The sequence below is a fragment of the Peromyscus californicus genome, unplaced genomic scaffold (genome assembly GCF_007827085.1).
Source record: "Peromyscus californicus insignis strain IS unplaced genomic scaffold, ASM782708v3 Scaffold_3__1_contigs__length_106647218, whole genome shotgun sequence".
Lineage (NCBI taxonomy): Eukaryota > Metazoa > Chordata > Mammalia > Rodentia > Cricetidae > Peromyscus > Peromyscus californicus.
This window is the reverse complement of record NW_026294551.1, coordinates 79,303,487-79,374,943: the sequence shown is the minus strand read 5'-3', so window position 1 is coordinate 79,374,943 and position 71,457 is coordinate 79,303,487. Positions and strand designations below refer to the sequence as shown.

The 71,457-nt window shown below is 43.4% G+C and overlaps 1 protein-coding gene and 1 pseudogene across 6 annotated transcripts; one reads left to right on the top strand and one right to left on the bottom strand.

Moving 5' to 3' along the window:
* Positions 1-20,958: 20,958 nt before the first annotated feature.
* LOC128121779 (putative monooxygenase p33MONOX) lies at positions 20,959-24,057 on the bottom strand (annotated as a pseudogene).
* A 239-nt stretch (positions 24,058-24,296) lies between these two features.
* Pwwp2a (PWWP domain containing 2A) lies at positions 24,297-68,340 on the top strand. Of its 6 annotated transcripts, none has more exons than XM_052758431.1 (4): positions 24,310-26,938; positions 50,096-51,039; positions 62,505-62,624; positions 66,090-68,340. In XM_052758431.1, exons 1-4 carry the CDS (start codon positions 26,418-26,420, stop codon positions 66,101-66,103), a joined length of 1,599 nt encoding a protein of 532 aa, XP_052614391.1. In that variant the 5' UTR covers positions 24,310-26,417; the 3' UTR covers positions 66,104-68,340. The 6 variants fall into 6 exon arrangements, with proteins under 6 accessions (XP_052614390.1, XP_052614391.1, XP_052614397.1 ...); XM_052758436.1 differs by lacking the exons at positions 24,310-26,938; positions 62,505-62,624; positions 66,090-68,340 and adding exons at positions 27,829-27,936; positions 28,482-28,586; positions 31,204-31,272 and having other exon boundaries at positions 50,096-57,685; XM_052758437.1 differs by lacking the exon at positions 62,505-62,624 and having other exon boundaries at positions 24,311-26,938.
* Positions 68,341-71,457: the final 3,117 nt, after the last annotated feature.

Sequence of the window (71,457 nt, the reverse complement as noted above, 5' to 3'; positions counted from 1 at the left end):
GCGGTCTTAATGTGTGATCTGGTGGATACTGTCTCGGTTCTGTTTCTGCAAGAAGATTGAAGAAGTCCTTATTGTTGAAAGGGACCAGTCCATTCCCACAGCTAGATCCTTCCTGCTTAGGAGGCAGAACTTGTGGGAAACTCTGGGGATGCTAGAATCCAAGCTGACTGCTGGCTTAGGATAATGCCTGGAAACCTTCAGGATCCTTTTAGGGGTCTGGACCGGGCATTGTAGACCCTGACAGGAAGATGCCTTGGTGGAGTTACTCTTACTGGTGCACGCTCAGTCTTGAAGAGGATGAGGTAGTTGGGTGTTTCCGGTGTTTAGACACCCTTACAATAATTATCATGTCCGCGTGCAACTAAGTGGGTGATAGATCCAAAAGTAAGAGAGATGGATGTACGAGGAGGCAGGCTTTACCCCTGCTTTTTGTTACCTCTTGTGCCCAGGTGAGAAGTTAGAGCTTTGGAGCGGAAGCAGCTTCTAGGTGCCTGTGTGCCCAAATGCACACAGATCAGCTTCAGTGAAGGATCAGTGTCCGGGTGGCGTGGACAGGTGATCTGAGGAACCGCCAGCCCAAGTTCCTGTTGAATCTTCAGGGCTAGGCTCCTTGTAAGGGACAGTGACATCCTGTAGCAAAAACAAACAAACCAGAACCTCATGGGCCCTCATTCACCAGAAGTTCCCTAAGAGGGACCTTATTTTTGCTGGGGGATGGAGGCTTCCCAGGTTAAGTAACCTACCCCAGTCACAGGACTGGCGCTCAGCCAGTTATGCGTTAGCTTTGTTGTGAAACGAACAGGTTGGGCTAAGGGACTCGTAAAGGTCATTCTTGTAAAATCAGACATGTTCAGAATGTACAGAGGTGATATGCAACATAGACGCCTCTGAGCTCAGGGGCTGGGGCTCTTTTGTCACAGGAAGAAAACACTAATTAAGGCCTGAGCCCTGGCTCACTGATTTTTTTTTCTTCTTCTTCTTTCTGTCTGCCCAGCAGAGTTCAAACAAAGCACAGCCGTGGTTTAGCAGCTGCGGAATAGGTCAATAGTAAGATACCAACAGCAAATACCTCGGCCATCTCCCCGCCCCCACCCTGTGTTAAACAAAGGGCAGGTCCTCAGGCCTGCTGCTAGGGCTCAGCCAGGTGGGTGGATGGAGTACACAAGCTGGGTAGATGTTTCTAGGCAGATGGTTTCTGGCTCCCAGGAGCTCCCCATGCTGCCTCCACAGTGGAGCAGCCCCTTAACTAGACCACATGCAACCCCCGCTTGCTTCTGCTGCTCCATCAGTTCTTGATTTTTCCTGACTAGACACTCCTAGAGTGTCCTCCCACTGAGCACAGCCCCAGGAAAATTGATAATGATGATCATTTGACTCTGTGCTAAGAAGCTTTGTCAACTAATCTCTTTTCATCTTATTTGTACCGTGGCAAAGTGGATGGGATATAAAATTTACCATTGTAACCTTTTCTTTTTTGCGTGGTGTGGTAAGTGTGAATGTAAATTGGCCTCATAATCTCATAGGGAGTGGCACTATTCGGAGGTGTGGCTTTGTTGGAGCAGGCTTGGTCTTGTTGGAAGAAGTGTGTCACTGTGGGGGCAGGCTTTGAGGTTTCCTAGGCTCAGGATACCACCCAGTGTCTCGGTCCATTTCCTGTTGCCTGCAGGATGTAGGATTCTCAGTTCCAGTTCCAGCACCACATCTGCCTTCATGTCGATATGCTCCTTGCCATGATGATAATGGACTGAACATCTGAACTGTAAGCGAGCCACCCCAATGACATGTTTTCCTTCAGAAGAGTTGCCGTGGGGCTGGAGAGATGCCTCAGCAGTTAAGAGCACTGCCTGCTCTTTCAGAGGACCCGGGTTTAATTCCCAGCACTGACACAGCAGCTCACAACTGTCTGTAACTCCAGTTCCAGGAGATCTGACACCTTCACACCAGTGCACATAAAATAAAAATAAAAATAAAATAAGAGTTGCTGTGGTCATGGTAGCTCTTCCCAGCAATAGAACCCCTAAGACACGTGGTACCAGGGACTGAACCCAGGGCCTTGTGAATGCTAGTCCTGTGCTCTATCATAAGTGTTAGGATCCTGCCCTCACTCCTGCTATATGCGCAGCTCAGGGTCTTGCATCTTACATCATCAGGGGATGCGGGTGACCATGTATGCACGGCGTGGTCTCGCAATGTGCACCTTAAAAAAGCCGGACTCGGACCCCACCCTCTCTCTCTGCTCTCTGCTCTGCTTCCGCCATCTCTCTCTCTGGGCTCTCCTCTCTCCTCTCCCCTCCCTCCTTACTAGAGTAAAGCTCTCTGTAACTCTGGTAGTCATGGCCGTGGCTCATGACTTTTCCGCACCGGTAACCAGGGCTGCCACCTGTGCTGTTCATCCTTTCAATAAGTACTCTCCAACCTTCTTTTCGCTTCATTTCTGTGTGTGTGTGTGAGAGAGAGAGAGAGAGGACTTTTGAGAATCATTTCCTGTGTTCTACCTTGTTGAGGTAGAGTGTCACTTGTTTATGGTGCTGGGCTGTGTTTGCTACACCAGCTAGTTCTAGACCACAGCTTCTATGCTCCTCCATCTGCTTCCCATCTCCCCTTCGCCTGGTTTCACTTGAGTTCTGGGAATTCCAACTCAAATTTTCTTTCTTTCTTTTTTTTTTTTTTTTTGGTTTTTTGAGACAGGGTTTCTCTGTGTAGCTTTGCGCCTTTCCTGGAACTCGCTTTGGAGACCAGGCTGGCCTCAAACTCACAGAGATCCGCCTGGCTCTGCCTCCCAAGTGCAGGGATTAAAGGTGTGCGCCACCACCCACCCAGCTTCTAACTCAAATTCTAACTCAGGTCCTCACGCTTGAAGAGCAGCTGCCTGCTCACCGAGCCATCTCTCCAATCCCTAGCTTTTTATTTTGAGACGGGATCTCACCAAGTTGCCCAGGTTAGCTTTGGACTCATGCTGTATTCCAGGCAGGCCTTGAACTTTATGTCCTTCTGAATCAGTCCCTAGTAATTGGGATCCACCGGCCTGTCTCATTTTGACCGTTTTGAAGTGTACAATTCAGTGGTATTAGGTACATTCATGTTACTGTACGATCAGCTACTGGTGGCTACCACTCTTTCTGTCTTACGAAGTTGCCTCTTGCAGGTACCTGGTTTTTTTGTTTTTGTTTTTGTTTTTGTTTTTGTTTTTGTTTTGCTACTTGTTTTGAAACAAGGTCTCCTACATCCCAGGCTAGCCTAAAACTTAAACCCCTCCTGCCTCAGCCTTCCAAGTGGATTGCTAGAATCACAAGCATGCACCAACCTGATAACCTTGAGCTCCAGACCCTCTATCTTCCTCCTCTCGTGCTGGGTTTCTAGGCACTCACCACAGTGCCTGACTCTCCTCTCTGGTTTGCATATCAGTGCAAAATCGAAGCGCACCATCCCAAAGCCCAAGCCATTCTAACACTGCAAAGTGTTGTGGGTTTAGGCACTGAATGAAGCCAAATGCAGGGCTGTGAAGCAGGGCAGCTGTCTGTCCTTTCAGAATTTACAGTCTAGGTGAGGGGAAGAAAGACATTAAGCAGCTAACTCCACACAGGCATTCAGTCATAGCTGTGGCGAGTGCTTCCTTAGATCTTCCCTGGGTTCCCCCACAGCTGACCACCAAGCCCTAGAGCTGCCCCACAACTCTCAAATCCCAAGGCTGCATCCACCAGGAGCCTCTCCAAATGCATCTCAGATCTAGTAGTATCTTTCCAGCCTATTCTTCCCACCCAGCCACCCTGCTGCTGATTTGATTGAGAATTCTCAGTGTCTGCCTGAAGGCCTCGAGGAAACGTGTAAATGGTTCACATGTTCCTGCTGCCTTTCATCTCTCCATGGTGGTCAGACTGAAGCCTGGGACTTGCAGATCCCCATTACAGGCTCTACCCAGGGGTTCTTTGCCCTGACTCTATGGACATTGGGGTAGCATCTGAAGCACAGCGCTGCTCTGTGTACTGTGAGGTGTCCTGCTGGACACGGGGTATCATGCCTGTGACTGTACACTGATCATGAGTTTGAGGCCAGCCTGGACTACGTATCAAGTGTCTCTCTGCAGGATTTGTTCTTAACTGGACAGAGTTGACATGCCGGTGCATGAGAGAGAGGCTCTTCAATTGGGGAAAAGTCAGCACAGGCTCCCCAGGGACTTTTCTTACAACTACAGAGAAATTCAACTTTTCCCTCTCTGCTCAGTCCTGTTTCCTCTCCTCCCTAGAGCTGGTTTGTTTGAATTTGGTTTTTTTTTTTTTTCAAAGATTTATTTATTATGTATACAGTGTTCTGCCTGCACATATCCCTGCAGGCCAGAAGAGGGCACCAGATCTCATTTCAGATGGTTGTGAGTCACCATGTGGTTGCTGGGAATTGAACTCAGGACCTTTGGAAGAACAAGCAGTGCTCTTAACCTCTGAGCCATCTCTCCAGCCCCTGAATTTGGTTTTGTGTTGGCATAGGGTCTCCTGTAGCTCAGGCTGGCCAAGGATGACCTTGACTCCTGATTCTCCTTCCTCCACCTGCCACACGCTGGGATTTCAAGCCGGATGTGACAACAAGGGGCACTCCTGGGGTTCAAACCCTTCCTTCTTTGCTTCCTCCTTCCCTTTGTCTTGTTCCATTGGAAGCTCTGCCCCAGTCCCCCTCCTCCTTGAGTGCTAGGAATCAAACTCTGGTCTTCTGCAAGAGCAGTACTCTCTCTTTAACTGGTTGTCAGGTCCAAAGGGAACTCCAATTCCCCAAACTCCAAAAAACAGTCCATATAACCAGAAATGAACTCAACCTGGATTATAAGAGGATTTCTGGTGGTTACATACAAGCCAGCCTTCCTCAGGAACTTGTGAAACCTGTTCTCATCTGTCAAGGAGTCATTTCCCTTCCCTGTGGCAGAAGGAAGGTATGGTAACCTGTGGCACCTATCGGAACATCAAAGCTCTTGCTGGCCTCCAAGCTCCCTCAGTATCACAAATACCTGTTATACATTTTAAAGTCCACACTAGCATCCCAGCCCTTCTCACCTCACCAGATAGCAATTTGTTTTCATTATAACGGCAAGATTCCCCTCTCACCCCCTCACCCCCTCACCCCACCCCTGCTCTGGCTATTCTCACTATGCTTCTCTGTTCTCTATCTATGGCTACTCTCTTTTCCCTTACAGATAGCCCTGGCCATGTCCAGGCTGTTTCTCTTTCTCTCTCTGCTCTGGACTCTTCCAGATGCCTCTGGCCATTCTCTGTCTCTCTCTCATGTCTACAATAAAAACCTTGCTGGTAGTTTTTTTATTGTGCCCCCCTCATACTCTGGTGAGCTATCTCTCTAGCTCTTGACTTTTTTCCTCTTATTTTGGGGCATTTGTGGGTTTTTGTTGTTGTTGTTGTTGTTGTTGTTGTTTTGAGACAAGAACTTATGTTAGCCCAGGCTAACCTCAAACTTGCTATGTAGACAAAGGCTGGCTGTGAACTCTTGTTCCTCCTATCTCTATTTTGGATTATGAGCATGCGATTACAGGCATGTGCCTTCACACCTGGCTCTCTTTCTGTGTGTGTGTGTGTGTGTGTGTGTGTGTGTGTGTGTGTGTGTGTGCACATACACATGGGGTGGGGGTGGGGTTGTATAACTAGAGACTGAATTTAGAGCTTTCACATGCTAGGCAAATCTTCTCCCACTGAGCCGTATCCCCAGTGCTCTCTCTCTCTCTCTCTCTCTCTCTCTCTCTCTCTCTCTCTCTCTCTCTCTCTCTCTCTCCTGTGTGGGCATATGCACATGTGTGGAGGCCAGAGGACAAACTCAGGTATCTTTGTCATTCCTCAAGAACCCTTTACCTACTTATTTATTTTTGAGAGAGTCCCTCAGTGACCTATAAATCAACAAATAGTCTAGAGTGGGTGGCGAGCAAAGTTGTAGGATCCGTCTTTCTCTGCCTTCCTCATGCTGGGTTTACAAACCCCTGTCACTATACCTGACTCTTTTTTTTTCTTTTGTAACTTGGGTTCTGAGGTATGAGTCTTTCTCTGACCCGCCAGCCAGCTTCCAAATAAAGACATGGAGACTTCTTATTATGAAAGCTCGGCCTTAGCTTAGGCTTGTTTCTGACTAGCTCTTATAGTTTAAATTAACCCATTTCTGTTAATTTACTTTCTGCCTTGTGGCTTTATTCCTTCATTCATCTCTATACTGCTCACCCTGCTTGCTCTGAGTCTCCTGCATCTCTGCCATCTTCTTCCCAGCATCCTCTCTGCCAAGAAATCCTGTCTAGCTATTGGCCATTCAGCTTTTTATTAAACCAATCAGATTGACACATCTTCACAGTGTACAAAAAGATTACTCCACAACACTGAGGATTGAAATCAGGAAACTGTTCTTATGGGGCAAGGACTACTCATGTAGTCCAGGTTGGTTTTGAAGTCATGTAGCCTGGACAGGATTTGAACTATGATTTTTGGCTTTAGGCTCCCTAATAGCTGGCATTACAGGTTGGTGCCACCAGGTCTGGTTAGTGCTCATGTTTTTTATTTATTTATTTATTTATTTATTTATTTATTTATTTATTTATGTATATGAGTGCTCTATTTGCATGTATGCCTGCATGACAGAAGAGAGCATCAAATCCCGTTATAGATGATTGTGAGATCCCATTATAGATGGTTGTGAGCCACCATGTGGTTGCTAGGAATTGAACTTTGGACCTCTGGAAGAACAGCCAGTGCCCTTAACCACTGAGCCATCTCTCCAGCCCCCATGTCCATGTTCTTATAGCTCCCATTTCTATTCTGATTACAAGCCTAGAGGTTCAGAAGTAACCCAGAACAGAGTTGGGTAGGCCTTAGAAACAAACCAATTCAGACACATGGCTAGAAGATGCTATTTTGTAAGTACTACTTTGGATCTCTTGGTGGTAGACTATGAGAACTATGAGTTCAAAGGGACACTGAGGCTGGCTACAGCATCAATAAGTGATACCCACTGTGGTAGGGATATGGGTGTTAGAATGCTTCAGGCATCTCAGAACATCCATATGCCTCTCTTCACAGATAGAAAAACCAAAGCCCAAAAAAAAAAAAAAAAAAAAAGATGGGTCCCAAGTAAGATACAGAGTTGGCTGGTAGCGCCGAACCAGGACCAGTGCAGTGATCCTCTTTTTGTCCACCTCAATCTGACTCAGATCCTGGTGCCAGGGCAGCTAGCTGACTTAAGCTCAGCCATACTGAGCGGTTAGGGGTTAGACTGATTCCCCAATAGGCAGGCAGATATGGAGAGGGCCACGACTAGGTATGTAATGAAGACGGTGAACTTCCAAGATTGCTGCCTCTTCCCACCTTCCTGATCTGAGGCCAAAGCCTGGAAGTTTAAAACACAGGCCTTGTGGGCTTTTTCTCCTACAAGTAGGGTCCCCTGCCAATGAACGAACGGGCTTAGCAAGTTCAAAGCCAGACCAGGGCATATTCACACTACAGGTGCAGGCCAATCAGCCATCCTGTCTTTCCGCAAACCCAAAATTAGGGAGGAAGACCCTTCAAAGACTTTAAAACACCCAGACCTCAAGGAGAGGCACGATTTCAGCTTCTGGAGTGCTCCCTCTACTTTGTGGACAGTCTTTCTCTTCATGTGTTCGCTGTATATGTGTGTTTCCTCACCCCCAGTAAAAAGTCTTTTTAATTTTTTTCTCTTTGTTTTTATTTATTTATTTATTTATTTATTTATTGAAAATAGATTCTGCCCATGGGTGGTGGTAGTGCATGTCTTTAAGGCCAGCACTTGGGAGGCGGAGGCAGGCAGATCTCTGTGAATTTGAAGCCAGCTTGGTCTACACAGCTAGTTCCAGAACGGCCAAGGCTACACAAAGAAACCTTGTCTTGAGCCCCACCCCACCCCAACAAAAGAAAGAAAATAGATTCTTCTCTCATACAATACATCCCAACCACAGATTCCCCTCCTTCTCCTCCCAGCCCCTGCCCCATCCACCCCCTTCCCCAGATCCATTCCCCCTCGGTTTCCCTTCAGAAAAGAGCAGACTTCCAAGAGACGACCAAACTCAACAACACAAGGTACAACACCAGCTGATTCTATGTGCTGCTGTCTACTGTGTTTGAGATGCCTCACCCCCACCCTTGCTGTTACCTGTCACGCTTGAGATTTGTCCTGCCTTTGAGTTCTTCAACTGGCAGAGAAAACAAACCTGATCAAGACCCCTCGACGGTAACAATCCCCTCCTCTGGTGGCCTTCAGATTGGTAGTGAGCTCTTGGGAGGTGGGCGTCCCCAAGCCCCCTGTGTCGCCTTGATTGCTGGCTCCACTGCTGAGGAGTTCCTCAGAGGGAAAGCCATGAACCTATGAAGAGACTCAAGGGACCTTCTACATGCAGCGTGACTTCCCTCCAGCCCCATCAATGAGCAATCTCATTTCTCATCTATCAATCAGGTAGATATAGAATGTTGTATGGGAAATTCCCAGGGATTTGGGCCAAAACTATCTATTTAGTTCACGGCTCTATGAGGAAATAGAGATGTCTATTGAAACTGATGAATTGAGTGTTTCATTGCCGTGAGGGGAAACGGTATTTACTCTCCATCCCATCAGAAAGATAAAGGGGAGAGAGCAAGAAGAAGTTTCACAAATCGCCCACATGGGCAAGGAATAACGTGATGATGTAGGCAATATCTACTCTGAAAGTTGGGGCTGGGGGACCACAAGTTCAAGGCCTGCCTAGATAACGTAGTGAGACCCTGTCTCAAAATAGAAAGTAAGAAGTAAGAAGGTGGCTGGCGTTGTAGCTAGGAGCTGACTGGCTCCAAAGAGACTGCTCTTCACTGTCTCCAAGTCTCTCCCAGTCTTAGGCCCCACCCAACTGCTTTCCGTCTCAGTGGATTTACATAGAACATTCATTTGAATGGTGCAGTCAACCCATCCATTGTGTCTTTTTTTTTTTTTGCTGTTGTTCTACAGCCATCCAGTAGGTATACTGTCTCCTTGTAATTTTCATTTGTATTCTCCTGGCACTAGTGTTAACTTCTGCTTATGGCAGATCAGCCCCCGTCCTGAGTCTTTTAAATTAAAAAAAAAAAATAAAATCCACCTCTAAAAAGGAATCTTTGAACTTCTTTTTCCTTGAGATGTGTCTGTCACTCCCTCAGTTGTTCTATTTGTCCCTGGCTGGGCTGTCCTGACATAAAGGAAGACCTTGGGGTGGGTTTGGTCTGACAGTAGGCTGAGTAGGATGCAGAGCAGTCACCCCCCCCTCCCCTGCAGTTACAGGAAGAAACCACTTTCAACTCTTCCAATAATAGAAACCACTTTAAATCCACTTCCCAATGCTGATTTACACACACATCTTTATGTGATCTCCCCAGTCGCCTTAGGAAGTTCGTTCTGCTGGTCTCAGGAAAGTTAAATAACTTGTGTAACGTCATACAGCAAGGAAATAACCACATTAGCCTAGAGAATCCAAAGTCACTGCTTGGATGAACGAGCTACCGAGACCCTCCTCATCATTAGTGAAGAATGGTGCTGCAGCCCATTGTGATCATGCACGTGAGAGTCTGAGGACGGAGTACCAGGGGTTTAAGGCCAGCCTGGGTTACAGGCGAGACCTCTCTCAAAAACCAAGTGAACAAACAAACAAACAAAAAACAACAACAACAACAAAAATAGCCTTAGGCTAGGCCTAATGGCCTGTAATCCTACCACCCAGGAGGCAGAAGCAAGACAAGAGGATTTCAAGTTTGAGGCCAGCCTGGGCTACATAAGAAGACTGTCAAGAAGAAAAAAACATATTGTGAAAAAGCCTTATAATACTTCTTTTTCATCCCCCAAAGTGTGTGTGTGTGTGTGTGTGTGTGTGTGTATTGCTGAAGATTTGTGATTCCCATTTGTTCCTGACTCCAAATCTCGAGTTTTGTTTTGTGTCTTTTGTCTGTTTTTGTTTTTTTGTGGCTATGTCTCAGAGTATTCTTTTACATGTGGACACATGTGCAGATATGTGTGAGCATGTGCCTATGGAGGCCCAAGGTTGATCTCTGGAGTCTTCATTGATTGCTTTCTATCTTATTCATCAAGACAGGGTCTCTCAGTTGAACCCAGAGCTCACAGATACTTTAGCTAGCCAGCTTGCTCTGGGGAATCCTTGTCTCTACCTCCTGAGCCCTTAAGTGGGCATTTAAGTGGGTTCTGGAGATCCAAACTCTCACAGGGAAAATGCTTTGACTGCTGAGTCATTGCTTCAGTTTATACATTTTCTTTTCATTTAAAATTTTAAGATTTCTTTTTTAAGTGTGTGTGTGTGTGTGTGTGTGTGTGTGTGTGTGTGTGTGTGTGTGTATGCTCATGAAGGCTAGAAGCATCTGGGCCTCCTGGAGCTTGAGTCACAGGCAGTTGTAAGCCACCTGATAATGGGTGCTGGGAATCAAACACAAGTCCTCTAGAGGAGCAGCACCATGCTCTTAAATACTGAGCCATCTCTCCAGCCCTCACACCCACCTCCTTCTGAGACAGGGTCTCATGTATCCGAAGGTGCCTCCACCTCAGTAGCTGAGGATGACCTTGAATTTTTATATTTTTGGTTGTGAGCCTAGCCGTTAACAGCTGAGCCGTCTCTCCAGCGCAACCTTGAATTTTAATCCTCCTAAACCTCCCAAATGTTGAGATTACAGGCTTGACCTGCATCTTGACCTACGGTGACATACAGTTAGTTTTCTCATTTTAAAAGAACATTATCATTTTTAGAATTAAATGAGCTAATTCACTTGCAAATTTGTGTCAGATGTGTGGGTCCTTGGCTACAGAAGTTCTAGTTTAGGCCATGAATGAAAGGCTTATGATCTGATTGCCACCAACTTCAGTGATAATCCTGGTAAGTATGAGCCCAGCTTGGCACAGAAGGCCAAGAGCCAGGCAATCTGCAGGGTCCTGTGCATCCATGGTGACCAAACGCAATGAGAAGTAGGCCAGGACTCAGGGCTTCTGCTTCAAACCTGGCTGTGCCAGAGCTGAAAGCCTTGTAACAGCCCACTTTTCCTCTAAACGGAGGGGCTGGGGGACCCAGAGGCAGGTGAATTCCCTCCCAGCTCTGACCTTTTCCCCTCTGCCCAGTAGAGGACCGCCTTATCCTCCTGGACCCACACTGCTTAAAGGCCCCACTGCATTAGTCTCCTGTCTTCCAGCGCCTCTGGTACTCGCTTCCCCAGTGGGCGGAGAACTCAGGGGTGGTCTTATTATGAATGAATATGAAGCAATAGCAGCAGGGTTGCGGCTTCAGAATGAAGTCACTATGGTGACCAAAGCTGAACGAAAGAGTCCAGCTCCAACAGCTCTCCAAGGTCTCGTCTTTTTCATTCCAGAACTCTGCAAGGCTCCCCATGATAGCTCTGCTGAGTTAACTGCCTCAAGGTCAAGGAAACATTTAAATCTGATTGTCTGTTCCTGGCTTCCTCGGCATCCACGGATTGGAGTGGGCTAGTCCCCGTCTGGAAAGAATAATGCATTTTGATACAAGAATGCAAGGGCCAGTTTCTCGGGAAAGGGGTTTGCATCTGAAGGATCCAGGGGGTAGGAGAGAGGCAGTCTCCACAGCAGCCTGAAAGAGACAGTCAAGACCCAAGCCTTGCCTCTGCAGGAAGGGAATTGCTCTTTATGAATCATTTAGAGTCCTTGCGAAGCTATTCTGGGACATGCTTCTCTCCTTCCTCCAGCAAACATACCACGGCAGGGAATGTATTGTGAACCCCAGAAATGCAAGGACAGGCTGCTGGAGCCCTGGGCTTCTCAGATAGGGTCTCATGTTTCTCAGCCATCAGATCAAGGAGGTTCTGGGAATCCAGTCACCCTACCCGGAGCTCTGTACTTCTTATTCAGGGACCAGGTTTGATATCCTCCGCTATAGTTGACCTCAACGCCTCCCCCGCACCCCTCACCTTTGTTTTTGAGACAGGGTCTCTTGTAGCCAGGGCTGGCCTTGATTCTCCTACTTGTAACTCCCAAGTGCTGGGGTTTCAGGCAAACCTAGCCCAGACCCAATTTTCTCCACTTACTTTACTTTTTCCTCCCATCCTCCCAATCTTCCCTCCCCTCTCTTTGTTTCTCCATCTCTCCCTTCTTTCCTGCCTTGCTTCCTATGGGAACCAGGGTCAGAAGCACACCGGGTAAATTCTCCACCACAGAGCCACGCCCCAAGCTTTCTCTGTATTTCCTCCCTAAGAGATCCATGTTCACTGTCGAAGAGTTAGAAAATTAGGATAACTGGGACATGGATCTGGACAGAAAGAAAGCCCACAGTGATATACTACCTAGAAATAATTATTCATTTATTCAGTCAATTGTTAATGCTATAAATGTGGTTTTTTTTTCTTCAAAAGCTTCCTGTTTGCCAGCCAGGCTCTCTACTGCCTGCAAGGGGTGCAGTGGTGACCAAGACAGATTTCACAGGACTTTTTTCCTTTAAATACAATTTACAGTTTATGCTTAAAATTCCAGGGAACTCTTTTTTTTTTAAATTTCATTCTATTTAGTTTGTGTGTGTGTCCACGCACATGCATGCATGAGCATGTACATGTTGTAAATCAGATGATAACTTTCAGTGTGTGTGTGTGTATATGAACATGCATGCTTGAGCATATACATGTTGTAAGTCAGATGATAACTTTCAGAGTGTGTGTGTGTGTGTGTGTGTGTGTGTGTGTGTGAACATGCATGCATGAGCATATACATGTTATAAGTCAGATAATAACTTTCAGAGTGTGTGTGTACGTGTGTGTGTGTGTGTGTGTGTGTGTGTGTGTGTGTGTGTGTGTGAACATGCATGCATGAGCATATACATGTCGTAAGTCAGATGATAACCTTCAGTTATCATCTCTCCTTCTGCCATGGCTTCTGGGGATGGAACACAGGTCCTTAGGCTTGTGAAGCAAGTACTGTCACCCAGTAATCCACCCTACTGGCTACACAGGGATCTTTGTAGAACTGTTTGCATATAGGCTTTTTTGTTGTTGTTTTCTTTGTTGTTGTTTTGTTTTTCAAGACTGGGTTTCTCCTTGTAGCTTTGGAGCCTGTCCTGGAACTCACTTTGTAGCCCAGGCTGGCCTCGAACTCACAGAGATCCGCCTGCCTCTGCCTCCCGAGTGCTGGGATTAAAGGCGTGCGCCACCACCGCCCGACGCATATAGCTTTTTATTTATTTAATTTCTTTCCTTTTCTGAGATGGGATCTCATTTAATCCATGATGGCCTCACACTAAGTAGCCGAGGTTAGTCTTAAAACTCCTGCCTCCATCTACTTCCTGAGTGCTGGGATCACACACATGGGCCACCAACAATTCCATTTATCTGTCTGACTGTCTGTCTAATCTTGGTAGTACTAGAGAATAAACCTAAGGCCTCATGTGTGCTGGGTACCTTCTACCACTGAGCTACAGCCCCAGTCAACAGTATCTCAGGCAAACCAAGTGGGCCAGTGGAGACACCAGCCCCCCAGAGTAGGACCTTTGTTGTCATACAAGAATAAAACACAACTGTCACTTCAAAGAGGGTAAGAAATAGTTTATTATGAAGCCAAGCATGCGTGGCTATGGTGTGGGAACATAGATTATGGTCACCCTAGATTCATGTTCCAACATAGTAATAGTTTGATGAAGTTTTTATAGTAGCTGAAGGGAAAGTCATGCATCTGGGCACTTTACAAATCCATCGGTGGTAGTTTCTCTGGCGGTCTAGTGGTTAGGGTGCAGCACGGTCATAAATACGTTGGTAGAAACATTGAGTAGGTGGGTTATAACAAAGCAGGGACATCTCAGCCATCGGTGTCTGTTGTTGGTTGTTTTATCTCTTTTGGGGGCCCAACACCCAGCTCCCAAGTAAATTACACACGGAGGCTATTCTTAATTATAAATGCCCGGCCTTAGCTTGGCTCATTTCTTGCCAGTTTTTCTTAACTTAAATTATCCTCTCTATCTTTGGCCTGGGGCTTTTATCTTTCTTTATTCCTGTATACCTTTTCTTTCCTTCTTACTCTGTGTCTGGCTGTGTAGCTGGGTGGCTGGCCCCCCGCACCCTCCTCTCCTTGTTCTCTTGCTCTTTCTTCTTTCTTCCAGATTTCTCCTTCTATTTCTTCTCTCTGCCTGCCAGCCCCGCCTATTCTTTCTTCTGCCTCACCATTGGCCATTCAGCTCCTTATTAGACCATCGGGTGTTTTAGACAGTCAAAGTAACACAACTTCACAGAGTTAAACAAATGTAACATAACAAAAGTAACACACCTTAAAATAATATTCCCCAACAGGTTTCAGATGCTGTCCTATGGCATTCTTAGCTTTTTGGCTGATGGAAACTAGGGTTAAGTTAATACATTCTAAAAGGTTTTATCTGTTAGTCATATGGATTTTAGGTCAGATACAGAGGTAGGCAAGGGAAGTCTATTTAGGGGACCAAAAACAGCTCAAGATAAATTGTAATTAGTCTCTAGACTTGCAACATTCCAACCTCTCCACAATCATTTAAGTTTGTCATTTAAAAAATATTTGTTTACTTCTGTTTATGTGAATGAGTGTTTTGTCTGTATGTATGTATGTGTACCACCTGTGTGTCTGTTTCCCAAAGAGGCCAGAAGACAGTGTGAGATCCCCTAGAACTAGAGTTATAGATGATAACTATAGAGAGTTACCATGTGGGTTGTGGGAACTGAACCCAGGTCCTTTCCAAGAGTAGCCAGTGCTCTTAACTGCTGAGCCATCTCCTCAATGCCATCCTTGAAGTTTTAATCAGTTAATCAGCCTTTTAGAAGGTTCACTGGAAGGTACAGCTTCTTTCCAAAACTTCTGTTCAAAAAGTCAAGTTTAAAACATCTGCAGGTGAGGGCTGGAGAGATGGCTCAGCGGTTGAGAGCATTGATTGCTCTTCCAGAAGATTTGGGTTCAATTCCCAGCACCCGCATGGCATCTCACAACTGTCTGTAACTCCAGTTCCAGGGATCTGAGACCCTCACACAGATAAACACGCGGGCAAGACACCAATGCACTTTAACAACAAACAAACAGACCAAAAATTAAACAAACAAAAAACCCCAATAAACTATTATTTGCTGGGTGTGGTGGAGTATGCCTTTAATCTCAACACTGGGGAGGCAGAGATAGGCAGATCTCTGTGAGTTCGAGGACAGCCTGGTCTACAGGGCAACACAGAGAAACCCTGTCCGAAAACCAAAAACCAACCAACCAACCAACCAAAAACCAAACAAACAACAACAAAAAGTATCTGTCGGCGAAAACACTCATATACACAAAATTAGGTAAATCTAAAAGCAAGCAAACAAAAACTGCATGAGAGGATGTAAAGGTGCCTGTTGACAAGCCTCAGCCCAAGCTAAATCCCCATGCAACACAGGATGGAATGAAAGAACCTACTCCTGCAGGCTGTCCTATGACCTCTGTACAGGCAGCATGGCATGCATCGGCTCCCCCTTCACACACGCACACACACAAAAAAATAATGTGATGTTTAAAACAAAAAGTTATGTTGACACAGCAGTCACAGTGGGCGTGGTGGCGCATGCCTACAGAGTTAGTTGAACCCAGAAGTTTGAGATGAGCCCGGGTCACACAGGAGATTACAAAAGTACATGTGTGTGGGTGTGTGTGTGCATGCATGTGCGCACTCAGGCAAAGCAGGGGGAGGGAAGAGCAGGAGGAAAGAACACCTATGAAGGAAGATGTCTCAGGAGAGTGCCTACAGTTTAAGGTGCTTGAGTCCCCAAGCTCACCTGGTTACTGCCTCTGCCTGGCACCCCACAGTAGGTGTTCACCAAAAGGTTGGACTAATTGTGGCTTTCGTTATGGAGAGTGTTGTCAGTTTCTTATGGGGTTAGTCTTTGCATTGTGTTGGCCCTTTTCCAGCCGCTGGTCTGAGTGGGGCTGTTACTGTAAGCAGAGGTTTGGGAAGAGGGCACTCAGAGGAGCAGTAGCTCCTAACGGTCTGCAGAGGTTTGTGTGGGGGAAGGGAACTGGACATAGCCTTCCTGTTGTTTAGACCTTAAGCCAGGCAGCATTTGCTTCTGAAGGGATCTTGGTGAGCTCTGCCCTGTGCTCTCACATGGTCCCTTGTGAGATCCTCTCCCCTCTCCTGGGACTCTGGGACTAAAGTGACAGGCTTGTGAGATAAGAGTACGAAAACGTGGCTTCTCTGTTACTCACATCTCTTTGTTAGCCCTCTCAGCTGGGTCTTATGAAGCAAGCTCGCACTTTAAACTGTCCTGTGGGGCAGACTTCTGTGGTCATTAGCTGAGAGCTGCCTCTGGGCATCACCAGGGAAAAGGATGCAGTTGGTATTCATGTTAGCTTGCAAGTGTCTGCGTTAGTCAGCATTCTCAGGGGGAATGGGGCTGATTTTGGCTTGATGGTTCATGTCTATATCCCCAGCACTGACACTGAGGTAGGAGGATCACCAAGAGGTGGAGGACAGCCTGGGCTACACAGTGACCCTAGGCTACAGAGTGAGACTGTTTCAAAAAGATAAAACAGGGGGGCTGGTGATATGGCTCATCAGGTAAAGCTCTCGCTTAGCAAGATTGACAGCCTAAGTTCAATTCCCAGAACCCACATAATATTTGGAGGGCACCAACTCCATGAAATTGTCCTCAGACCTCTACATCCACATGATGGTACCCAGGCACACATACAAACAGTAATAATAATGACGATAATGACAAAGACAGTACAGACTGGGCATGGTGGTGAACTTCTGCAATCCCAGTTTGGGAAGGAGAGGTAGTAGGACTAAGGGGTTTGGAGTCATTCTATGCTCTATAAGGAATTTGAGGCCAGTCTGGGCTACATGAAATCTTTTAAAGAATAAGATAGCTTGTTTGATTTTGAGGTGAAAAAGTCACCCTTGCCGGATAGTAGTGACAGCTCATCCTTTTAATCCCAGCTCTCGGGAGGCAGAGGTAGGTAGATCTCTGGGAATTGCAGGCCAGCCTGGTCTACAGAGCGGGTTCCAGGACAGCCAGGGTTACACAATGAAACACTGTCTCAAAAAACAAAAGCAAAACAAAACCAAAAAAGTCACCCTGACCTGCTGTCTGCAAGCTGGAGACTTAGAAAAGCCAGTACTGTTTGTACAGTAAAGGCCTGTACACCAAGGAGGGAGCTGCCAGTGTAAATGCCGCCAGCCCAAGGGCTGAAGAAGACTGGCATCTCAGTTCCAGCAGGCAGGCAAGCAGCAGAAGGGTGGGTTCTTCCTCTCTTTGCCCATGGAGCCTTTGAAGGACGAGGTGATACCCAGCCACACCAGGGAAGGCTGTCTTCTGATGCTAATCCCTTCTGGAAACATACTCACTGACACATCAGAAATGATGTGCGGTCTGGGCTCCCTGTGGCTCAGTGACATGTAAATTAACCACCACATGGCTTCTTCCCTAGCCGAGCTTTCAGAAAGGACCACAGTCCCTGCTGATGCCTCGCTAGCAGCCCTGTGCAAGAGGATCCAGTTAAGTCATGTCTGGGTCCTGACTTAAGTCATAAAATACATGACTGTTGCTTAAGAAGTGATGGCACTGGCAGTTATAGGCAATACAATTTACCTACAGAAACGTACACAGGGAAGCAAAGCCGGCATTAAAAAAAGCCGAACATACCTGTGTAACCAGTATCCAGGCCAAGGTACAGAGACCAGGCTTGGGAATGGCCACCACTCACATTTCCTGTTAGTGCCTTGGCCTCCCAAACTCTGGGATTACAAGTGTGAAGCACTATGCCTGGTTTTGCTGTTTCTGTCTTATCTTAGATGGGTTCATACCATGTGTGCAAAACAGCTTTTGCAGACTCTCCGATTCCAAAGTGCACTGAGAATCACCGAGACACAAAGAGAACCAGTGCCTGACAAATTCGCCAGGAGTTAACCTTTACTGACTCCATCTGGGAGCAGGCAGACTAATTCTAGAACAGAAATCCTGCCTCCTAGACAGAAATTGTCCCAGAACAGGAGGAACACCTCATTTGGCTCTTATGTCCCACGAGTCTTTAAAGCCATCCCCTTACCCTAGTCTCTTCTCTCTCCTTGTCTTTTGCTTTTTACTCAATTTTCAAAGTAAGCATGCCCAGAGAAAATAAAATAAACACTTCACCATATTTAAGCACTTTCCCCTCTGACACCCTAGGGTTTGGGCTTTTGTTTTCAGAAGTCTTTCGAAGGTTTCATTATTAGGGGTCAGTAGCAACCAAGTATGATTAATCCAAGACACAGCAATCAGATTGAGTTTCTGGACCTAGTTGCTATAACTTAGTACTCTTGAAAACAACTCTTACTATGATTGGAGGTCTATGTTATACATGTAATACAAGTTATGTAGTCAGGTGTGGTAGGATAGTTCTGGGATCCCAGCTCTTGGGAGGCAGAGGCAGAAGGATCACCAAAAGTTTCAGTTTGGCCTGGATTACATGGTACATTCCAGAGTACTTTGCCTCAAAAAGTCAAAAGAAAATATATTTGTTATGTCATTTAAAAAACAAAACAAATAATCATAACCAAAATCAACTCCTATAGGGCTGGAAAAATGAGTTGGTGCTCAAGAGCACTTGCTCTTGAAGAGGATCTAGGATCAGTTAGTTCCTCAGTTCCCAGCATCCCTATGGTAGCTCACACTCAAAACCACCTATAACTACAGCATGGGGGATCCGATGCCCTCCTCTGACCTCTGCAGGCTCCAATACTTCCATTCTCTCCTGATCTCTGCATGCTTGTGGTGCACAAATAGACAGACAGACAGACAGACACACACACACACACACACACACACACACACACACACACACTAAGTAAATAAATAAACTTAAAAAGAGTCCCCAAGCCAAATTCTCTTGGTAGGTAGTTACTATATGAGATTAAACAAAACATACAGGGGCTGGAGAGATGGCTCAGTGGTTAAGAGCACTTGCTGCTCTTCCAGAGGTCCTGAATTACATTCCCAGCACTTGTGTCAGGACCGTTTCTAATTCCAGCTCCAGAGGATCCAATGCCTCTGGCTTGCAAGGGCACCTGCACTCATGTGTACATACACATATGTAAACACACATGCCAAAACATAATTTAAAATAAGTCTTTAAAACAAAACAGTATTTAGTAGGGTGTGGTGGTGTATGCCTTTATTTGTTTTATTTTTGGTTTTTCAAGACAAGGTTTCTCTGTGTAACAGCCCTGGCTAATCCCAGCACAGAGGCAGGTAGATCTCTGTTGAGTTTGAGGCCAGCCTAGGCTACAAATTGAGTTCTAGGACAGTGAAGGCTGTTACACAGAGAAAACTTGTCTCAAAAACAAAACAAAACAAAACAAAACAGTAACAAAACAAAAAACCCAGTATTTATAACTGAAGAAACAGAAGTTAAATGATTTCGCTGACATCATGGAAGTTTTGTACAGCTGGAGAGAGAGGCTGACTGGAAGCGGACACACATTTAGTCTTGAGGTTTAAACATTCTTGAGGCTTGTCCATTATTGTAGCACCCTGAAGAGCTTGGAACTAAAGTTTGTGACAGTCAGGACCACGTGGGGTGCCAGGCAGAGGTTTTTCCTCTCTCTTACATGGGGTCTCACCCTGGACCCTAGCTTAGCCTGGATTTCAAACTTGTTGAAATCCTCATGTCTTTGTCTCCTGAGAGCTGGTATTACAGATGGGAGCTATGAGGCCCTGTTCCATCTCTCTGGGCCTTCTTTTTGCTTTTTATCCTAGACAGGGCCTTATATATTACAGGCTGGCCTTGAACTCTGACCTTCTGATCCTCCTGCTTCTACCTCCTGAGTGTTGTGTGTGTCACCGGGCCAAGCTGGTTTCTCTTTCTTTTTCTTTTCTTTTTTGAGACAGGGTCTCATTCTTGACATGCTGGCCTTGAACCTAACATGAAGTGAAAGAAGACCTTGAATTCCTGATTGTACTGCTTCTAGCTCTGGTATGATAGGCATGAGCCACCATGCTCAGCTCCAGCTCTCTCTGTCTGTTTCTCTGTCTGTCTCTCTGTCTCTGTCTCTCTGTCTCTGTCTCTGTCTCTCTGTCTCTGTCTGTCTCTCTCTCTCTGCAATCGCAAGGATCCTTATTGTGAATACAGGAGATAACACAGCTAGATAAATTTTTATGACAACTGTGGACTCCAGCACTTCTCTGTGAGAAAGGTCAGCCCATTATGTAAACAAAGTACTGCCCAAAACAGAATCCAGCATTCAGGACAGTGTTCAAGATGGTGGACTGTGCATGGTGAGGAAAAAGAAAAAACGCATTTCCTTGCTCCCTCTCCTCAGTATGATGTGTACAGCATGCAGCTCATCCGGTGGAAAATGTTTTCATTACAGAGAAGATGTGAATTTTTCCTCTTCCTCTCAGACACCAAAATCCCAGGCCTTGACCTGAACAAGGAAATCCAAATAAGGTGATTTCAAGTGAACTTCAAGTCTACCTACTTACCTGCCATGTTTACTCTTGAAAACATATCCAGTAACCAGACATGGAGCTTTGTGAGCCCATACCTAGCATGAATGAGGCCCTGGTTTGAGCTCTAGTAACGGCAAAGATAAACTGCAACAAGCCCATTTAGGATGCATTTACCAATATGAATTTAGTAGGCTCGGTTGTCTCCTGGAGGATGTTTTTGACCATATTGGAGTTAAGCTAATTTCACTTGCAAGAGAGGCCCTGCGAGACTAGTATTTGCTCTGTGACATTTAGTAGCGAGGTGGCCCTCCAACTGCAGAGGCTCATTAGGCTAATAAAAAACACATAGTCTCTAGCTTCAGTGTGGAGAGCCAGAGTCCTCCCAAGTCTGGCTGTTAGCTGTACCCAGCCCTCAGATAGGTTCAGCCCTGCTGACAAGGCTAGAAAATGTCAGGAGGTCACAGTTTTCCAGGTTAGTGGGTGCACATCTCTATTTGTCAGTGCTTATGTTGGTCACGGGGAAAGAAGCAAGGAGCCGAGGTTTGGGAATTGCTTAAGCGTTATTTACTCAGGAAGCGAGGATCAAAGTCCTTCTCTAGGACAAAGGATACAAAATTAGGTCACGAGGTCCCCCAATCAGCACAGCTAACGTTTTTTAGCTAACATCCAACTTTAAAGCGGTGCTTTAAAGCAGAAGTTTCTTCCACAGAAAGATAATCGCTGAACTAAATGTCACTCAAGCCTCCACTTAAAAATACCACGTCCTTATTTCAGAGCCAGGATTAAAGAACAGGGTCCCTGGGGCTCCTCGAAGCATTCTAGAAGGCAATGGGCATGAACGTTTTCAAGTCATGGGGTCTGAGCTTATGGGTTCATGGTGTTTGCTTTTTCCCTTCTAACTGGGACATCCATCTTGGGCAACTTGAAGGTGGCTGGATCTTCACCTACTTGGGTGGCCGGGACAAGTCTTAGCCCCTGAGAGAGGGCTCTGGGCTCTTTTGTAGGGCTAGATGGCAACACCTCCAAAATAGACCTACGGATCAGTCTTGGTCCAAAGGGGCTCCACTTATCTGCTGAGTTCTTTTCAGTCCCACTTCCACGGCCCATGGTGTTAGGATTTGGGCCAGGTAAGGCTGTGAACGAAAGAGATGTGAAGCAGCCTGTGGGTATCTGCTTATTGGATAAGTGAGGGGGTGTTCTCTGTGCTGGGGTGAACATTCTGCAGCTTTAACTTCTGGACTGCTTCAGCCACTCAGAGGTACCTGGTCTCTTCAGAGGGAAGGCCCTTGTGGCATGTGTAGGCAGCATCTCTCAGTCTTGCCTGTTCCTCAAAATGCCAGATGCTCTCCTAGGTCCATGTGGTGGTGAGGGAATTCGTGATGACATGGGAAGCTTTAGCTTTCACCGTGGGAATTTTGTCCAATGTCAGTAGCTACTGATGGAGTCTCACTGTAGGGAGGTGACAACTGGCTTCTCCTCCTTCTGCTTGATGAAGTGCTGATATGTGCATTCTGGAATCTCTGGCTTCCAGGGGATGCTGCTCATGTCTAGTGGAGAAGGAGTCATGGGTGCAGGGTCCTCGAGGCCATCATCATACCTGGATGTCTGACAACATAGCTCCATGGGTAGAGGCATCTTGTCTAGATGCTCATTGGGCCCAAGAACATAGTGAAATGATGTTAGACTACGCTGATGGATGTTACATGGGGAACACTATCCAGTGCCGCACATTAACAAAGCTTCCATTCAGAGGTTCTGCACACCTGCTGTAATCTGGCTACCAACCAGGCTGGAAGATCCAGATCTCCATTAGGGGCAGCACAGAGCCAAGCCATTATGAAAGGACAACATCCACAGTCCACACTACCCCTCTGGAGCACTGCTGGATTTCTTTTTCTTCCCATCCATACATGTATCCAACCCTCCAACTGTCCATCCATCCTGCCACCTCGCCAGACCCATATATCACATGGCTATCAATGGTCTCTCCATGTCAAGAAGGAACCTAATGGCGGAAGTACCTAGGGTACAGCAGTAAATATAAGAGCCAGGTTCTCTACTAGATCTGGGGTTCCTGGAGGGAGAATCTCTCACTAAGCATGATTTAGGTCCTGTTTTCCTTTCCAATCTCATTTTACCTACTCATTCTCTTGCTCCTTGTCTTCAACCACCAATGGTCTTCCTTCTCTTTTTGACCAAGCCACGCCCTCTTTGGCCTCAGGACTTTAAGCAACTGCTGTTCTTTTGTGACTTGAATGTTCAGCCAGCAATGTAAAGAGCTGGCTCTGTCTGTTCCTTCGCATCCTAAAGAGTCCTGTCTTCAGAAGGGCCTTTCTGTACCCAACTTCTTTAAAGGGTGCATTCTTCTGCCCCGCCCATTTACTGTATTACCTCACCCTGTTTATTTCTCTTATAGAATTGCTCAGAATCTTTCATCATCTTATTATTTTATAGCTCACCAATTAGAAAAGTAGGCCCAAGTGGGCAGTTACCAAATCTTTTATATTCTTTATGGCATGCCTTCCGCTTGTTTCAATGACTGATCACAGTTACTGATGCATAGTTGTCCTTCAAATGTTTGTTGAATGAATGAGAGAAAGGTGCATGAGTAGACTTTCCTAATATTAGAGAGATTGAATATTGGTAGAGAATAGACTCTGAAAGATAGGACAGGATTGGAGAGAGAGTCTTGACAGCAAAGCAGAAGAGCTGACTTAATGTGAACCCAGGATGAGTAGAGTCTCTTGAGCGGCACAAGGAAAACAGTGGCTTAGGAGGATGCCTTGTTATGTAGGCCGCCATCTATGGTAAATTAGAAATTTAAACTACTCACTGCAGAATTTTGTAATTATCTTGAGAAGTAATGAGGTCCCAGGACCCAAGGTATATTTTCCTCCCTGTGGGAATTATACAGCATGGGAATCCAGAGTGTCATGGCTTTATAGACTATATGTTATTGTTTAATTAGCTGATTATGGTAAACTATAGACATAGTGTCATAATGAAAATTCTGTAAGGCAAGACCCATATATGTTCAATGTAAGCATATAGCCCATAAGAGAGGTTTTTTTTGGCTTTTTTACTATGCCAGGCATCAAAACCAATGGTGTTTGCATGTTAGCAAGCACAGACTTTTTGAAGAAGGCTCAGTTTCTTCATCTGTAAAAGAAAGCTAAAATATAACATTGGGTTTTAAAAACTGACTATTGAGATAGGGTCTCATTATGATAGATGCCCTGGCTGGTCTAGAACTTGCTATATAGACCAAGATGGCCTTGCACTCATACAGATCCACCTGCCTCTGTCTCCTCTATTAAAAGCATGGACCACCATGCCTGACATTTGTATTATTCTTAGTTATTTATGTATGTGTGTGTAGGTTTGTGTACAAGGAGGCTAGTGGGCATTGAATCCCCTGGAGCTGGAGTTCAGGCTGGTGAGAGTCACCTGATCTTGGTACTGGAACCAAACTGGCGTCCTCTGCAATAGCAGTACATGCGCTTCACTGCTAAGCCACCTCTCCAACATCTATAATAGGTTTTTAAATGAGAGGTTATGGGAAAAATCAGTAGTACATAGTGATCACTAAGTGAACTCACCCCGACTTGTTATCCTTAAAGGAAGATTCTGAATTCTCCCTGACTGGTATCTTCTATTAGACTTTTTTTTTTTTTTTTTTTTTTTTTTTTTTTTTTTTTTTGGTTTTTCGAGACAGGGTTTCTCTGTGTAGCTTTGCGCCTCTCCTGGAACTCACTTGGTAGCCCAGGCTGGCCTCGAACTCACAGAGATCCGCCTGGCTCTGCCTCCCGAGTGCTGGGATTAAAGGCGTGCGCCACCACCGCCCGGCCCTTCTATTAGACTTTTAAATTGATGATGATGATGATGATGATGTTTTTTGAGACAGGGTTTCTCTCTGTAACAGCTTCTGGCTGTCCTGGAACTAGCTCTGTAGACCAAGCTAGCCTAGAAACTCACAGAGATGCGTCTGCCTCTGCCTCCTGAGTGCTAGGATTAAAGGCATGTGCCACCACCATCTGGCCTTCTATTGGACTTCTATTTTCCTGAGAGTTGCTAGACTTGAAATAGATCATTGGTTAATATTTGCTTATTGCCATTTTCTGTTTTCTGTGAAGAAGCTGGACTTAGACTGTGTAATTTACTAGCTGCATGACTTTAGAAACCTCTTTTTGTCTCAGTTTTCAAATAAAATGGATACAATAGTACTTGTCTTCTTGCAAAGATCATGTGTTGTGAAATAATCTTTTTGTACACTGTGAAGATGTGTCATTCTCATTGGTTTAATAAAAAGCTGAATGGCCAATTCAGGCACACAGGAAACTGGGGAGAAGAAAGGAGGAGTTGCCAGACAGACAGAGAGGAAGCAGCATGGGCAGTACAGAGTAAAGGTAATAAAGCCATGAGACACAAGTAGATTGATAGATTGATAAAAATGGGTAAATTTAAACTGTAAGAGCTAGTTAGTAACAAGCCTAAGTCATTGGCCAAGCTCTCATAATTAACAAGAGGTCTCTGTGTGGTTATTTGGGAGCTGGCAGGCAGAGGAAAAAACTGCCCACAATCATGTAAGATTGTACTAGGGACTGACACATGGCATTCAATTAGTCTTCAGAATTTCATTCTTCTTGCCACATTGGAACTTGCCTTCTTTCTCTGTAGGTGTCTGATCTCTCCTATAGGAAAGGGCTGACTGAGGAATAATATGGAAGAAATGGGTTCAGTAGCTCCTTCTAGACTTAACTAGAAATTTAAAATACTTTAGCTGTTAAAAGAGCAAAACAAAACACCCAAAAGAGAAAAACAAGAACATTAGGATACTGGAGAGACACCCTTCACCACCACCCCACCACCCCGCCTCTTTATTTTTTGCCTTGAGACAGGGTCTCATTCTGTAGCTCAGGCTGTCTTGAAACTCAGAATGAAGCCTTTGTTGGACTAGAATTTTTGCCATTTCTGCCTATGCCTCCCAAGTGCTGGGATTACTCCCATGGGCAGCTCTGCCTGGATTGAGGTTTTTCCTACACACAGAAGGCTAGGAATGAAAAAGGCTTCAACAGTGAACTCTTTCCGGTGGATCTAAGGGGAATAAGTAACGTGGCCGGACTTCACTCATCCTAGCATGCCAGTTGTCTTTCTTCTCATTAGAATTTTCCTTCTTTGAAATTAACAGGTCTCTAGAAAGCAGAGATTAGTCCTTTGTTTCTAAAAAGTGAAGCCAAGGAAAACACTCTTCGTGCACATGCTGGAGTTCCTGTCATGTGGTTATGGAGAATGTCTTGTCTGTCTTTCCTATTCCCAGCACCTCGTAAGTTGACTAGCAGCATAGGCACCCAAAAAGTGTTCCAGAATTATTTTAGAAGTTTAGTTATCTTTCCCACAGAAGCCGGTGGTGCCCACACTCGGCCACAAACAAGTCCAGGCCTAGAAATAACATTCATTCTAAGGATCTCTGCGCAAAGATTCTTGGGAAGCGGTTCCCAGTCTGCATTCTCCCGCTATTCCTCCCTTGGGTCGTCTTTGAAAGAACTGGCACGACTCGCGTTTCCTTCCCTTCTCCCACCTCCGAAGAACCGGCCGAGAATGGGCAGGAGCATAGACCAATCATAAAGCTGTATTTTCCTTCCCAACCAATGGATACAGGCGGCAAGTCCAGAGCTCCGCTTTTGCCACCCTTCATCCCGCCCCTCTCACCTCCTTTTAGACTCGACACTTGACAACTCATCCCACCAATGGGAAGTTCCTACTGTGAGCGAGGGGGCGGAACCAAGCCCGCGACAGACGTCTCCTGCCGACCAATGGGCTGACATAAGTGCGGGAGGGGTGGAAGGCGGAGCCAATGGCGCGGTGCCAATCACGAGCATCAGGGAAAGGGCGGGACGACAGTGTTAGCGGGAGGGAGGGGAAGGCCTCGGGAACCCAGCCGCGCTGCCGCCGCCGCCGCCGCCGCAGCCCGAGTCGGAGGAGGGAGAGACCAGTGAGAAAATGGCGGCCGTGGCTGCTGAGGCGGCGGCGACCGCGGCGTCCCCCGGGGACGGGGGCGCCGGCGAGGCTGAGCCGGAGCTGGAGCCCATCCCCGGCAGCGAGGCCGGCACCCCCCTCCCGGTCACGGCCACCGAGGCGGCGGTGCCGGACGGCGAGGCCGACGGGCGCCAGTCCGCCCCTCAGGCCGACGAGCAGCCGCTGCCGCCGCCGCCGCCGCCGCCGCCTCCGGGGGAGCTGGCGGGTAGCCCCGAGGCTGAGGCGAAGCCTCCCGAGCCCGCGGCCGCCCCGGCCCCGCCGCCCGAGCAGCCCCCGGCCGCCCCCGAGCCGTCCGAGGACGTGCCGCGGCCGCCGCTAGCTCCGGCGCTCGTGCCGCCGGCGGGCGGGGACTCGGCGGTGTCGCAGCTCATCCCCGGCTCGGAGGTGCGGGTCACGCTGGACCACATCATCGAGGACGCGCTCGTCGTGTCGTTCCGCCTCGGGGAGAAGCTCTTCTCCGGGGTCCTCATGGACCTGTCGAAAAGGTACCGCCGGCCCCCGACAGCACGCCGTCCGCTCCGCCGCGACGGAGAGCGCGAACCCCGGCTGCTCCCGCCCCGCCCTCGGGTCCTGCGCGCCGCTCGCTCGCTCGCTCGCTCGCTCGCTCCCTCCGTGGGGCGCGCTCCGCGTGGGGCAGACGCGCGCGCGGCCCCGGAGGGCGGGCCCGACCCCAGGTGTGCGGCTGGGGACGCGCACGGGTGCAGATGGCTGGCGTACCCCGCCTCCTCCTCATCTCCGGCCCTCTGCGACCCTGGCTCGCACACTGGGGCAGATGGGTTAATGCAAAATGCAGATGGATCCCCCCCCCCCCCCCGGAGGAGGACCGGGTGCCGGGCGGGGGGAGAGGTGCTGCTGAGGCACTTGTCTGTCCTCAAATCAACCTTTAACTTTAGCGGGGTTGAAGAAAGGGGTGTGTGCTTTGGGCTTCCCTAAAGGTTACCTGTCACTTGTTAAGAGAGGAAGAAGAGCCTGGAATTAATGAACCTTTTTTTACTGTTATTCTCACTGCTGGAAGTAGTTCCCCGGAGGGTAACTCTTCAAAAAGGAGGCACATTTTGCTAATTTTACTTACAGCTTAAAGAAATATCTGAAGATGGGATGAGACCCTTGTTTTTTAAACCTTTAATTTCAAAGTGGTGGGTTCAAATGACTTTTTCTTTGGCAAGTGCTAGGGATTGACTCTCAAATGACTTCTGAGACTATATTTACATTTACATTTATGTTTTGATTGGAAGGTTGAATTCACCTACAAACCTCTGTCTTAACCAGTATATTTTCGTCTTTTGTATAAAATTTTCTGGGCACTGCTTTAAACAAGTAAAGAAGATAATCTGTTCTCAGTTTTAGAGTTAACCTTTTTATTCTCTTCTTTTGCAGATAGGAAGTGCAGAGACTCCCATTCATGGCTCTCCATTCTGTTTCCTGCAACAGCACACACACTCTGGTGTCTCACCTGTTTGGAAATGGTTTATTAGTGTGCTTGGTGTGTTATGTATTTATTTAATTTCTTTTCGCTGTACTGGGGATCGAACCCAGAGCCTCCTGCATGCCAGGCAAGCATCTTGCCATTAAGCCACACACACCCCAGCCTTCTCCCGCCTGTCTGTCTTTTATTTTTGAGACATGGTCTGGGTTAAGTTGTCCATGCTTGCCTCAAACTTGCAATCTTTCTGACTCAGCCTCTCCCAAGTACTGGTATGACAGGCATTTCCCATCATACCCCATATCTTGGCTTATGCTTTACTTTTAATTCCTTGACCTCCCGTCAAGACACAGGAATCGTTTTCCATTTGGGAACAACTTTTAAATTCATACTGGAATATGGTGGTTTGGTGGGGGGCAATGGGCACCTGTTCTGTCAGTCTGTACACTTTGCTAGTCTTCAGGGGTTTTGTTTTGTTTTTATTTTATTTTATTATTATTATTATTATTATTATTGTAATTTTGGGTTAGTGCTTTCATTAGTGCTTTAGTTTTCATAGTTAGAAAGCTGCTTAAGACAGTGCTTTCTGCTGGTGTTTTTAATAGCAAGAGAGACACTCTAATGTGTATGCTATTGAATCAAACAGAAGAAGAGGCCAGTGATTGTGTGAGAATCTGAATTTCAAATCTGCAAAAGAAAGGTGCAAAAAGGTAAGTTTTTGGAAATAGAGTGGCTTGTCTTTTCTCATGTCCAGGTGCTCATTGTATCAGTTTTAGAAAGTTGGAATTCCGAGTTTTGGTCTAATTTGCTAATAGCATTTCTTATAACTAGTGATTTCTTTTCTTGGAGGAGCTGTTTTCCCTTTTGAAAGGTGCAGAGTCTTAGTCTCCCTGTTTTGACCTCTTGGGTTCAAGCTGATCCTCTTGTCTCAGCTTCCTCCTGCCTCAGCAGCCACAGTAGCTGGGACTGCAGCCTGTGTCCCACTTTTGAGCTATATATCCAGCCCAGGAGATACTTTTTATCCATTGTGCTCAGGCCATGGCTACACTGTATTCAACAGACACTTTAAAAATAATTTGTATCTTATTTGAATTGGCCACTGAATTATACTTCCTGATGAAAATAGCAAGAGCTCCCAATTGAATGGCAGACATTGTATCACATAAGTTAGAGTCTTTTTAACTCTAATGGTGGCATTTCATTTATATGGGAGGCAATTGAGGCTTATTTAATTTGGCCAGTTAGCTTATGAGTCGCAAAGTAAAGATTTAAATGTAAGTGAAAAGTTGGATGGGGTAGCAAGTTTTCTTTTAAGCAGGAAGTAAAGAATTGTGTATTTTTTAAGAGTCAGTGCTTTAATTTTTAGTGACTGTGCAGAGTGATGCAAAGGATCCCGGGTCTTGAAGCCAAGCAGAGTACTCCGTTAATAGGCTGCTGCTCTGGAGTCTTTACTTCCTTCCTTTGAATATAGGAGAGCATGTATAATAATTTCTGAAGCTGGAGTTCCTGCTTATCCAGTGAGAAAACTGGAATATGTCAGTGTGCTTTTGTTTAGTCTTCAGGAGGGTTAGTTACTGCATTTATTTAGTTTTTTTGGATTGAATAAGGGTTGACTCCAAGGCCTCAAACATTCTAAACATTGCTTCTACCCCTATAGTTCTTTTGAGGGTCATTTGTTTGTGGCCAGTTGACATGAATACAGACAAGCATAATGCATATAAATGCATAAGCTGGTGTCAGCTTACCAGAAAGGACAGACCATATTGTTAACCAACTGTTCTTTTGATGAGGACTTTATCATTCTGTGACTTCATAGTTCTCTAGTTTGTAAAGTGTAAACCATGATGTTTTCAACAATGGCACTCCTCAGAATTTACCCTTCCTTTAAGCAACACATCAGTTGTACCGCCCTTTACTTCTCGAGATCTTGGCCATAAATGACATATTTAGCCTAAAATGAGGGTAGTTTGAATATCTAGTTAAAAACAAATTTTGTTGATTATAGCTTAAAAAAATATTGAATACCTCTAAGTGAAGCATACAGTTTACAGTTCATTTACTCTAGCTGTTGTTTTTATACCCAGCCCCCTTAGCTAGTTTAAATTACTTGTCTATTGCTGAGGTCATTAGCATTGTCTAATGACAAAGCAGTTAGCCTTACACATGAATTTTTTTTTTCTTATTTTCCTCATCAATCTCAGTTTTTATAATTTTGGCATATAATCATCCTTTAGTAAACTGATTATTTTAGACAATAATAAATACTGATGTACTTTTTATCATGGGGTATGTCTGTATGTATACACTGCCCTGCTTCAACATTTATTACAGTTTAGTTCTTTGAAAAGATATGGGCTTTAAAAAATAACCATACTATCACTGTCATTCCCAGAGTTCTAGCATTTCCTTTATATTGATTCAAATCTCTGGTCAGTGAATGTTGTCATGAAAATCTCAGGATTGTTTTGTTCAAATTGGACTACAAATAAAGTTTATACCTGCACATAGTTAATTTTCCAGGCTTCTGTTCATCTGTGGTTCTGCCATTATATTTACCCTTGCGATTTGTTTATTCTGGATCTTTTTCTGATTGATACAGTTTTGTTATCTGTTTTAGTAATTTAACCTTCATAGCAGATTGAAGGACAACATTTTCATTCGGGTCTCCTCAGGACCCTTTTTACGTACCTGAATTGACTTAGTTAAAGTGGTTATCTTTTACTTCCCTGTAGACTTTCTCAGTCCATACATGAAGGAACATTTTCTATGCAAGTTTTTGTTTTTGAAACACAGTCTTATGTAGCCCAAGTTGGCTTTGAACTCTGGATCTTCCTGCTTCTACTTCTCTAGTGCTGGAATTATAGGCTGAACCACCACACCTGGCTTTTCTTTTCGTTTTTTTTAAAAGAAGAGGTCCTGTGTGTAGCCTCGACTGGCCTTGGACTAGTTGTGCAGCTCCTCCTTTTGACTCCTGTTAGGACTCTAGGAGTGTGCCATGTCCAGGGGATTATTTTATTCATTATTATCTTAAAAATAATTATAAAGCTACTTTGAAACCCTGAAAAATATTTCTGAATCCCTGAATTAAGGAACCATGAAATAAGCATTGGTACTTAAAAAGACTTGCATATTTTAATTTTATGGCACATGCATATTACTGTATTTTTACAAGTATAATATTCTGTGTATGGGGGGCTGTTTATTAAAAATTGAAATGATTTCTTTTGAAAACTTTAGCATTTACTGTTTAGGATCTTAAATTTAATTTGTAGAACATTTGTTTTTAAAGGAAATATAAACCAAGACAATGATTTCTTTTCTTTACAGAGACCATGAACGTATGGTGCAATAGCCCTACTTTTGGTGGGAAAAATATACAGCCATTCTGGTGGAGCAGTGAGTAGTGGTGTCAGTAGTGTGTCCTAAAGCTTGGAGGTTGAGGACCTAGGCCCTCTAGTAGTATGTGTGAAGGCTGGGTTGAGCTGTACATTCTGAATTTATTGGTGATTATACCTTATCTTGAAAGGTGCTAGAGGGCTTGTAAGAAGAGTAGCAGAGGCAAGTGCCAATCAATCCCTTCCTGATCCAGACAACTTCTGGGATGCTCACTACTGTACTGAGTTCCTCCATTGTATGTTGCTCCAATCTGACTGTTTGGTTGGCACAGATACTTAGTTGTTGGCAAATAAAAATCTAGTTTGAATCTGAAAACAAAGAATTGTGGTAATTTTTTGCTTTGAGACAGGATTTTACTGTGTAGCTCTGGCTGGCCTGGGGTTTGCGATCTTTCCGCCTTAGCCTCCTTAGTCCTGGGATTACAGGGATGTGATTGCCTAGCCCCCAAATAATTTTTATCAATTTTATTAGATGTATTTTTATATTATATATAAACCCCCCCCCCAAAAAAAAAAGTCTCTTTGGACAGGCTTCCATATAACCATGCTGGTCCTGAACTCAGATGTTGTTCTTGCCTCAGCTTCCTGAGTGCTGGAATAACAAGCCCGTGTCACCACATCTAGTTATAAATATTGTATCTTAGGTAACTAGATGTATTATACATACACTATTCCAGACGTGCTTTATTGCACTTGAAGCTTTTCTTTCTTTGAGACAGGTTCTTATTCTGTGGCCCATGCAGGCTTTAAACTGTCTATGATCTTTTCTGTCTTAGCTTTTGAGTGCTGGGATTACAGGCAAGGCCATGCTTGGTGGGAGTTTCTAATAAGGTTAATTTTCAGCTTTTTACATGTAAATAAGACCATACTTTACTGTGTGCTGTTTTAAAGTCATGATGAAACTATGGGATGGTAAGGCAACTTTTTTGGGGGCTGCTGTTAAGTAGCTTGAGTGTTAATGCTTATCTTCACTGTTATAACTGTTATAACTTTCAAAAGGTGAAAGATGTTCTTAGTTATTTGGCCTGCCAAGTAAGTACATATGTAATTTCTTAGTAGCTTAGTTCTCCCTAAACTCCTACATTAAGATGCACATCACCAGAAAGAATTTTGCTGTAGTGGCTGGCAGATAGAGAAGTAAGTGAAGGTTTTGTTAAATTTTGCCTGGATTTAATGCAGAATAACTTTGCTAAACACAGTTTAGTCAGTGGTTCTCAAAAGTGTATAGATTTCTGGGGTTGGAGAGAGGGCTTAGCTCTTCCAGAAGATATGGGTTCTGTTCCCAACACATACAAGGCAGCTCATAACTGTCTGACTCCTGCTCCAGGTGATCCAACCTACTGACCCCCAAAGGTGCTGCACACATGTAGTTTGCATAAATGCATGCAGGCAAAACACCCATACATATAAAATATTTTTGAAAATACATAGGTTTCCTGCCCCATCAATTTGATTTTCACTCTGGTTCTGGAGCAATTAGGAGATAGTTTAGCTCAAACAGAATTACTTTAGAATGGACTATAATTGCAAATTAAGCAATGCATTTGGAGAATGTACAACTTGAGTAGCAGATCCAGATTCTTGCTCTAAAACTAGTACGTTCACTTGGAAGTGGTTTCTTAAATTTAGCTTCCTGTCAGGTGTAAGTTGTCCATAATTTTTGTTTTCTTCCCTTTGAACCAGTTTATATAGTTGCCTAACTCTGTAGTTTCACTTCTCATATGTATCACTTAACAGAGCTGCTAAGCTTTACTTTCTGGACTTCATAATAACTACTCGCACTTGGCATTTTTTTCCCCCTTGAGACAGGGTCTGTAGTCAAAGGCAGGCCTCAGGTAACTGAGGATGACCCTGAACTTCTGATCCTCCTGCCTCCATCTCCTGAGTGCTACAACTGTAGATGCATGCTACCACCTCTTGCTTTTACAAGATGTTGGGGACCCAGTCCAGTGCTTCACCTATGCTCCGGAAGTATTATTCCCAACTGAGCTACTTTGCCAGCCCTACAGCTGCCATTTCTGTGTTGTATATACATTGTTTCATTTCACTCTGATTTTCAGGTTAAATTTGTAGACATAGTGCCAGATTAAGTAAATTGCTTAAAATTATAAATGATAGTTATTAGTAGGGATATGTAAGATGCCTGTTGTTGGAGACAGCGAGGCCCTGTGCCCTGGCTGGCTTTGGACCTTGAGACTTCCTGTCTTAGCCTTCTGAGTCCTGGAATTGCAGGTGTTAACACCATATCCTAGCACCTTTTATTTTTATTTATCTATTTGTTTGTTTGTTTATTTTTGTTTTTCGAGACAGGGTTGCTCTGTGTAGTTTTGGTGCCTGTCCTGGATCTTGCGCTGTAGACCAGGCTGGCCTCGAACTCACAGAAATCCACCTGGCTCTGCCTCCCGAGTACTGAGATTAAAGGCGTGCGCCACCACTGCCCGGCTCACCTTTTAATTTTTACTCTTTTCTTTTATGCTTTATTGAGTCAGGATCTCAAATCTAGGCTTCCTTCAAACTTGACAGCTAAGCCTGGCTTGAAGTCCTGACCCCCTGTTTCTATTCCTAAGGGCTGGGGTGCCAGGGATGTGCTGTGGTTCCCAGGTAATTTTCTTTTGCTAGTATTGGGGATTGAATCTGGGGCTTCATGCACATTAGAGGAGGGGAGCACTCTGGTGACTAATTTGAAGCACTGTTGATATGTTGCCTAGGTTGGCCTGGAACTTCTGGTCCTCTTGCCCTAGCCTAGCCAGTTACTGCCCCTCACCCCAAGAGTCACAATGCCAGCCTACTGTCCCTATTCTAATTTTATTTTATCTTGTGTTTTGGAGACTGAATCCAAAGGACGACTTGCAGGATTTGGTTTTTTTCTCTTTTACCATGGTGATTAAATTCAGGTTGTTGGCTTGGTGGCAAGCACCTTTACCCACTGAACTGTGAACCATCTTGCACGGTCTTTTGTTTGTTTGTTTGTTTGTTTTTGAGACAAGGTCTTGTTATTTAGCATTGGTTGGCTTGGAAACTCACTGTGTAGACCTGGCTGGCCTGGAACTTAGGGAGATCTGCCTGCCTGTGCCTCCCAAGTGTTGGGATTAATGCTTGTGTTACCATAGCAGGCTGTGACCCTCCTTTTTTTTTCTCTTTGAAATGGTCTTATGTATCCTAGCCTGCCCTAGAGTTCACTATGTGGGAGCAGAGTCTTGAACTCCTTACCTTCCATTTTCTTTTTTTTTTTTTCTTTCTTTTTTAAAGATTTATTTATTTCTTATGTATGTGTTCTGTCTGCATATACACCTGCAGGCCAGAAGAGGGCACCAGATCTCATTATGGATGGTTGTGAGCCACCATGTGGTTGCTGGGAATTGAACTCAGGACCTGGAAGAACAGCCAGTGCTCTTAACCTCTGAGCCATCTCTCCAGCCCCTCCTTCCATTTTCTAACTCTCAAGAATTGGAATTATAGGAGCACCACCACACTCAATTTTATGTCATGCTGGGGACTAAATCCCAAGAGTTTTCTGCATTCTAGGGGTAACATTTGGCCAACTGGCCTGCATCCTGAGCCCTGTTTTTAACTTACCTTTCTTTACTTGTTTTAGTATGTGTGGACACTCACATGAGTGTAAACATGTGCATGCCATGGTTTATGTGTGGAAATCACAGAACTGCTTCTGGGAACCTGCTCTCTCCTATTGCCAGTCCTGGGGATCAAACTCTCGGGTCGTCAGGTTTGGTACATAAGCACATTTACTGGTTGGAACTGTCTCACTGGCCCTCAATTTTTTTTTTTTTTTTAAAGATTTATTTATTATGTATACAGCATGTTTACCTGCAGGCCAGAAGAGGGTGCCAGATCTCATTACAGATGGTTGTGAGCCACCATGTGGTGCTGGGAATTGAACTCAAGACCTCTGGAAGAGCAGTCAGTGCTCCCAACCGCTGAGCCATCTCTCCAGCCCCACTGGCCCTCAATTTAACAAACATTTGTTTGTTTCCTCAAATGCTTTGGTAGAGTCAGATGTATGTAGTTCCTGGTTATATAAGGAGAACATGTTCTAAAGAAAATATGGTTTTGGTGAAACTAAGATGATTTCTTTGGCCAGGCAGTGGTGGTAGTGGTGACAGTGCATGGCTTTAATTCCAGCACTTGGGAGGCAGAGGCAAGTGGCAATTCATTTCCGTGAATTTGATGCTAGCCTGGTCTACAGAGCGAGTCTAAGACAGCCAGGGTTACATAGAGAAACCCTGTCTTGACCCCCCCTACCCCCCCCCCCCCAAATAAAACAAAGATGACTTTTCTTTGTGTGTATGACATTAAGGATTGTATTTAGGGTCTTGGACATGTTGAGTACATACTGTATCATGGTTACATTTCTAATCTTTATTTTTAAATTTTATATGTATGAGGAGGGAGGAGAGGGGAATCTGTGGTTGGTATATAGAGTGAGTAGAAAATTTCTTAATAAAGAAAAATAAAAAGAAAAAAATTTATATGTTTGAATGTTTTGCCTGCATGTGTGTCTGTGCACCATTTGTGTGGCTGGTACCCAGGGAGACCAGAAGAGGATGTTGAATCCCCTGGGAGCAGAGTTATAAGTAGTTATAAGCCACTATGTGAATGCTGGGAATCAAATCCTGGACCTCTGGAAGAAGCAACCTGTGCTCTTAAACCCTGAGCCATTTCTCTAGCCCCAGGATTGGATGGTTTTAAAAAACTATTTTCATTTTATGTGCACTGGTGTTTTACCTGCATGTCTGTCTGCCTGAGGGTGTCAGATCTTAGAGTTACAGGCAGTTTTGAGCTGCCATGTGGGTGCTGGGAATTGAACCCGGGTCCTCTGGGAGAACAGCCAGTGCTCTTTTTTTTTAATTTTTTTTTTTTGGTTTTTCGAGACAGGGTTTCTCTGTGTAGTTTTGCGCCTTTCCTGGAACTCCCTCTGTAGTCCAGGCTGGCCTCGAACTCACAGAGATCCGTGTGCCTCTGCCTCCTGAGTGCTGGGATTAAAGGCGTGCGCCACCACCGCCTGGCCTACAGCCTGTGCTCTTAACTTCTGAGCCACCCACCTCTCCAGTCCCAAGATTAGATTTTTTTAAAAACCTATTTTTAATGTATCTTTGGGAGGGAATTATCTGTCTAAATGGTGTATTAATTGAAAACATTATTTTTCCTATAATACTATAGTATATGATGATGTGAGTTTACACACCCATAAGAGCATATGCTTGCGTGTATATACACACATGTGCTTGCAGGTGCATCTGGAGGTCAGATGTCTATTTCGGGTGTCATTCCTCATGAATTGTGTCCCTTGTTTTGAAGTTTTAGCTTTGTTTTTAATTACGTCTAGGTGTGTGTATCTGCATATGAGTACAGGTGATGAGTAGGCCAGAGGTGTTAGACCCCCTAGAGCTAGAGTTACAGATAGTTGCCAAGCCACCTGACTTGGGTGCTGGAAACTGAGCTTGGGTCCTCTGGAAGAGCAGCAACTGTCATCTTTCTAGCCCCTCTGCCTTGTTTTTTGAGACAGGTTCTCTCAGTGGGAGCTGGGGCTTGCAGTTTAGACCAGGGTGGCTGGCCAGTGAGCTCCAGGGATCTGCCTCCCTCAACTTCCTCAATGCTGGGATTACAAAGGGTTCTGGTGGTCAGATTGCCTTCTGTTGCCAGTAAGGCAGCACTTCACCTACTAAGCGATGTCCCCAGACCATGTTACTGCAATTAGATTTATTTTGAAATTTTCTTTTTTTTCCGTTTTTTGATTTTGAGACGGGGGCTCTCTATATTATAGCTCTGGCTGTCCTGGAACTCCTTATGTAGACCAGGCTGACCTCAAACTCAGATCTGCAAGTGCTGGAATTAAAGGCTTGTGCCACTATACCCATCTTTTTCAATCATTGTAGAGAACTCATGTAAAGTTTTTACCTTGGGTCTTTAATTTGTGTGTGTCTCTCCCCCCAAGATCTAATAGCTTAGGCTGGCTTGGAACACAGTATGTAACTGGGGATGGCTTTGCACTGATTCTCCTGCCTCTTCTTCCCAAGTGCTGAGATTATATAGGCATGCATCATTATACCCAGATAGTCACTAATTTTTTAAACTTTGCCCCATTGCTTTATCATTATTTTTTTTGTTTTATTCTTTTCTTTAAAAAGATTTTATTTTTTTAGTTTGTGTGTATGAGTGTTTGCATATATATATGTTTACCATGTGTGCACTTGGTGCCAAGGAGGCCAGAAGAGGCCATTGGATCTCCTTGATCTGGAGCTAGACAGTTACAAGGTGCGGTGTGAGTACTTGAGCCTGGGTTCTCTATAAGTGCTACAAGATATTCTTAACCACTGAGCCATCGCGCCATCCTGTTTTATTTACCATTTAAAACAAGATTGATTATTAAGAATTATGTGTAAATCTATAGTGTGTATATATGCATGTGTGTGCAGGTGCCTGAGGAGTCCAGAAGTGTAAGAATTCTCCCTGGAGCTGGAGTTACAGGTAATTGTGAGCTACTTGATATGAGTAATGGGAACCACACTTAGATCCTCTAGAAAAGCAGCACCCATGCTTAACCATTCAGCTATCTCTCCAGCCCCTGTTTATCATTCTTTGTTGTTATTTGTTTGTTTTTCAAGATACAGGGTTTCTTTGTGTAGCCTTGGCTGTCCTAGAACTAGCTCTGTAGACCAGGCTGACCTTGAACTCAGATCCCCCTGCCTCTGCCTACTGAGTACGGGGATCAAAGATGTGTGCCACTACTGCCCAGCATCATTCTTGATATAAATATTTTTGCCTTAACTTTTCACCATTAGGTTGAAAACATCATTCTCAGATGTATTTGTCTGTACATATACATATATATCTATTTACTTTTGAGTTTTTTTTTTTAAAAAGATTTATTTATTATTATACATACAGTGTTTTTGTCTGCATGTGTCCTTGCAGGCCAGAAGAGGGCACCAGATCTTATTATAGGTGGTTGTGAGCCACCATGTGATTGCTGGGAATTGAACTCAGGACCTCTGGAAGAGCAGTCTGTGCTCTTAACCACTGAACCATCTCTCCAGCCCTACTTTTGAGTTTTTAAAAACATTATTATTATTGTTTTGTATAATGTGTGTGTGTGAGTTCAGGCTCACATGTTCTAGAGTGCCTCTGTGGAGGTCAAAGGACAACTCTGAGGAGTTCATTCTCTCTTTCTACCTTGGCTTCTGGAGGTCAAATTCACATTGTCAGATTTGGATGGCAACTTGTACCTGGTGAGCCATCTCACCTGTCTTATTTTAAGATGGGCTCTTGCTATGTAGTACATAGTATATGTAGTATGAATTCAGGCTGACCTCGAATCCACTGTCTTTTTGCCCCAGCTTCTCAAATGCTGGGATTGGGCTTGTGTTTACATGATTGTATTTAGTTGCAATCTGATTCAGAAATTGTAGGGACTGTTTCTCAACTTGGATTTGTCTGATTTACTTCTGGGCCATATAAAGAAATATAAATAAATATAAATGTTTTCGGGGTTCTACACTTGAAGCCCCCAGGTGCCATCATGTTTCCCCACTGAGAAACTATTATTTTCCATGCACTAATAATTTCAAATAGGATGCTTTTCACTGTATTTCCTATATTTGGGTAGATATTATATATGTTTTATTTGCTTGTTTGCTTTTTGAGATGGGGACTCATATAGCCAAGGGTATTCTTGAATTCTGTCTAGCAGGGATGACCTTGAACTTCTGATCCTTCTGCCTCCATTTCCTAAGTGCTGTTACAGGCATATGCCACCATACCTGGTTTTTGCAGTGCCTAGGGCTTTGTACATGCTAGGTAAGTACTCTATCAATTGAACTATATTCACAGCTTTTGTTCTGCTCTTTGACACCACATCTCATACTTAAGGGAAGGCTGGCCTAGAATTCACTATTTAGATCAGGATGGCCTCAAACCTGTGGCAGCTTTACTTCAGACTCCTGAATACTAATGAGCCACCAAGCCAGCTTCACATTAATTCTTTTTTTTATTATTAAGATTGATTTATTATGTATGCAGTATTCTGTCTGCATATATGCCTGCACACAAGAAGAGGGCACCAGATCTTATTATAGATGGTTGTGAGCCACCATGTGGTTGCTGGCAATTGAACTCAGGATCTCTGGAAGAACAGCCAGTGCTCTTAACCTCTGAGCTATCTCTCCAGCCCCCATTAATTCTTTTTTGTTTTTTTCAAGACAGGGTTTCTTGGTGTAGCTTTGGAGCCTATCCTGGAACTCACTCTGTAGACCATCCTGGCCTCGAACTCACAGAGATCCTCTGCCTCCCCAGTGCTGGCATTAAAGGCGTGCCTGGTGCATCAATTCTTTTTTAATATAAAAAGTACATGCACTGTTTATCATCTTAACTGTTGAATGTACAGTTCAGTGATGTTAAGTGTGTTTACATTGTTGAGGCAGATCTCCCATCTTGCAAATTAAAACTTGGTAGATAACAGATACCCTTTTCTGCTTCCCTAGTCCCTGGCAACCACCATTTCTACTCTCTGGTTCTGCTTGTTTTTGTTTCTAGGAATTTAAGTAGAGTAGTCACTTCTTCCACAAGGCCACATGTATATGGACCTATGGGGGTCATTTTCATTCAAACCACCACATTACACTCCCTGGCCCCTACATAGGCTTGTAACCAGTCATATCATAATGCAAAAATGCATTCAGTACAACTTCAAAAGTCTCCATAGTCTATTACAGTCTCAACACTGTTTAAAAGTCCAAAATTTCACCTGAGATTCATGGCAACCTTTTACTGTAACCCTCGGTAAACTCAAACTCAAAAGGTGCACCACATACTTTGAAAATACAGTGGCACAGAATATGCATTACCATTCCAAAAGTGAGGAAATTGAGCATAGCAGACCAAAGCAAGACTGAAAACCAGCATGGCATCTCCATGTCTGATGTCAAAGCACTCAACTCAGTTCAGAGCCTCAACTCCTTTCAGCTTTGTTGACTGCAGCACACTTCTCTCTTGGGCTGGTTCCACACTGCAGACTGGTTCTCATCTGCAGCATTTTTTGGCAGATATCCCAAGACTGGCATTTCCAACATTTTGGGGTATCCAACACAATCCAGGCTTCTCATTCACAGCTTCATATAATGGCCTCTCTGAGCTTCCTGCAGGGACACCCCAGATACACACACCTGGCCTCAGTGACTTTCCTTAGAGGGAGACTATCCTTGACTCTGAAGCCAGAGCCGTGTGGCCATGACTGAAGCTGCCAAGTTCTACGCTTGCTAGGTCTGGAACTTGGCCTCCATTTTCAATGACATTTGCATTCAGCTGTCTGTTGATGGTTCCCTTCACTGCTCAAGCTTTCCTTCAATTCTTTTTCACAGGTTGAAAGCTTAGCTTGGAGTGGGGGTCACAACCACTTCCTTTATTCCATTTAGCATCAAGCTTGTCTTTAAACTTTTTATCTCCTGAAGCATAAGACTTAAGTCCAACAAAACATTTCCGGGTGCTTCTTTTCTCTTCAAACTGTACCTTTTATATTTCTCCTTGCCCTCTTGTTCCTTTTCATTGTAGGTCCGCATAAGTGACTACTAATAACCACATGACACAGTCAATGCTAGGCTGTTTTGAAATCTTCTCTGCCAGTGCTATTAACCCAAAACTCTTCAATTAGCATCAGGTAGGTTTTCAGGACAAGGGTAAAAGCAGCCACCTTCTTTTGCCAAAATATCACAAGAATGATCTCCAGGCACCATATTAGTCTTCCTCTCTGAAACTTTTTTTTAGCTGGGCCCTAAGCACTCCAAGCACCACCGTTTTCCATGCTTCTACTAGGAAAGCCCATTAAGCCCCCCCTCAGCATTCAACTGTTTTTCTAGTCGAAAGTTCCAAAGTTTTACGTATTTTTCCAACAAACAGTATGGTCAGACCTGTCACAGCAATACCTCACTCCCTGTTACCAACTTATGTCTTGGTCACTATGAAGAGACACCATGACCGAGGTAACTCTTATAAGAGAAAGCATTTATTTTAATTAGGGGGTTGCTTATAGTTACAGAGTTTTAGTTCATTATCAAATGCATGGCAGCATGCAGGCAGGTGCTGGAGCAGTAGCTGAAAACTATATCCTGATCAGTAGGCAGAGAGAAGCATGGGGGTCTGGCATGGGCTTTTGAAACTTCAAAGCCCATCCCCAGTGATAGACCTCCAATAAGGCCATACCTGTATGAGCCTATGGGGCCATTATATTCAAACCACCCTACCAGTGGGTTCCTTTCTATAAATACGTTTTTTTTTTTTTTTTTTGGTTTTTCGAGACAGAGTTTCTCTGTGTAGCTTTGCGCCTCTCCTGGAACTCACTTGGTAGCCCAGGCTGGCCCCGAACTCACAGAGATCCGCCTGGCTCTGCCTCCCGAGTGCTGGGATTAAAGGCGTGCGCCACCACCGCCCGGCGTTTTTTTGGTTTTTTTTTTTTTTTGGTTTTTCAAGACAGGGTTTCTCTGTGTAGCTTTGTGCCTTTCCTGGAACTCGCTTTGGAGACCAGGCTGGCCTTGAACTCACAGAGATCCGCCTGCCTCTGCCTCCGAGTGCTGGGATTAAAGGCGTGCGCCACCACTACCCGGCTTTTGTTGTTGTTGTTGTTGTTGTTGTTGTTGTTTGGGTAGTGACCCAAAAGTCTTTCAAGTTTATGTGATTTAAAATTCCTTGGTAAAAAGCTAATTTGAAGTTAAATAAAATAGATATGTCTTCACAGCTGTCACTATTAAGTATAACTTAATCAGTTTTATTCTGTTTTGGGCACTAATTAAGCTAATAATTATTTACTACTTTATTTAACAGCCCAGGGCATAGTGGCATGTGTCTGTAATCCCAGCACTCCTGAGGCAGGAGGATCATGAATTCAGAGTTGGCTTAAGTTATATAGTGAGACACTGTCTCAAATTTTAAAAATTAGAGTTTGTAGATGTATTCTAATTAGGTCACTTACTTGTTTGGGAGGACGTTGACACTCAAACAGGGCCATATTGGGCCCTATCACTGAGTTAAATTTAGTGCCCCAAATGGAGTTATTACTTTGAACACTCCAATGCTAATTATAGTTTACAATGATCCAACAAGTGGTTTTCGTAGTCTTCTTGATGACTTACTTATATTCATACTACATTAGGTAGGCGGTATTTTAGACATACAGATCTACAAACACTAAAATGTTAATTATTGAACACCAGTTCAAAGCTGCATGCTTCTTGCATTTCATTTTTACAGAGAAACTAACGACCTTTGGATTTGTTGATAAATACTTTCTGCTGTACTGTTAAGCTGGTCTGTGAGCAAACTGATGATGATACAGTAGTAAATGGTCCAAAGTAGAGAATGCTAGATATAATAGGTTATAATTTTCTATTTCCTAGGTATTGCTGGAAATTAAAAGGTTACTTAGGGTTATTTTATTATTATTATTATTATTATTATTATTATTATTATTATTATTATTATTATTATTGAGACTGGCCTAGGCAGCACAGGCTGGTCTTGAACTCGTAGCCAAGATGTGTGTGTGTGTATGTATGTGTGTATGTGTGTGTATGTGTATATGCTTTTCCCCCCTGTTACAGAACTATTAAATACAAATAAGAAACACTGTTAAACATTAAATAACAATATGGATTTTGGGGGTTTGGGAGTAGAGGGATTCAGGCAATAGTCAGGGTCTGGCAGTGTGGGCCCAGTCGTGGTAGGGGGTCAGGCTATGGTCATCTTGAGAGGATGGGCTGCAGCTGCTTGCACAGTCCTCTCAGCTTGGCCAGCAACTCCTGGATGAAGTCCTCTGTGGGATTCCTGCAGGACTCCAAGAGTCCCTGGATTCTTTGGCTTCTTTCCTCTTGACTGTTCATTTCCAACAGTTCATAAGTGTTGACTTCATCTGGTATATCTGATTCTGCCATAGTACAGCTTCTCCTGGTATCTGTCCATTTGCTTTTCCACATCCCACTGCAGCTGCCATTGGTTGTACTTGACACTAACTTGTGTGCTAACTCATGCACTTGCTGTTTCTGCAGCCTGATGGAGCTGACCACCCAACTCCAGCTTGCTCAGCACACACTTGCCCAGCTGCTATGCTTCCATTGCTCCTTGACCCTCCATCTCCCCCCTCCCTTTTTAAATCATGTATGTGTGTTGCTGTGTGGGTAGGTGTCCACTTAGGCCAGCGCTATAGGATCCCCTGGAGTTGTAGTTAACACGAGGTTCTGAGTCACTTGATATGGGTCCGGAGAATCAGATTCAGGTCCTCTGGAAGGGCAATAATGATCTTAACCACTGAGCCATCTCTACAACCCCAGCCTTGATTCTCTTGACTATCTCACAAATTCTGGGATTTGGTTACATGCATGTGTACCATGTCTAGCCTAAAATTATAATCAATAAATTATTACAAAGTTTTATTTTTGAGAAAGTAAAGATTTATGATAACTAGGACAATATACTGTAACAGAAATTACTATGTGTGCCACTGAAACTGGAAAGTGACCTGGGTATGGGAGGCTGCTTTACTTAATAACATCCTGTAAGTAGACTTGAGTATGTCCTTGAGGCTCATTCTTGGTGTAGTGAAGTGACATGGTTTATGGTGTTTTTGTTTTTTAAATTTATTTATTTTATGTGCATTGGTGTGTTGCCTGCACATATGTATGTGTGAGGGTGTTGTATCCCCTGGAACTGGAGTTACAGACAGTTGTGAGCTGCCATTTGTGTAATGGGAACTAACCCAGAGTCCTGGAAGAACAGCCAGTGCTCTTAACTGCTGAACCTTTTGCCTTTTAAGTCAGGCTTCATGTGGCTTTCTAAATCCTGGGGTTTAGGCATGTACTTCTGTTCCCAACTGGTAATTCTGTTTTAAAAGGAATGGATGTAATTTTGTTGGTAAAATTTTCTATTGCATTTACATGCTATTGAATTAATTTCATTTGTCCTGATTATTGACCTAACCAAATTTCACAAAGAAATGTGAAGCAAAATAAGCTTGCTTTACACTTTCCTGTCTTTATAACCTAATCTGTTGCTTATTTTAAGGAGACATAGCTTTGTGTGTGTGTGTGTGTGTGTGTGTGTGTGTGTGTGTGTGTGTGTGTGTGTGTGAATGTGTGTAGAGGCCACAGTTCAACCTCAGATTTATTCTCAGGAGCTGTCTACTTTGTCTTTTTTTCCTCCTTACCTTGTCTTTTGAGACAGGGTTTCAGTCTGAGGACCTGAGACTCACTCATTTTTTTTTTTTTTTTTTTGGTTTTTCGAGACAGGGTTTCTCTGTGTAGCTTTGCGCCTTTCCTGGAACTCACTTGGTAGTCCAGGCTGGCCTCGAACTCACAGAGATCCACCTGGCTCTGCCTCCCGAGTGCTGGGATTAAAGGCGTGCGCCACCACCGCCCGGCGAGACTCACTCATTAGGCTAGACTAGCTAGCAGGCCCAAAAGCCACATGGATCTACACATACCATCACACCCAGGGTTTTACATGGTGCTAGAGATTAACCTCAGGTCCCCGTGTTTCTGCCGCTTCAGTTTACTGAGTGAGCTATCTTCCCAGTGCCTGGAGAGGTAGTTTCTAAACACATCTGCTGGAAATAAAATAAATCTGCATATTATTTTTCAAGTGGTTAAGCATAATTTTTTTTCCTGTCTGTAGGAAAAAAAATTATTCTGTTGACCTGTTTGCTGAGAGGGTAGTTGGGTTCATGCAAAGCACTTGGACCTATTTCAGCTAACTCTCCTGAACTTTTCTCTGAGTGATTAGTTTCTTCCAACTCCTTTGCTTGTCTACAGACTCTAATAATACCTTTGCATTTCTATATTTTTGCATATAACTTTTAAGAGAATCCCTTTCTGCATTTACTTGGCAAGAATTGGAGGGGTCTAAATGAGAATCAGTTGTGTTCGGCTGAACTGCTCTAAACAGAAGGAAAAGAATTATTGAGGTCAGAAATGAGTTGATTGAGGGTGCTGGTAAGTTCATACAGATGAACACTGCCATCATTAAAATGAACAAACTGAACTTTCCAAATCAGAGGTAAGAATTAGAAATACAAAGAAAGCCAGATGTGGTGGCACATGCTTGTAATCCAACATGTTAGAAGGCCACATGTTAGAAGCCAGCTCAAACTATATACATAGTGAGTTCCAGGCGAACCTGGGCTACAAGACTCTACCTTAAAAAAAACTCAAAATTAAAAAAATAAATCCAGAAATATACCTGACTTAAAATAGTTGTTGGTAAACATTCAGTTAGGTTTCAAGTATGCTCCTGAAAAGGAATTTGGGTAAAGGTTTTTAACCTAGGAAGCAATGTGAATTTAAGGATAGGATTGATTAACAAAATTAAAAATGGTGAGTAAAATGATGAATAAAACTATCTTAAATGGGATCCAAACCCTAGGATGAAATAAACGATTTCCTGCTTTGGGATTTTGGAACAGAGTCTCTCTCACTATGTAACCCAGTTAGACTCCAGAAGATCTCCCTGCTTCTGCCTGACCTAGTCTGGGATAACTGGTGTGCTGCCTGCCATTCCCAGTTCAGAAGATCCCTTCAACCGTCATTCATTCCTGGAAGTAATACCGATTTGTTTGTTTGTTTGTCGGGGTCTTTTATGAACTTTGGACCCTCCTGCCTTCACTTCCCATGTATGCTGCTGGGTTTACTAGTGTGAGCCAAGTGTGAGCCACCATGCCCAGTGTTTGCATTGCTGGGACTCGAACCCAGGGCTAGGTGAGCCCTCTACCAACTGAGCTACGTCCCTAAACTAGACTGAGGCTTCTTCACTGATAGCTTTTGTCTTGACAAAAAATGTTAAATACCAATATCCTTCTCTTCTCTTTGGCATTTGCTAGTTGTTCAGAAGACTCAGTTTTGAAATCCATCTTAAATAATTGTAGCCACAGGAAGTGCAAAGACAGTACAGAGGTCTCTTGGATCTTTACCTGTTTTTCCTCACAAACAGGATTCTTTTTATTTCTTTTAATTTTATTTATTTATTTTGTGTGGTGCTAGGGATCTATGCCAGGCATGCCTAGGCAAGCGGTGAGCTATAACCTAATGTGCCCATTTAGTTTTGGGTTGTGTTTTGTTTTTGTTTTTGAGACAGACTCTTTCAATATAGCCTAAGATGTCTTGGAATCTAGATGCTCCTGTCTCAGCCTCTGGAGTGCTTGAGTTATAGTCATGTACGTGTCTGGCAGATCTCCTTCCCTCCTTTCCCTCCTCCCTCCCTCCTTTGTGCTGAAGATTGAATCCCTTGGGCTTAGCACATGCTAATGCATGCCCTGTCGTTCAGCAGTGCCCCTAGTCAGACTCTTTCTGTGGTCATTAAAGACTGAAGATGGGAAAGGGTTTGAATGAGTCACCAGTGTCAGAGTGCTGTGGCGCACGGAGGATGAAGATACTCAGCATACTACCCAGCTCGTGGGGCTTTTCAAGCAGTTCTTAAGAGGAAGCTTGTGAGGAGATGCCATTCTGCCTTTCATCTGCATACTGCTCCTTGACATTTTCCTCGGCTGAGGCTGCTCCTTGCTTAGCACTGATGTGGGACATAGATGTTTGCCTTAGTGAAACCTAAGGCAACAGTGCTTATGGAAAGTTCAGATTATAGTTATATATAGAGAAGATTGAAGATTCTGTGCCTCCAGGGGTTTGTGATGAACATTTCATTGACTGTACTTAAGATAGGAGGATTTAAGCTGGGTGGCAAATGCCTTCATTCCCAGCATTTGGGAGGCAAAGAGGCAGGTGGATCTCTCTGAGGTCAAGGCCAGCATAGTTGAGTTCCAGGACAGCCAGAACTACACAGAGGAAACTGTGTGTTGAAGAAATTAGGATTGAAACAGACTGTAATTAGGTTGCTACTTTATTTTTCTTTGGCAGTACTGGGGATCAAACATGGGGCCAGGGCTCCACCACTACACAGTATACCCAGTCCTTTGCTTATTGAGATAGGATCTCACTGTGTGTTCCAGGCTGGTCTCAGCCATGTGCTCTCCTGGTCAGCCTTGATGGTCCTGGGACTGAGCCATTGTCTAGCTTAGTGCTGCAATATAGTCTTAGTAACCTTTTGGTGTCTTAGGTTAATGGCTTTCAAATTTAGGCTTAGTTAAAAATATGTGTCTTTGTGGGGAAGGGGTGGTTGAGGCAGGGTCTCATGTATCTGGAACTGGCCTTGAACTCTTGATCATTCTGCTTCACTTCTCAAGAAATACTCATGTCTGATCATCTGCACATACATGAAACAGATATACTGCAGTCATGAGTATTACTCTCATTGTTCTTAGACATAGATTTTGATTTAATTAATCATAGTGTGACCCTTGAAATTGGTTTTATGACTAGTGTCTCATTGTCCATGTGAGGTAGCAACATGATGAGTGAAGACATGTGATCTCTCCTTTTTTCTCTAAAAGTGATTTATTTTTCTGGTCCCTTGAGGTCATTTTGTAATTATTTAAATATATTTGGGGCCAGGGAGATGTTTCAGTGGTTAAGAGTGCTTACTGCTGTTCAGTCTACATATAAGTAATTGGTGAGTAAGATATGAGAATTCTAAGTTCTACATTAGTAAAATATAAAACTATTTAAATGAAGTAAAATTTATGCCTAATATTTGTTGATGAGTTTGTTGAGGATTACTATCCATGAGCTGGGAACTAACCTTATTTTATACATGCAAAACTAAAATGTACAGTTGATAAGAGCTGAAAACTTCACTTTAGATCAGCTGGGTATGGAGACATATACTTGTCATTCCAGCCCTTGTGAGGCAGCAGGAGGGTCTGATTAAGGCCAGCTTGTACTATATAGCAACTTCTAGGCCAGCCTGGAATACACTGTGAGACCCTATTTCAAAAAAATTTTTTTTGAACTTTATTTAAAAAATAAAATCATTAAGATTATTATGTTTAAGTTCTCCAGCCCCAAAGATTTATTATTTTTTAGAGAGGAACATGAGAGGCTATCTTTTTTTTTTTTTTTTCTGTTTGTTTGTTTTTGAGACAGGGTCTCTTTTTCTATAGTCCTGGCTGTTCTGGAACTAGGGAACTCACAGAGATCCTCCTGTCTTTGCCTCCTGATTGCTAAACTTAAAGGCATGAGCCACCATGACTGGCCTTAAGCCATGACTGGTTACACTGTTTTCTTAACCAGTTATTCTGAACCTTTGGAGAGCATTTAAGAGGACAGGCACATAAAAAACAAAGGAAAAACTAAAAACTTGTTCTTGGGGGAAAATTGACCTATAGAAAACATTTTCATTCAGTTTACAGGGTTCTACCTGTCTAGCCTGCTTCTGACCTCGGGTTCTCATAACTTTGCCTTATAAGACTGGCATTAGCATCATCTTGTGCCAGCTGCTACCATTTCAGTGTTTATAATAAGCAAGCTGACATATATACGCTGGCATACACTGAGATTACTTGGAGTATGGTTTCATTTTTAAATGAAGGCAATGAATACAGCAAATTTAATTTAACGTTTCTTTATTTCAGTCCCAGTGCATTAAATCAGTTAGATTTCTGGTTTGTATGAGAAACGGTTTTCACTGACGCCCCCTTTTCTGCACATTCCCATTCTGTACAGAACCTGGGATCGAGGCATGCACACCTGCTGTGTAACTGGTTTTTAAATTGCATTACATTGGAAAATACTTTTCCTTTCTTTTTTTTCTTTGGTTTTCTCTTTGAGACAAGAGGCTTTGCTGTGTCGTACAAGTTGGCTTTGAACTCAGAATCCTTTGTCACACTCTTTCTTGGTACTGCCACTACAGATATGTGCTACTCTGCCCTGCTGGAATTATTTCTGAATGTAGTATGTGTTTTCAAAAAGTTTGAAACTCCCGGGGGTACGGGGGGTGGCGGTGTGGCAGGCAGTGAAGTGATGACTCATCAGTTAAAGACTGCTTTTCCAGATGAACTGGGTTCAGTCCCCAGCACCTACATGGTCCCCAGCTCACAATAGTTTGTAACTCCAGTCCCAGGTATCTCTTCTGGCTTCTGAAGGTACTTGCACTCATGGTATACATAGATATTCATGAAGCTAAAACATCCATACATGCAAAGTATTAAAAAAACAAACTTTGAGCCAGGTGGTGGTGGTGGTGGTGGTGGTGGTGGTGGTGGTGGTGGTGGTGGTGGTGGCACACGCCTTTAATCCCAGCCCTCGGGAGGCAGAGCCAGATGGATCTCTGTGAGTTCGAGGCCAGCCTGGTCTACAGAGCGAGATCCAGGACAGGCATCAAAAACTACACAGAGAAACCCTGTCTGGAAAAACAACAACAACAACAACAACAAAAACCAAACAAACTTTGAAATCACACAGCTCTATTCCTGTCAGCATTGGAAATAATTTGAATATCTGAATTGGCCTGGAACTTGAGATCTTCCTGTCTTAGCCTCTTGGGTATGGGAATTACAGACAGGTACCACCACCCCTATCTTTTATTAAGCTTTTGAGAGGAAAATGATTATATCTAATGTATGATTGCATTTACTAAAAAGTGTTCATGGTTCAGTGAGTATCCTACCACATGGCATTTCATATTAATCTGTCTGATAACAGAAAGGTCTCTTTTAAGTAAAGCTAGCTATTCTGGTATTGTTTAGGGTAACCATTTAGGTTATTTCTGGTTTTCTCTAAAATATGGAACCAAAAGAAGTGGAGATTTTTGTTACTTCCAAGAGAGCAGTGGTTTATTTTTGACTTTTATTGTATAGATACTTACGAAGTTGACTACATTTCAGACGTTGAGTTACATATGTCAACTCACTAGCTTTCTTTTGTTCTTCCATTTCCTTAAAGGTTTGGGCCCCATGGGATCCCTGTGACAGTATTTCCCAAAAGGGAATATAAGGATAAACCGGACGCCATGCAGCTCCAAAGTAACACATTCCAAGAAGGGATAGAAGTCAAACGGGAAGTGAATGGTGCTGTTCCCGAGGACCTTTCTCCAGTCCCTCCTCCTGAGCGCCTGTGGACTTCCAAACCACCTCCTCTCTTCCATGAAGGAGCACCTTATCCTCCCCCCTTGTTTATCAGGGACACATATAACCAATCAATACCTCAGCCACCTCCTCGCAAAATTAAGCGACCCAAACGAAAAATGTACAGGGAAGAACCCACTTCAATAATGAATGCGATTAAGCTACGGCCCAGGCAAGTCCTGTGTGATAAGTGTAAAAACAGTGTTGTTGCAGAAAAGAAGGAAATTAGGAAGGGTAGCAGTGACTCTTCTAGGTATGAAGATAAAAAACGGAGAAATGACAGTGTAGCTACTGTGAACAAAAAACTGAAAACTGACCATAAAGTGGATGGGAAAAACCAAAACGAAAGCCAGAGAAGAAACGCTGTGGTGAGGGTTTCCAACATTGCTCACAGCAGAGGCAGGGTAGTCAAAGTTTCTGCTCAGGCAAACACGTCAAAAGCTCAGTTAAGTACCAAGAAGGTACTCCAGAGCAAGAACATGGATCATGCAAAAGCTCGGGAAGTATTGAAAATTGCCAAAGAAAAGGCACAGAAGAAGCAAAGTGAAACCTCTACTTCCAAAAACACACACTCGAAAGTCCATTTCACACGTCGCTATCAGAATCCTAGCTCAGGTTCCCTCCCACCTCGGGTGCGTTTAAAACCACAAAGGTACAGGAATGAAGAAAATGACTCTTCGCTGAAGACAGGACTGGAGAAAATTCGGAGTGGCAAGCTGGCCCCTAAGCCGCAGTCTCGCTGCACCTCCACCCGCTCAGCAGGTGAGGCCCCTTCAGAAAATCAGAGTCCCTCAGAAGGCCCGGAAGAGGCCGCCAGTGAGGTTCAGGACACAAGCAAAGTGTATGTGCCCGGTGAGCAGGAGGATCTGCAGACGGTGGGCCAAAAGGGCAGCAAAAGCAATCTCTCTGTTTACCTGACCCTAAATCCAGAGAAATCTGACTCTTGCAGTGCTTCAGTGTGTAGCATTGATAGCATGGATGATGTGAAATCCTCCAACTCGGGGTGTAGCTCTTCTGAGAGCTTTGTCTTTCCTCCAGGCAGTATGCGTGCACCTTCCACTTCCTCCTCTTCAAAGGAGGAGAAAAGTCTCAGCAATTCCTTGAAAATGAAAATCTTTTCCAAAAATGTCTCTAAGTGTATCACACCAGATGGCAGGACCATATGTGTAGGGGACATTGTTTGGGCCAAGATATATGGCTTTCCATGGTGGCCAGCCCAAATTCTTACCATAACTGTAAGCCGGAAAGATAACGGCCTTTTAGCCCGACAGGAGGCCCGGATTTCATGGTTTGCATCTCCAACAACATCTTTCCTTGCTCTTTCACAACTCTCCCCCTTTCTAGAAAACTTCCAGTTACGCTTTAATAAGAGAAGAAAGGGTCTGTATCGCAGGGCTATCACAGAGGCAGCTAAGGCTGCTAAGCAGCTGACCCCTGAAGTGCGGTCTTTGTTGACACAGTTTGAAACGTGAACATGGACAGTAAGGTAGGCGAGAACCGCTGGAGCGGCGCAGTTCCCTGGCTAGTTAGAAATCCTTTCCACCAGCTAGCTTGGCCAAACTGGAAAGAAGTTGCACTCAGTTGGCTTTTTATACTTACATAGCCATTTTTAGACTAAGAAGCTGAAAACTGAACATGCTGTCAAATTTTCTCTTAAGGAACTGAGATTTTTTAGCAGTGTTTTCCAGTTTTGAAATCTAAAACCATCCTAAGGCACAGAAGCCATAGCCTCAAATGAAACTGAATTTTTGCAGGGACTGTTAATTGCCATTTTGTACCTATTGTATATACACACACATATAAACTATTGCCTGTCACTGTGTGACACAGGCTGCATATGGGGGGTTTAGTAAGGGCTGGTGAGCTGGGGACAGTGGATATTTAATGACTGCTTGTTTAATAATTAGTGAACACATAGACTTTCTATGCACATAATGGTATAAACATTTGATATTGGGTGTTGGACAAACTGAGATGCTTGCTCTGACAAATTGAGATGCTTGCTGTTTAGTTATAGACCAGGTTGTACACATTGTCCAGTATTTAGGGTTAAAACTATTAAGACTGAACAGGCTTGAGTCACCACACCACTCTTGTCTAATGGGAACATAACAAACTTCAGACTTTTGGTTGGGAAGTTTAGATAGGTTTTGTTTGGGGTATGTGAGTAGTTGAGTGAACATTTGGTCAGATTTCTCCTGACTGGCTGGTCCTAAATTTTTAGGACAGAGCCTTAGTAATTTACACTTTGTGAATTAATGTCATGTGTAATTGTTGCATTTTGGATGTACCTAATTTGATAATTTTTAAGAAACATTTCCATTTAAGGTAATCTGTTTGCAGGTCAGAAAATGAGAAAAATGTAATTGTGTAATGCATTGAAATGTAAAAAAAAAAAAAAAGCTGTAAATAAAATCAACTAAATCCAAATTATTTGTGTGTGTTTCTCAAAAAGCTTTGAACAGTTTCAAAATAGTAGAAAATTATTCAGGTGAGAAATCAAATTTAGCTTTCTATTTGCCCTCTTAGGGAATAATATCTGAGAATAGGTAAAATTCAAATAGCAAGAGGCTCTGTAGTAATGCCATCTGATAGAACTCTAGTTCCCACCAACCTCTCAGGAATGCTTTTTAATTTTTTTCAATTTTAGCCTTAATAAGCGATCATATGCTATAAAAAACGAGGTAATCGTAGTTGGTGTGCTCTATTTGGTCTTCTGCCTCAGCACTGCCTTTGGGGCTAGTGGTCCGACTAAGATGTGCTTTGAGAGAGTCTCACTCTATCACTCTGGCTGGCCAGGCTGATTGAGCTCAGAGTTATGCCTGCCTCTGTGTCTGCCTCCCCCGTGCTGGGAAAGTAGTCTGCCTGTGGAGGCAAGAGAATCTCAGAAATTAAGTTGCTTCCAAGCTTTTTTTAATTTTTGTTTTTTAAATTTGATATAATTTCAGTTTGGTACTTAGTTGAAATATAAAAAGGTATTTTTTTTTTGTGGATTTCTAAAGTAATCCAGTATGAGATATATTAGTTACTATGGAATTAATAAAGATTAATGAAATTTGGAAATTAGCTTCCTTAAGCTTGATACCTGATTATTTTTGGGAAAAAAATAGAATATTTTTTGGGGAACTTAGTCAATGCTTTTTGATTTTAATAAACACACAATAAAAAAAGATGCATATTCTTTCCTGCAAACAGATACTGTTTAAAATGATCTGATTATGACAGGCTGAAAGTTCACCATATGATGGAGGGCTTATAAGAGAAATATCTTTCTAGGTTTTCTGAATATTTGTTTTAGATTAAAGTACTTACTTATTTGGGTATCTTTGAAAAATTGATTTAAGCAAGAGTCACCTGAAAGGTAATTTTAAAGCTTTGTGTAGTGATCTGGGCTGTTTTGTTGTAATAGTGACTTTGAAAGTAGGTGGTGTTAATATAGTTAGATGCTTTGGCAAATGTATCTTTATGGCATAAACCATTTGTGCTATTTCAGAAGCTATAAGGGAAATATAATCTGTGTTTGTGGAGTGTGGAAATAACATTCAGCTAGGTGTGGTGGTGCGTTCTATCAATCCTAGCATCTGAGAGATGGAGGCAAGAGGATTTGAGTGAGTTTGAGATTGCCCAGGCTACATAATGAGTTCCTGGTCAAAAAAAATAAATGTACTTGGCAGTGTGTGCTGCACATCTTTAGTCCTAGCAGACTGATCATGTCTCTGAGTTCGAGGCCAGCCTGGTCTACAGAGTGAGTTCTAGGCTACATAGTGAGAGAATTTTTTTAAAAAATATTTCAATAGAGTTTCCCAAGCAAGGTGACCGTCTAGTGGCTAATGCAAGTGGAGATACAAAGTTTTCTCTGAGAAGATAAAGGGCACTTTTTGTATAGTGATAACCCAAGTGGACATTTTTTGGTTTGGTTTGTTTTCTCCCTGCAGAGAGAAAATTGGCTTAGACAAATCTCCAAGGTAAGAAAATTAGCTAAAAGACAAGGATGAGCAAGGGCAGAAACCAAGTGAGCAAGCTGTAAAAATGGTGTCTTTACAGTTGTGTAGCTTGGTCTGTCTGTGGGGCCCCAGCAGTGGGATCAGAACCTGTCCATGGCTTATGAGCTGGCTTTTTGGAACCTATTCCCCCTTCAGAGATGCCTCACCCAGCAAAGGGAGTGGGGTGGGGGGAGAGCTTGGTCCTGCTTCAGTGCAATCTGACATGCTTTGTAGACTCCCATGGGAGACCTTCCCCTTTCTGAGTGGAGAAGGAGTGGTTGTGGGGGATAGATGGGAGGTGGGGGGAGGGAAAGGGAAGAGAGGAGGGAGGAGAAAAAAAAAAATTTAAACGGTGTCTTTAGAAATTTAAAACCTCAAAGCTGTGTTTTTCTTTTTTAGAATTTGGGAAACAGGAAGTGTCCTGGTCTTTAGAAGAGAGGTGTATTCAATTCTAGTTTATTCCCACAGAACAAGAGACCTGTAGGAAAGTCTTGTGAAGGAGTTGGGGAGACTAGGATTCACTGGTCTGAAATCTATGACTTGATTTGTCCCTAAATGTTTTGTTTTGTTTCATGTATCCCAGGCTGGCCTCCAACTCACTACCTCCTGCCTCACTCTCATGCTGGGATTCCTGGTGTTCACCACTACACCCAGTTTATGTGATGATGGGGATTGAACCAGGCTTTTCTTTGTACTAGCCAGGCATTCTGCTAACAGCTTCATCATCTCCAGTCTCCTAAGTAGTTTTGACAGATTTTTCTTTTTCTTAAAGTTTGGAGCAGGATCTTACTACATAACCCAGGCTGGCCTTGGGCTCTTCTGTTTTGGTATTATAGGTATGCACCAACACATGTGGCTGGGAACAAAATGTTAGTGATGGTGATTGTAACTTAGTACTAAGTGGAGCAAACAGGAACTTTGCTCTGAAGACATTGTAGGTAGGCAACATGGGACTGATACTAAAAATCAGCTTAGATGAATGTCTTAATAGGTCTGAGTTTTACTCCATTAAGAGAGGCTGTGCCCTTCTAAAGTTGGTTATTGAAGGAAACATATTCAGACATTGCAAAGGACCAGTTTTCCTCTATACTGAATAACTGAGCAGAAATCAGAAATTTACAGTATACATTTAAAGTTAGATTTTCTCATCTAATTTGTAAATGTTCTATGGTTTGTGCTGAATTGGTGGTACACTGACGTGTCTAGAAAAGTTAGTAGTGAAGGTTTTAGTTCAAGGATTTATGGTAAGTGATCCTTTCCAATAAGGAATTGCCCAGAGACAGTGAAGGTCATTTTCTTTCTTTCCTTTTTTAAAATTTTTTGTTTCCTGTTTTTTTGAGAGAGTTTCTCTGTGTAACTACCCTGGCTGTCCTGGAACTCACTTTGTAGACCAGGTTGGCCTTAAACTCACAGAGATCTGCCTGCCTCTGCTTCTCAAGTGCCAGGATTAAAAGCATGCACCACCACCACCTGACTGTGCAGGTCGTTTTCTAAGGAGGAACGAATCAGTTTTTGCTTTGGGGCTGTGCTAATACAGCTGTTGACACTAATGTAAATATCCGGAATTGAGAGCTACTGTTGGGCTGGTACCTTTCCATTTCCTGCCAGGCCACAGTAAGCGGCCAAGCTGCCTTTACTATTTCCACCTGGTTCGGACTTGAAAGGCTCTTACTGTGCTTCTACAGGTTATGTACGATTACTGTATTCAGGCTTTCATTCAGCCACAATTGCATTAATTAGAAAGTCACAGGGATAAATTATAGTTTTAGCAGAGTATTTGGGTATTTTTTCCATGATAATAGATTCCATAGTCAAAAAGGGGCACCATTTCAATTTGTCTTTGTGATGCTCCCCAGCTGGGATTTCCCTCTTACTTCCCCTGTGTCTTTAGTTAAAAATAACTTTGTCTTATTAAAATGAATTATAATTTTATACATATTTAAATAGACATGACCTAAAATTTACCATTTTGGGGGCTATTTGCTTCTTAGAGGATTTTGTTCTGTGGTCCAGGCTGGTTGGACAGGCAGTGTGGTTCTTCTGCCTCAGCTACTTGAGTATTGGGATCCTAGGCATGTGCCACCATACCAACTCTAAAGTTTTACCTTTTCCTATTCGGTAGATAGGGTCTCATTGTGTAGCCTTGCTATGTAGAGCATGTGTGGCCCCTGCCTTCCGTCTTAAAACCATTTTAGTCGTACAATTAAAAAAAAGTGTGTATGTGTGTGTGTATGTATGTATGCATGCCACATGTACAAATGCCTTCAGAGGGTAAAAGAGGGTGTTAGAACCCCTGGAGTAGGTCATTGTGAGCCACCTGATGTAGGTGCTAAGAAAGCCTTTGGGACTCTAAGCCATCTCCTCAGCACCCAGTTGTACAGTTTTAAAAGTGGTTAAGTATGTATTGTGCGACCATGACCACTGTCCATCTGTAATCTGGATGTTTTTCTTTGCTTTTTTTTTTTTTTTTTTTTCTCATTTTGGTTTTTTGAAACTAGGTCACTCAAGCCTAGGCTGGTTTCTAGCCCAGGACAATCATTGCCTCAAATGCTGGAATTTCAAGAGTGGCTTATAATCTTTTAATTTTAAATGTGCTCAGAGTTAGTACTAGGAATGCTTGCTTCTAGTACTCCTTGCTACGTACCTGCAGTCCTACATGGGGAGATTCTCTAGCTAACCGTGCTAATATGCATTATACTTAATGCTTTAGTAAAAGTTAGGTAAATTAATATGACTACATTCACCTACTAAGTAATTTTTAATTAATTCAAATTATCTTCTTCAAATAGTAACAACTGCTTGGATAATTTTTATGAATAATGGAGCCATTTAAATGACTTTGATAATAATGGAGGTTGGACAGCTGGGTCAGCAGATGAAAGTGTATACTGTACCCAGCACCCACATCAGGCAGCTCACAGCAGCCTGAAACTCCAGTTCCAGGGTACTGGACACTGACTTCTGATTTCTGGAGTATCAGGATTGTAGGCCTGCACTACTGTGCCCAGCTCTAGAGATGTGAAGACAAATTTGCAGTAGTTTCCTAGAAATTTTGTAAAAAGCAGGAATATGAGTCAGGAAGGTAAGCATTGGTTAAATAGGTTTGAGACCAGTCTGCACTACATCGATCTGTCTTAGAAGAAAAAAGGAAAGAAAGACCTCATAATTTCTATACAAGGAAAGCCAAGTCCTTCATAGCTAAAGTATATGGGGCATGTTCTCGTTCTCTCTCTGTTTCTCTGCCTTTGTGTGTGCAAGTTTGTTAGGTTTTTTGTTGTTTGAAACAAGGTCTCATGTAGCCTAGGCTGGCTTCAAACTTGACATTCTCTTGTCTCCGCCTTCTGTCTCCTGCGCCTGAGTGTTGTAATTACAGGCATGAGCTAGCACACTAGGCCTGGAGTGGCTTTTATGGTTACACTTTTTTCTTTTTTTTTTTTTTTTTTTTTTTTTTTTTGGTTTTTCGAGACAGGGTTTCTCTGTGTAGCTTTGCGCCTTTCCTGGAACTCACTTGGTAGCCCAGGCTGGCCTCGAACTCACAGAGATCCGCCTGGCTCTGCCTCCCGAGTGCTGGGATACACTTTTTTCAAGAAGAAAAAAAAAATATCCTGGGCAATGGTGGCATACACCTTTAATCCCAGCATTCGGGAGGAAAAAGCACGCAGATCTCTGAGTTCGAGGCCAGCCTGGTCTACAGAATTCTAGGACAGCCAGGGCTATACAGAGAAAGGCTGTCTTAAAAAAACAAAACATCAAATTATATTGTGTGGTAAATTTTAGCCAGAGTGTCTCTAACTGTTCAAGGTATTTTGCAATCATTGCTGTCTCTTATTTAACACTCATGTAAGATTCTCTTAGAAGCTATTAAAGAAGCCTGGTGTGGAGACAGGAGAATCCTGATCTGAGGCTAGCCCAGGCTACTGACTTACTTTGTGTGCCCCCATAAAAGCAAAACCAAATCAAACTATCGAAAGCCCGAGGAATGTATTTCCTCCCTCTAGAAAAATGAAATGGAAGCTTTTTTTTTTTGGTTTTTCGAGACAGGGTTTCTCTGTGTAGCTTTGTGCCTTTCCTGGATCTCGCGCTGTAGACCAGGCTGGCCTCGAACTCACAGAGATCCGCCTGCCTCTGCCTCCCGAGTGCTGGGATTAAAGGCGTGCGCCACCACCGCCCGGCAAAATGGAAGCTTTTTGTTTGTAACTTACGGAGGTTGTCGATGTAGAAAAATGAGAGTGCTATCCAGATGTGAATAAAGGAGCTAGTAACAGTTGGATGGCAAACAGTTTGCCATCAGCCCTGCTTGACAGCAGGCCATTCTCAAACAAAGAATATTGTTTTTCACTTTTTAAAAGTGTGAGCTCTTGAGCCAGATGCGCTAGTCTGCTTTCAATCTGTTCCTTACAAGCAGTGCGGTCTTAGGCAGGTTACCTCAGTGTCGTCATCTGTGAAATGGGCAGAATGAATAGCACCACCTCAGAATTTTTGTCTTTAAAGCAATAGAAGAGTGCCTGGTACAAGGCCTGTGTGTAGCAGAGAAACTTAATTTTGGTAGCTTTTAATACTATCTGTTAAACATTGTATACTTAGCATAAATGGAATGTTTTATTAAGTTTTTGTAATCACGGTAGCTAGAGGTAGCATATACTCCCTGGGAGTTTGGGTGGTTTTTGTTTTGTTTTGAGATTGGCCTTGAACTGTTGACCTGCTTTTACCTCAGAGTTCTGAGATTACAGTTCTTGCCACCATGTCTGATTAAACTGGCTGGTTTTAGCTGGCATTTATGGAGGCTAACTATTGGAGGTCATGGGAATTATGTATGAGCTATAGAAACCATTATTAAAGTTCACGATAGTATCATATTTAACGTACTTGAAGACTATCTAGTACTCTCTCATTCTGCTCCTGGTAAGCATAGGCATAGGTAGAAATAAGTTCATCTAGGGCTGGTGAGAAGGTGCAGTGGTCAAAGGAGCTTGCTGCCAAACCTGGCAGTCTGAGTTTGATCTCTGGGGACAAGGGAGAAGGAGAGAACTGACAACTGTAAATTGTCCTCTGACCAGCACACACAGGCTCTTGTGTATGTACACAAAAGAAATGATCATCTCCTTGTACCTGGAGGAAGACTGACTCAGACATGTAATCGGTCATCACCTCTAAATCCTCCACATTCCAAATCCTTTCCAGAGGTAGGAGAAGAATCTGAGCTTAGGTCTCCATGCAGCAGAGTCCTGTTAGGAGAGCCTTACAAAGGAGCTACAAGCTGCCCTTGTCACTTTGAAGTTGGCCCATCTGCACAGCTTCTGTATGTTCTTGGAGACTTGACATTTTAACAAGTGGACATCAGTTTACACATGTACTGAGTAGGAGACTGAATGTGGGTGTGCCATGGTCATAGTTCCCAGAGGATAGTCATTGTTTACTCATGGTTCATTTTGAGATGCTGTTGATCACAAACGGATGGTCAGTCCTTCCTTCCCCTCCAGTGTGTTTTTAGTGGAGAATCTGTCTGGTAGTGGTACGTCTTGATGTGAGTCCAAGTAACCTGGGAAGAACTCTGTGCTGTTTGTCTAAAGCTCAGACATGGAACCAGTAACTGCTTACAAAACCAGAATGTCTCTGCAAAGAGATGTCACTTCTGCATGTCATTCTTGCTCACATTGCATCATATTTGTATTGGAGTTTATGAGTGTTTAGTGGAATCATAGGTCCATGCATATAGTCAGAATCTTTCACTTTTTCAGGGCAAGCTTTGCACTAAGCATGGCCTTCTGTTCCTCGTTTCATTGATTCTACAAGGGTGATCATATACTTACCCTCTTCTGATTGCCTCCTTCATCTCTGCTGGCCCTAGGAGAGCACCATTGTGCATGCAGGATTTATCTTAAAGGACAAACAAGTAACTTCTGAGCTTGAGATCGCTGCCTTTTCCTGGGGTCCCTTTCCTTTTACTTCATCTCAGGCAGGGTTCCATGGCTCTTCCTAGTAGATAGCCTGCTTGGGTGCTAAGTTTCCAAAGAAAATTTGAAGACCCTGTGAAAGTATTGAGGGGAAGCTCATCTTTAGCATCAGCACCATGCTCCAGGCAGACTGTATTAGAACTGACATGCTGAGGTTTTATGTAGCATTTCAAGAGCTGCAGTGGAAAAAACGAACAGGAAAGGGGAGTCATCCCTGATCTTTCTGCCTCTTGTTTACATAAAGTGAAAGGCCAATTCTCTTTTAAAAGTACAGTTATTTGGGGCTGGAGAGATAGCTTAGTATGGTTAAGAGCACTTGTTGCTCTTGCAGAGGCCCTGGGTTTGTTTCCCAGCACCCATATGTGAAATGCCACCTTCAGATTTCCATGGGCACCAGGCAGGCATGTGGTACACATATGTGCAGGCAAAATGCTCATTCACAAAAATCTTTGAGGAATTCATGCATGCATAGACTATTTTGATCTTCTCCCCCTAACTGCTCCCAGATCCATCCACCAACTTCCTGTCCTGTTTTTAAAATTTATTTTTATTTTTTATTGTAACCCTTGGTGTTCACTCACTGAAGCATGATTGACCTACTAGGGCTTTACCCTTAGAGAAAACCGACTGGTTTAGCATGGTGGTACACCCCTTTAACCCCAGCACTTGGGAGGTAGAAGCAGGCTTATCTGAGTTCTGGGCCAACCTGGTTTACGTAGCAAGTTCCAGGAAAGCCAGGGTCACGTAGAGGGACCCTGTTTCAAGAAACATGCACACACCAAGGGGGCAGGGAGGGGAAAACACAAGTAATTCCCTCAGCGTTTGTCCACTGTCCGTAGTCCTCAGCTCAGGTGGTGGTTGGAAGATGATCTCGGGAGTGTGATTGGACATTCCCCAAAGCAAGCGTTAGTGCGTTGGCTCCTTTTCTCCTGTGTAGTTGCTGTTGCTTCAGTTAATAGTGCACTCAGATTCTGATGTAAAACCTTACTACTATTGAACCTCTAAACTAGAATTCAGAGGTAATTGTCTTTCTACACTGGGCTTTTCAGTGTCAGGACAGCTTACATTAGAAGTTTTTATACTTTACAACTCTCCTGCTTCTGATCTGGAATTTGAATTAATTTATTGAGACAAGTCCTCACTGTGTAGCTCTGGCTGTCCAGCAACTTGCTATGTAGACCAAGCTTGCATGGAATGCAGAGATCCACCTGCCTTTGCTTCTGCTGAGATTTAAGGTTATGCATAGTAATGCCCTGCTTGATTGTGATTTCTTTCTTTCTTTCTTTCTTTCTTTCAAAGTTTTTCAAGACAGGTTTTCTCTGTGTATCCTTCGCTATCCTGGAACTCTCTGTAGACCAGGCTGGCTTTGAACTCATAGGCATCCAACTGCCTCTGTCTCTGGAGTGCTGGGATTAAAGGCATGTGCCACCACTGCCTGGCTCTGATTATGAATTTTAATAGTAAATAATAATAATAAGTGAATAATCCCAGAGCTGGCTGTGTTGATAGAAGTAAGTATGCAATCAAATACCCTTAAAAATAAAACTGAAAGCAGAATGTGCTGGCTCATGACTGCAATCCCAGCACCTGGAAAACCACGGCAGGAGTTTGAGGCTAGCCTGGCCTACACAGAGTTCTAGACCAGCCCCAGGCTGTAGTGTAAGACCCTGCCTCAAAGCAAAACAACAAGTCTTAAAATAGTAGTTTTTCATTTGAATTACGTTCAACATTTAAGGTTCTGTTCTCAGAAAGCTTATCATGTTAAAAAAAATGTTCTTCTCAGCCAGTTAGAACCAGAAGCTATGCGAGGGCGATCATTAATGTTCAAGGAGAAGACCATCAAAAGATGGTCTTAGAGCTTCCGAATGATGTAATATGCGTGAGGTGAAAACTTAAGCCTTCTGGACCATCCAGATTGAGACTGCTCCAAGAACAGGCTAGTGTTAGATGCTAAGCTTTTTTTCCCCCCCTCAGGGACATAAAATGTGAGTTAGCATTTTCTCTTTCATTTGTAGGGCACCTTGCCAGGTTACATTCTGCATCTAATGGCATGTGCACACAAGAGTGCCCTCTCCTGACCATGGTTGGGATACCATGGGATAGCCACATGGCTATCGAGGCTCTGCAGAACCAAAGCTTTGTTGTCTGAGGCTGGCAAGTTATCCAGAATAAACCCATTAGGAAGATTCAAATTAATTTTGGTCTTTTTAAATTTTTTTTTTTGTAAGATGGATTAAAAAGAACTCAACTGACTGCTCTATTTTTGTTAACTTGGTTTTTTCTACCATAGGTCTCAACAAATGGCAGCTATTACATCAGACAGTGACGAGTCCTGCTGCTCCCTTACAGTGTCTGACAGACCACTGTGGATTCAGACTGGGAGCATTGAAGTTAACAGTGAAGCGGGCAGGTCTGTCTGTCTTAAGCCCTGCCATGAAGTGAAGAGGGCACCATATCATCACTTAACCATCCCTGAAGTAGATTAGGCTAGCCTTCAAAAGACTCATTAGTTTTCTCCTAATTTTTCATTGACCTTGGTAGTTGGGTATACTTCCTCTAGGTAATCATTTCCAGGAACCAAAAGCTAGTTTTCTAGAGTGGAGCCTCCTGTGAGCATCTATATTGAGAGCAGCCTTGTGGTGGGAATCAAATGTTACATTTAGGCTTATGTTAGATGGTAACTGATTGTTCCTGGAAATCCGGGACTTGGTTATTTTTTCAATTTCAATCTTTGTTGCTTTAACTTCTTCATTATTTACTACTGTATGTATAAGACTATAGGGGATGGGAATGTGACTCAGTTGGTAGAGTGCCTTTGTCAACTTCCACAAAGTTCTGAGTTCATCCCCAGCACTGAGTAAACCAGACATGGTGACACATGCCTGTTAATCCTAGCACTCAGGAGGTGGAGACAGGAAGATCAGAAGCTCAAGATCATCCTCATCTGCTCTAGTGAGTCTGAGGATAGCCTAGGATACCTGAGAATCTGCCTTTAAAAAGAGAAAAAAAAATGCGTATGTGTATGTGGCCAGGCATGATGGACCATGCCTTTAATCCCAGCACTCGGGAGGCAGAGGCAGGCGGATCTCTGTGAGTTTGAGGCCAGCCTGATCTACATAGTGAATTCCAGGACAGCTAGGGCTACACAGTGAGACCTTGTCTTTAAAAAAACAAAAAGGAAAAAAAAAAAAGAACATGTATGTGGGGCCTAGTGTGGTGGTACTTGGCTTTAATCTCAGCACTCTTGGAGGCAGAGGCAGGTGGATCTCCAAACACAAGGCCAGCCTGGTCTACATAGGGAATTCCAAGATAGCCAGGTCTACATAGTGAGACCATGTCTCCAAAAAGAAAAAGAGACAAACGTATGGATGTGAATGCTTAGTAAATAAATCTTAAAACTCATTGTTATTTACAAAAGGTGAGTCAGAACTTTAAAGGTGGTAAGATAGGATCAAAATGTGGTTGTAATCTATTTCTGTATGTGACTTAATAGACAGTGTATAAAATTGTTTGATTTTAGACTCTTACATGGTGAGAAAGGTTTAGGGATTTTGGTTGTTCCTTTTGAACTTATCATTTTATGTTTTGTTGTTTGTGTCTATTACATTTATTTATTTATTTATTGTGTGTGTGTGTGTGTGTGTGTGTGTGTGTGTGTGTGTGTGTGTGTGTATGAGAGAGAGACTATTTGCGAGATGTGTGTGCTTGGAAGCCAGAAGAGAGCTTTAAGTCCCCTGGACTGGAGTTACAGGTCGTTGGGAGCTGCCTGATGTGGATGTTGGGAACAGAACTCAGGCAACAGCAGTAATGTACTCTTAACCACTGAGTTATGTCTCTAGCTCCTAAACCTACCTTTTATTACTTTCTTTGAAAAAGTATTTAGTCTTCTGGATAGGGGATATACCAGGGTTATTTGACCTGCTGTTTGTGCAGCTTCTGGAGAATTGTATCATTGCAGATGAACTGTCATGCATCTTTCAAGCAGTGATACTGTAGCCTTGATACTGGTTCAAAGTGAGACATTTGACATTGAATATTGTGTAAAAATTTTGGACTCTCACCTAAATAGGCATGGTAGCCACCTTAACATAATCTGCTGAGTGGGTAGAGCTTTTAGTTTTCTGTACTTCTCATAGGAGTCCTTGGCTTTCTTGTTTTGGTCTTCAACTGAACTTCAGTAAGCCTTACATTAAAACCAGATTTTGAAAGGCACAGTTAGTCCCCTTTCTCCTTAAAAGGGTACATTCACTTCCGAAGTTCTTTGGGAGTCTGACTGTTAACTGTTGCAGTCATGTTAGCCAGCCATTTCATTTTCAGGAAGTTGAATTTTCAATCAGCATTAATCATCCTTATTTTCAGAAGCAACAAATACATGGGCCCTTCACCTTGAGGTTTGCAGTATTTTGGCTAGAAGTCATTTTTCATTGCTTGAAAGATGCATGACAGAGTGCCCTGTGAAGTTTATTTTATAGGCCCTGACCCAGGGCCTACATGATCAGAGCAAATGAACCAGGGTAACACTGGGAAGTTAATATAAAATCAAGTCTGTCAAACCATGGGAAAGATCTGACTTTGATGCATGTGATAAATATTGGGAAAGATAAGTGCTTTTTCTTCTTTCTGTATTATGTGTTTGTTTTATTATTCCGTTGAAACAGCATTATCTTTGGTTTAAAAATATATTTGATTCAAAGATCATCTTTCCTGGGTCTTGAGCTCCAGTTTTGAGGGCATAACTAAAGACTGGAGGGTAGTGGGCACCCACTACTTTGCATGTTAACTGTTTGCTAACGTTGGGCAGTCTGACCCTGCTGCATGGCAATGCTTTCCATAAGCCACTATGTCTACCATTTGTGCCTGGGGTCCTGCCTTTGCTCAGAAGTCTGCTAAAGATTGCCTTGTTGGTGGCCAGGTGTAATAAAGGGCACTACTGGTCAGTGCACTGAAGTGGTCTAGTAATAAAATAGTACTTTCGTTGCCTTCTGATGTGTCTGATAATGGGGAGGCACCCTCCCCCAGTCTCCTCATGGCTTTGTGTAAATAGTACACGGCTCTATAGCTGATTTTTAACGCCACTTGATTCTGTGTCTAAATTTGCTTAAGACTGAGCAACTAGCTTTGATGGTGTATACATTAATCCCAGCACTCAGGAGATAGAGACAAGGAATATCAAGAGTTCAAGGTAAGCCTTGACTGTATAGTGAGTTTGAGGTGATCCTGGACTACAAGAGACCATGTCTCAAAAAAAGGGAAAGGGGGCGGGGCCTTTAATCCCAGCAGGGAAGGCACGGGCAGGCAGTCCTCGAAGAGTTCCAGACAAGGCAGAGTTCCATGGTGAGACCTCTCTAAAAGAATATTTCAAAGAGACTGCAGGGTAACTGTGCCAGGGAAAATCAGGTGTGTCCTAGGAGTCTATCTCTGCTGCTTTGATGTATTGTAACTTAGAAATAGCAACATGTATTTTAATTTAGAAATAGCAACATAAAAAAGGTGGTCCATGCCTTTAATCCCAGCACTCTGGAGGCAGAGGCAGGTGGATCTCTGTGAGTTGAGTTCCAGGACAACTAGGGCTACAAAAAGGAACCTTGCCTTGAAAAAATAAACAAACAAAAGAAAAAAAAAAAGTCAAAATTCTGCAAATATTCCTAAGAAAAGTACTCAGGTGGTAGCCATGTATGCTGGAATTTGGTCAGATGTGCTCAGATAAAATACACAATGCTTCTACTGGTCTAGATTGGCAGTAAGCTGTATTTAAAAAGTCAAGTATCTGATTTAAAAGTAATGTGCTGTGATCCCACGATCTGTAGGGCTTCTTTTTCTCACATGTTACCTGTGCTTAACTGCATTTTCTTCCTTTTGTTTTTTTGTATTTCAGCACAAAGACATTAACAGACTGCTGCTTTCTTGGGCGTGTACCACAGTGACAGAACAAGAGCATCCGGACTGGATGAGATTGGAGTTTGAAGCTGCACTAAGAAGTAAAGGTTAAAGCAGTGGCTCACACCAGTCATCTATACGGGGCACTTGCAGAGTAGACTGAATGCAAGAAAAGGTATTAGGGAATATTTTATATATGTAAAAGAAACAGACTGCTGCAATAAATTATGCATGAGGCGAGGAGAGAAGTGATATGAACATGTGCAGGATGCACTCAAGTGTGATGCGGAAGAATCACTGACAGTAGCTTTTTTTGAATGTGAACAGTAGTTTGGACAGGCCTGCCAGGCATGGGATGGTGCAGAAATGTGGAATTGTTTTGCATACTTAACATTTGTGCTTTCCCCAAGGATTATGTTTATCAGTTCAGAAGTGAGCAGAGGTGTGTTTAAAATGGTGCTCCTGTGAAACAGCATGGTCACATGTGCTGAGGCCAGTGTTTCCTTCAGGTGCCCTAGAAACAAGAGGAAGATGAGCTGACATCCTGCTGAAAGGATGGCTAAGTGCCCCACCCCACCCACAAGTCAAATGTGGATCTTCTCTTTCTTTTAATAAAACAGGGCTGTATTATCTTGAATATATGTTTGCTTGTTAGAGCATATTAAGATGTATTTATTTGCCACTAGTATTTAACATTTTGTGCACATTTCCATAACTACTTTCTTACCTTTTCATATTTTGATCCCAAGTGGATAGGCTAGTGTTGATCTTGGAATGAAATCATACACTCCCAAGAACTAGCTCATAATTCTCCTGAGCTGGACAGGCTTTTATTATCGCCTCTCCCTTGCTGAGTGGTGCTGTTCAGAAAAGGTGACAGCATCAGTGTTGATCTGGACCTCTTTCCACAGAAAGAAGCCCTCACTTCTTAGTGCAGGACGCTCTCCAGGTGTCAGGGAAGACTTGGCCCTGGGGGACAAGTGGCAGAAACAGATCCTTGAAAACAACCTAAACTTTTGGTGCATGGAACATGAATTCTTAATAGAGACCACAGATTTTCCTTGTCTTTGCTTAAATACATATTATGAAAATCCTTAATTTTTCTTGTTTAATGAATGGAGAACACATGAGAAAATCAGATGGACCTGTTAGTACTACATTTTTAAAGCATTTTATATTTGATGGTGCCGTAATTTTAATAATAAAACTGAAGATTTTTAGTGGCAATACTGATTTATTTTTTAAACCAGAAAGATAACACCATATTGATTACTTACTACAAAAAGAAAAAAAGAAAAAAAAAGCCAAAATAAAAAAAGAAACTAACTCACAAAACTCATTCAAAGCAACACAACGGATGAACGAGCACTTGGCTCAAGAGTTCACTTTCTGTGATCTTTCTGTTTGGGTGAGATTACCCAACAGTCCATTGCTCAGGATTAGCAAATGCTCTGGGTGGGATTTTTAGATTGTTTAATATTACCTGACTGTGATTTGATTTATAACTTAAGAAGAAAAGCCGGGTAGTCTGGAGTCTAGTGAGCTTAATTGAGATCCTAACACACTGCAAGTGCTGGGAAGTCCTGACTGCATTTTACAATAATCTCTTTGGAGACTTCCACATCATGACGTCATCTTATCAAATGGGCTCAGGAACTCTAACAGCAGGGAGCTGTGGAGAAGACTTGAAGCACGGCTCCAGGCTCTGGGGTCATCTTGTCTTAGACCCCCCAACACCAGCAGTAACTTTTATGCTCACTCAGGAACCAGGTGTCTCCCAAGCCATGTGGAACATGCATGGGTTGTATCAGGAAGACCTTTAAGCTTTAGAAATATATTTGTAGAGTGATGGAATTGACCAAAAAATAATAATATTAAGAAGGCAAAAGCACTGGGAGAGATCAGGTTTTAAGAATCTACATATTTTTTTCTTTATGACAAATCCTTAAAGGCATTTTATTACAAACTAGATTTTCATTAAAAAAAAAAAAAGACACTTGGTGGTATTTAAAATCTAGACCTACCATGTTGCAACTTCATTTTTACTGCTTTAGTTGCTTAATATTTAAGCTCTGCTTCATGCTACCTTTTGTCTGTATTTCCAATCTTCACAGGCCTATTTCATTTGTAGACTTGAACGATACATTGTTTCTCACCTTCCATTTTCCTCAGAGTTAAATGTTCAAGAATGTTGTGTAACGTTATCCAATAAAGTCTTTGATTTTTTTTATTTAATTATTTAAAAACTATTTTACTGTGTAGGGGTTAGCTTTTTTGTTTTTAGGGGTTACCTTTAAAAGTGGCTTTTGTGTTTTCTTTAAAAACAAAAACAAAACAACTTTAGAATTCATCGGAGTTTTGTGTTCTGGGAAGAAGTACTGCTTCCTAAGGAGGATCTACAGGTTTTGGTCACTAAGAGGCTTTTTATGGGTCTCTTCTGCCCAGAGCCGGTTTGATGGGCCTGCACACAGCAGACTGCTTTTCTGAGGCAAACAGTCTGCCTAAATGGGGTAATGACACAGTATTGGTGAGTTTCTTTGATGGCACACATGGCCTGCAATCTCAGCACTCAGGGTTAGAGTTCAAGGTCATCCAATACATATCAAGTTCCGTTCCCCCTCCCCCATCCCCCTTCAGGTGGAGTCCTACCCAAACACACTGATATCTACCATAGCCTATAGGATTGACCTTGGAACCAGAAACTCTTGGTTGTCAGGGAAAAAAATTAGTTTCTGAAAACCTGTCAGGCAATTGAGATTTTTGTGTGTGTGTGTCTGATCTGGACCTCCCCATTTCAGTACAGCAAACTCTAGAAGCCTGCCTGGTACCACAGAGGGTAGATGTAATCTTTTCCAATTCAGTTGAGCTGAATATCCACAAAAAGGAGCCACTGGAGTCTGGATCATTTCATGAGGCAGAACTGCCAAGAGCACATTATTCTGGGGGGCTCAAACCATGCTTGCAAACAGTGTGTCTCACAGACAGCTAGCAAAGCTCTTGTCCTCAACATCTAAATACTTCTTTGACCTCATTCGATCCTTTCAGCCCTGGCCTCTGAGGACTGCTGGAACTTCAAGTCCTGAGTTTGTGGATTCCTGGCTTCCAGGTGAAGGCACTGACTAGAAGCTGCATTTTGTTAGTTAGCTCATGATGTGGCGAGTGTGAGCCCAGGTGATGGCCCGATTGAGCATCAGCCTGGCACTGTACCCGCAGCAGGATGCTGCCGTTCTTCCAGTGCGGCTGTTTCAAGTGGTGTTTCCTTCACATCTCGTGACCACCTAATGGCCTATGACTCTCAGGGCTTGATAGCAATTGTGGCAAGGGGAACTAGCAGCTGTGCCTGAGGAGTGACCTGTTGACACAGTCACTGTCACAAACTGCTCTCTGTAGACTGCCATGGCAGCTGGTGGGGGGGCGTAGGTCCTGCTATGCCCCGAGTGGGAAACACAAGTTCCCAAGTTTCTCCTCAAGTGAATAAAGAGGCAGGGGATGTTTGTGTGATGAGGTTTAGTCATAGCTTGTAGGCCTTGGAGGGGTGGAAAATTGAAAGTAACATTGAAGAAGTTACAGCCATCTCAAAAGCATTGTAAAGGTGGAGGCTGGTGAGATCAATGGTTCAGCAGGGGAAGGCACGTGCCGCTAGGCCTGACTATTGAGTTCGATCCCTGTGACCACATGATTGAGAAAACTGACTCTCTGACCTCAGCACGTGCTATAGCAGGCATGTATGACCATGCACACACACAACTGTAACAAAAAGTGTGACGTTCTTGATGCTCTGAAATACAAGAAGGGGATTTTTAACCTTGGAGGACTTTAGGTAGTCATTATGTTCTAAGGCTAGTTTAGTCCAGCTTCTCGGTCCCAACTAGACCATTTTTCTAATTTCAGGACCACTTATGAACTCTGGAGTGTGCTCAGGTCAGCTGTACACTTCAAACATTAGGTTGATTAGATTAGAAATGACTAGTAGTCCCTGTACGGTATACCGAAGAGACAGACTCCAAGCTACTTCCTGGAGCAATGAGACGAATTCACTGTAACTCAGGCTAGTCTCAACCCTGAGCCAGTCCTCCTGCCTCAGTCTCCTAAGTTCTAGGATTACATCGAGAGCCACCATGTCCAGTTAAGGTGCTATTGTGTGTGTGTGTGTGTGTGTATATATATGTAGTGGCATACACACATGGCATTTGTGATATTTGAACTGACCATAGGGCCTCATACCCACGAAGCAAACCTCCCATTGAGCTCTAGCCCTAGCACAAACTTCTTAATTATTTAGATTTTTATTTATTTATTCTTGAGACAGGGTCTTACTAAGTAGACCAGGCTGCCCTCAGCTTAGTTCCACCTGCCTTTGCTTCCTGAATGGTGTAAAAGGAATATGTCAACATGCTGTCATTAAATATTTTTAAATTTTATATGAATGAATATTTTGCCTGCATGTATATATGTGCTATACATGCATGTCCGGTTCCCACAGAAGTCAGAAGACATCAGATTCCCTGAAACGAGTTATGAATGGTTGTGAGCCATCATGTAAGTTCTGGGAATTGAACTCGGGTCTTCACCAAGTGCAACAAGTGTTCTTAACTGCTGAGCCTTCTCTCCAGACCTACCCTCCAACTTCCGTTTACATTGATTTTTTTAAACTATGTCTTGGCTGTTCTGGATCTCTGTAGACCATGCTGGCCTCAAACTGACAGATCTCCCTGCCTCTGCCTCCCGAGTGTGGGATTAAAGGTGTGTACCACCTAGCTCAGCCTCTAGCTTCCTTTCCTAAAAGGAACCCAAATGATAGAATTGAGCCGATCAAGGATGGAGTTGACAGGCTGAAAGAGATCACAGCCACCAAATCAAATTCAGGGAGATTTTGCAAGGGTTGTGTGGGTGCACAGGACTGTCACGGAATTCAGTACCTTAAGAAAGGTAGGGCCTGAGTGTTGGGCATGGTGGCACACGCTTGAGTATTTGGGAGGCAGAGGTAGGCAGATCTCTGAGCTTGAGGCTGTCCTGGTCTTCATAGTGAGTTCTTGGCCAGCTGGGACTACATAGGGACCTTCTCTGAAAAGAAAAGAGTGGGAGGGCTGGGGCTGGAGAGATGGCTCAGAGGTTAAGAGCACTGGCTCTTCTTCCAGAGGTCCTGAGTTCAATTCCCAGCAACCACATAGTGGCTCACAGCCATCTGTAATGAGATCTGATGCCTCTTCTGGCCTGCAGGTATACATGCAGCCAGAACACTGTATACATAATAAATAAATAAATACATAATTTTTTTTTTTAAAAAGTGGGAGGGCTTAGTAAGAAAAGAGACAGGATAAAGGAGTGACCACAGACAGCCAAAGGAGCAGAGGTACAGGTCTGGC

What these genes read in the sequence shown, in the direction of transcription:
- Pwwp2a (XM_052758430.1), top strand. Translation starts at nt 26,418, where the DNA reads ATGGCGGCCGTGGCTGCTGAGGCGGCGGCGACCGCGGCGTCCCCCGGG. An exon ending in CTCATGGACCTGTCGAAAAG is followed by an intron (nt 26,939 to 50,095) that starts GTACCGCCGGCC and finishes ATTTCCTTAAAG; the next exon opens with GTTTGGGCCCCATGGGATCC.